The sequence below is a fragment of the Centropristis striata genome, chromosome 2 (genome assembly GCF_030273125.1).
Source record: "Centropristis striata isolate RG_2023a ecotype Rhode Island chromosome 2, C.striata_1.0, whole genome shotgun sequence".
Lineage (NCBI taxonomy): Eukaryota > Metazoa > Chordata > Actinopteri > Perciformes > Serranidae > Centropristis > Centropristis striata.
In genome coordinates, this window is record NC_081518.1 from 38599291 (window position 1) to 38661707 (window position 62417).

Sequence of the window (62417 nt, forward strand, 5' to 3'; positions counted from 1 at the left end):
AGATGAAGGGCAGGTTTGGGTTGGCAGACGGCTTTAGGCTGAGCTGTGCACAAGGTCACAAGGTCAGGACTAGACTCACATGCAATCTAAGGGAGGAAACAGGAACTGTGTCTGTTCAGAGGTCATAGATAGACTCACAGTGGTCAGCATTTTGTAAACATATTCACATCGTCACAGAGCCCTTATCAAAACACACCAAAGAACAGGAAACCTTTCCTTCTCAAAAACAAGAGGTGTCGCACGCAACACGCGGTGACCTGCGGGAGTTTCCAACAGGCTAGAGAGGAAAGATCTACACCGTGTGCTTTCAGACATGTCACGAAAATTGTAAGCAAAATATTGTTTAAGTCATATAGTTGCTCTTCAGCTATTGACACAAACATAATGGTACCTTCACCAAGTGTGAAAAAGCTGACCATTCCCTCCTAGGGTCTATTTGTAACTAAGTGCAATGTCAGTGGCCTCTCTCTTATGCCGTGTGCAGAGGAATGACAAATTTACATCCAAAGGGTGAGTGGTAGCGGATTCCAACTTCCTGGTAAACCAGTTTAGGGATGCCAATGTCGCAGAGGTAGACCCTGCTCTCCGTCTCAGGTAAAGGTAGTGGAAGGCCCAAAGAGAGCGTCCACTTCGCCTCAACAGTCTGATGCTGGCTGCTGACCGCAGGATCGATACTTAACACTGGAGCCCGGTTTTGGTTGGCCCAGTCAGCGGCCGACTGATACCAGGTCTGCTCCCTCAGCAGTGGGTTCTCGTGGCAATCCAGGCAGTTGATGACCAGGTCGACTGGGCTCGCAGGCAGGTCTGGGACAAAGGGAAACCACATGAAAGATGACAAATTTAAATACTTAGGAGAGACACAGGACAATAGGCTCATCGTAAACCAGAACACTAATGACATAAAAAAAAAAAGAACCAAAGCCACCAAAGACTATCAGTGATGTGCAGGTTTAAAGGACTATATGCAGCCCCACCTGTCCTCCTACTGTTGTTCCGGAGCATTTTCCAGCCCATCCTACTGTACTGTTATAGCTGCTTCTTTAACATGCCATCTTTTTTTTTTTTCCCCCCTTTATCTGGAGGAACTTAATAAACACGCCGCTCAAACTCCTCTCACAACTGAAAGCACAAATACCGTCATGTAGTGTGTATATCCTGGTAAAATGTCAGGAAGGAATGACAGAATTAAAAAAGATTAAAAACGATGCTGAAATCCTAAACACAACCTTTCCCCACTGCCCTCCAGGCACACCACTGTGGTGCAGAAGGGTTCGCTTTGGGAAAACCCTAATTCCTGCTGTCACAGCCACCTCATAAAAAACTGTATTTACTTGGTATATACTGCAGGTTTGACATCCCTGCTTTAAAGGCTGCTGCTCCAGTAGAGGGCAACATTTATCTGTGCTGCTCTGTTCCAACAAGACAGCATGACGTGATCACAGACACTTTGAACCATGTTTACATTTATCACTTTCACATCAGCCCATACACTAACATGGTGCTTTCCATCTGTGTCACTAAAATCTCAAAAGACAAAGATTAAGCCAACTAAATACTCTATTGGTATTTAACCTTTTATGCTTGCCACTTGCTTGCTGCCCGTTCTGCTGTAGAGTTGGACCTCATTGTTGACCGACTCCTGCATCTTGACAAAGTTGGGCAGGAACATGATGACCTCCACTTCATGGTTGGCCAAGTGTCGACCACAGCTGATGCCCTGGGCTCCCTGGATGTGTGGTCCACACAGGAGGACCACAGTGGGCCTCTGGTGGACATTTTTTGGGGTCAGTCTGGGGACATTGAAGAGATAACAGAGATTACCCCACAAACAAAGTACAAGCAATGTATTTACAAGATTAACAGCAAATATCATCATACACGTTGTCTTATAGCCACCATACTGTCTGGCTTATATCCAACCTGAAAACCAGTCTAATTAAGGACAACATAAGACATGATTGTGTGAAGACAGGGAGACTCTTTCCTGCAAGTGTACATTAAATTAATGTTCTGAAGCATTACGCAATGTCAACTCGAGTATGTTTATTTGGCAGGTTGAAAATGAGTATTTTTTTTATATTTAAGATTTTAAAAAATGTATAATAAATGTCCATAGGTAAATTACATTTTGAAAAAAAATCTTGTGACTCAAAGTTTTTGTACACTTTACAGCATTTATCACCAGACAACAGTGCATCAATGTTTCTGAGAGAGAAAGAAAATGTATAAACTTGCATGAATACAAAATAAATAAACGTAATGTAAGTATAGTGGCCTTCCTTGTGTTGGCTAAAATTGCATTAACCCTTTATCAGGCGAAGAACTAAATTTGGTAACTTCAGTGGATATCAAAATGGGGTCGAGAAAAAAGTTGCAAATTTACTAGATAAAAGTGGCAAATCTGTGCGAAAAAAGTCACAGATTTACGAGATTTAAAGTGGTGAATCTGCGAGAAACTTTTTTCCACCCAGATTTGCCACTTTAAATCTCTCAAATCTGCAACTTTTTTTCTTGTAGATCTGCCACTTTAATCTAGTAAATTTGCAACTTTTTTCTTGAAATATTTTTATTTTGGATATCCGCTGAAGTTACCAAATACGGTTCTTCACCTGATAAAGGGTTAATTAAACTACGATTGAAATTATTAAATCTTTATTAATCTTTATCAGATGGGACAAATTAAAACTAGCCTATAAAAGCCTTTTAGCAAAACATTAACATCAATAACGAAGCTAGTATTGGCTTGTGTTCAACAAGCCCTTGGCAATGTGGTATGTTTACTGATGTTTGCACATTTGTTTTAAAACCTTTTATTAATGGCTACTTATATTAATCTCTAAATCTCCATATCCTGTGACATCATTGATTACCTTTGCAAATCTGGGATTATTGGTCTTTCTTGGTTAATTAGTTTAGTGAGAACAAAGGTTGCTCCAAAAAAATCTGAAAATGTTGTCTGATCAAACAGTAGAGGAAGTATTTTCTTGTTATCTATATAATAATGACAGTTTTAAAATTTCCTATTTGTTTCTTATGACTGGAAGCTAATTAAAAGCTCGCTTTAGGGCTTGAGTATCGGTGTGATATGACTTAAATGACTTGTATGGCAGGCAATGGGGAAATAGTGGAACGCCATTGTAGTGTCTGTGATCCTGGTATTACAATACAAAATTACACTTGATCTGATATCACAGCAGTTCCAGTGTAAACTTGAGACACACAAGTATTACAGTGGTAAATTGATAAAAGGATCTGAGAAAAGAAACCTGTTTGTTATACGAGCCTCTGTGCTGTGGTTCTTTGATCTTAAATAAGACTACACCACTCATAAAAGGTACACAGCACCAAACAGGGCCGCTCCAGTCTATTAGAGAGGTTCTTGACCTGCAGTGTGACCGCTCTCTGTCGTGCTTTTCTTAGAAAATAAACCCTGAGGCGGGTCAAGGTTAAAACAATGTAAAATATGTAGCAATATGGTAGTAAAGATGATTGCCATAGAAACCAGAAAACATACCATGAAAACAAAAAGTTGGACAGACCTGCTCTAATGGCTGTCTCACTACTCAGACATGCATGTTTGGCACATTGCATTCTCTCTTCTAATTATACAGATGACAGTGGCTCTATCTGCACTGCACATCACACAAGATGATTAACTTTCTTATTAATGTTGTTATTTTGTTACCTGTTTGGTCCGCCCAGCAGAGTGAGAGCCATCTGACTGGAACAAACACCGATCGTCTCCAGCCTGCGCTCCAGAGAGAGGCCCCAGCGCTCTGCAGCTGCTAGCAGACGCTTATGAACCTCGTAGGGCACGCTGGGAACCACCAGGCCTGAATCTGCAGAGAGAAAACATGACGTGAGACACATATACTATAATTTCTCATATCTGATGCAGCAGAACATGGAGCATGACAGAGTGGTTGATAAAAACATCATCCAGTTCTTGGAAACATCTGCCCAAAATAAGTGTTTTAATCAAAACACAAGGCCCAAATAGAATTTCTCTGCTGATAATAACAGTCATTAACATTCCTCTATTGCTGTCACAGTCATTTCAAGTGCCGTGCCAAAACCAGGCAACTGAACCTTGACTGGCTTATGTAGTCCACTGATACATTCCCCATAACATGTATCCAAGCAACATTGCTGATTTTATTAAACAGTAGGAGTTATTAGTGGGAGATAAATACCAGCAGTTATAATGAATGTATATATATATATATACATATATATATATATATATATATATATACACACATACATATGTATGTATATATATGTATGTATACATATATATATATATATATATATATATACACACACACACATACATTTGTATGTGTATATATATATATATATATATATATATATACACATACATACATACATATATACATACATATATATGTGTACATACATATATATATACACATACGTATATATGTACACAGACACACACACACACAGACACACACACATGTTTATTATTCGTTCATATTTATATATTTATTTTTTGTGTCTCTAATTTTCATCACATTGAGTGCTTATGGAATAGATTGTGTTTGATTACTAATGTACACTAAGACACTAAGAGAGGACAGGGTTTTGTTGGAGTGTCCAATCAAATGCATCTATAACTTTGTAATGTTTACTGTATGTTTGCATTAGAAATTAATTTAAATAAAAACAATAAAAACACCTTGAGCAGAAAACTGAAAAAAAGAAAAGAACAGAAAGGTTAAACATTTTCACACACATATTTGTACTCCTACATTCCTGCATCCGTTGGAGTGGTCTGCCATGTATCATATTTCTAAATTACACCTGAACTGTAATACATCTTCATAAGTCACATGTCATCTTGCAATTTATCTTCATCAGTGCACCTTGAAAAACAGAAGCCTGAGCTCTAAGATAACGACAAATGTTGGTGTAGAGATAAACACACAGGAACCCATTCCCCAGGGAGAAGCCCATCCTCCTCATGACCTGATCTTGTTCCCATCACGGAAGATTCTCCATTTCCTCTTCTGTTTGTCACTGCTGTCTGAGGCAACAAAAGGAAAGATTGGCAGCCTTTACAAAACATGACAAACATGAGGCAGCCCGAGTGAGACGCCTATTCCCTGCAGGCCCGGAGTTCACACGCACCATCACAAGACTTCTGACCAATCTCCAACCCTTAGCTCTGGGACGGGGCTGCACTGGGCCGGACCCCCCACATCGGCTGCAGTTTAAGTCAAAACATACAGCAGGTTGGCGTGACAAAAAGGGGACAAACATCATATATATATGAACACCTGCACCAGTATCTCAACAGCTCGTGGTGAGAGATTGGTGAGGATTAAACATGAGGGAAGCATGGTGGTGACGGGGCTGAACAGTAGATTCAATTCGGTTTCTTTATATAAACTGTTGAATCAATGGCAATACCAATGGTTGTTAAACAAGAAAACATCTTTTTTAACATTTAAAAGTAATCAACAGATATTTATATGTAGTTGAAATATTTAATTCATCTTATTTGCAGGTGACTTTTTAAGCATAGAGCTGCTGCGTAAAGCATTTCAAGAAATGCTTCAACTTTTTTTAAATGGCCATGTCTTTGATAAAGCACTTGTCAATACTTCATGAAAACACTGAATTTGTTGACTTGGCAATAGATTTGACAGTGAACCTACATCTAATCACATGGGGCCAAACTCAAAGAGAAAGTCCACTTGGTAACAAGTAAGCAATGATATCACTACGGCAAACATTTGTTTCAAAGTTGTGCTTGCTTAACAAAACTGTACATACAGTACACCGCTTACAGTACTGAGAGAAGGACCTTTATCAACTTACTCTTGCACAAATTGCTAGGGATGCACCGAACCGTCGTTTTTTTCAGTCCCAACACCCATCGATATCAAAGCTTAGGATAATGGCTGATACTGAGTACTGATCGATACCAATGTTTAATTAATAAGCTTAGGGCTCACTGTGTGGAGGTGACTGGGATGTTCTGCTATGTGTAAGTCAACATCAGGCTTCACTTACCGCAAACATTGCCCTCCTAATTTTGCAGGAAAAAATAGTAACAAACAAATACATAGGTGTGTTAGAATTTGGCAAGGGTCATAATATGGTTATAATATATTGTCCAAAATTAATATAGTTAATCCCCAAATTCTACCACAATAGACATAAATTCTGTGAATTTTTATTCATTATTAAAATAATAAAATGTGCACCAGAAACTTGGTTAAAAAAATTCAAAACTAACAGGAATTACAATTCAAAGTGTGAGCCTTTTATATGCAATAAAGTCCAGTATATAATGTGTATAATATATAAACATAGAATTGTATTGAATAGATCGGCCCCATTGCCTCTGATAGTGAATCCAGCTATTTGTGCCTGGTATCTGATTTCAGTATCGGGATCAGTGCATCCCTAAAAATAGCTTGTAAGACTTGTTATTACTGTAACATCATGATAGTGGGAGAGCAGCAGACTCATTAGTGGTTTGATTGCCGCTCATCAGCTGGTCAAAAACAAAGATCTGCCCCTCGCTTAGCTGTTAAAGTAGCCTTGCACATCCATGGCCAGCAATAGATGAGTGGTTGTATGGCGCAGCTCCCAGAGAGTCCATACAAGGAACTGAATATATGCAGGAAGGTGAATCATGACAATTTCAAGAATGTGCCCTGTTAATATAAAATGGATTAAATAGTAGAAGTTAAAATGGCGATTACATAAAATAGTTTTCATAATTACACCGTGTCTTCATAGAGGCTAAAATCGTTTATTGGCCTATCGATGTCACTGTCCATTCTAAGAGTGCATTTTATTGATTTGTTGTCATTTTTTTACACCTCAAAATTGATAATGTTAAGCACTGGTTTTAAGAATTGTGTAGAACTTTACATTTTGTATGCAGAAGGTTTTGACCAGGGCAGATATCCAGAATGTGGATTTGATGTCTTGTAGACAAATTTTACATTTCTACCCACTGCCATTATCACATCAAGCTTGTTGTTTTTGTTTTGTTTTTAAAAAGCATGCTTTTTTATGTGTCTTGTCACATCAAGTCAACTTCTCATCAGAATTCTTCTCTTCTGTGTATTTTTTGAATTACTGCATCAGAGCACTGCGACTCAGCAGCCTTTTATCACTGTACAAACTGAAGTGTGTGGAAACCTTTAAAGAGCCGCTGCTAATCCCTAGCTGTCTACTGCCCGTGGCACATTAGAAGGGTAATGAAAGTCAAGCTGGGGGAACTGCAAGGCTCAGGATCCCTTTGATAAATAAAGCTGCTGGGAGGCAGTTAAGTCCTTAATGGCCTCCTACAGATTTCTGGACTGGTAGCTGAGAACTTAGTGGCCCTGTTGGTGTGCATGAATTTGCACTGACGCACACATGCATGGTAGCACACACCTCATCCCACCGCTCACTCACATATACAACCACCAACTTTTCACCCTGGCATGCAACACGGCCGATGTGTCACACACATTCATCCACGCAACATAGACACACACACACGCCCTGATACACAAGATAATTACACATAAACACAGGGACTCATGCCGTGCCTGACTAAAATTCTTGCTTATCTTTAGGTTGGCTTTGCTCCCCTCCCACTATTCTTTTATTGATACCGCACAAAGACCGCTAATATGTTTCAGTGGTCAAAAAAAAATCTGGAACATGCCAATCCTCACGTGAGCGATAAGCGCAGCAAAGTCAACTGCCTCTTGTCATGCAAACTGCTCCCTTGAGTGCCAAGCTCAGAGGAAGTCGGAGTTGTACTAGAATGCACTAATTGCTTTTCAATCATCCCACCAGGTGCGCTTCTTAATAACTCTGCTGCTGAAGTTGCCGCTACCAAAACTACCCCCACCCCACGTACACACGCCATCTCCTTCTCCTCCCTCCCTCTCTCTCTCTCTCTCTCAAACACACAAAGTGATTTATGCATACATACACGCACACCCACTCTCTATGTGGTGTGAAAACAAAACTCAGCAGTCAACTAGCTAAACCGGGTAGCCATGAGTATGCAGCAGCACTAAAATAAACTGAGAAGGAAGCAATCCTTCAAGCATGACAAGGGAACTGACGGGGCTGAAAGCAATACACGCTGGCTGGATGCGGGCCATGTGTGACTAAGACTTGTGCTGAGTTAGGGAGGGTTAGACGAGGCTGTTTCATTCCTCTCTGCACCTCAGCGGGAGTGAACTATGTTGACCTGCACTCTGAGGAGGCTACAAGATTCTGGTTCATTGGGACACGGGGAAAAAAGGCTTAATGCAGAAATCTTTGAGAATTTTGGTGATAACTTTGGTGTCAATCGATCATTATTGGGGCTTTTGGCACTATTTTTGGACTAATTATTAAATAATTAAACCATGTTACAAACCTGCATTGTTTCTAATGGCCAGCAGGGGGGCGATTGCACCGAGTATTTGCAGCTAGATATAATAGCAGTAAAAACTTTATCTCTGTCTCTAACTGTTTCTTTATGTATCACTTGAGGTAGTTCTGCATATTAAATGAAGTTGATGTACTTGCATGATTCTTGCATTGTATCTGCATGGTTGAATGCAACAGACAGCACCTGATAGAACGCAGTTTCAAGAAAAAGACCATAATACATGTAGAGGATCACTGGGTCAAGTGGGTTAAAATATTTTGTGCATACAACATTTCTTTTACATCTTGCTTTCTCCAAAGAGATACAGTGTAAATAAATAAAAGAAACTCTGAAAACCAGCTGTCAGTTGGCTTGGTTGAAATTTGTGTTGTGGCCAGGCCTGTTTGCACTAAAGAGGTTTCACTGCACGGTTGGAGTCAAATCACACCACAGGAAAGCAAGACAATAGAAGAACTAAACTACACGGAGTGCAACTTTTACAATTAACAATAGTCTATAGAAACAGGCCTGTCAAACAGCCATGCCAGTGTGCTATGGCAACCCCAACATATACAGGCGGGCACTTTGTTTTTCTTTCTCTTCTCGTATTGTTGATTTATCTGTTTACTGGCAAAGATTCCAGGTCAAGAGCGCTGCGGTTTGTTCCTGCTTCAGAGGTGCTGTTTATGTAAGGCTGTACGGCGGCATGCTAATTACAGAGTGCAGGGGATGGGGATTATGATGACAGCCCTGGGAAGCAGATCTGCCTGCACAGTAAGAAAAGGAGGCTTGGCTTGGCAGCTGTCTGCTGAATGGTAGACAGATGCTCCTGCTGAGCTGCTCGGTGTCAGATAAACAGTTGGGGATACACAGCCCTTTAAAGGTGTATGTGGACCAGCCAAGAGAGGGGCTTTTATTGTGCCTGATTGATCCAACATATTCTTGCTTCCCCACCTTATGCCACATCAGCTCGCAAACTTGCTTATCTTGTGATGAGACAAATGTGGAGTTCGATCCCTCTAGTTGTACTCAAACACCACACAACTCAGGTCTTTGTCCAAAACCATCCACCCTCTTCCTTCCCACTGCTTCAGTCCCAACAGGGACACCAGGACATGTGTTAGCATGCCATTAACTTATCTTATGTCTGCACCAGTTATGTAACACTCAGTTTCCTATAGTGAGTCGTGGTAAACATTATCCAGGAGTGTGTGATTACAGTCAGCCTGCCCCAAGGTGACCCATCTCTGGCCAGTGCATTCACTGAGACCACCCCCACCCCCCCTTGTTTTTCTCATTGTGTTCAATGGAATGAGACAGGACAGCACATTCCTCAGTGAGAGCTTCTCGGTGTTGTGCTCAGGACAAAGTGTTAAAAAGTCAACTTTTGCAAAGAGCTGTAACTTCCAAGCAGAGTTATTAGATAATCAGATGGTACCCCTGGTCAAAGATTAAACTGCTCCTTTTAGAACAAACACTGTTCAAAAAGCTGACATGCCTTTGATCACATGCTCAGTGATTAAAATGTCCTAAAATGCACATTAGAAAGGTTGTGAAAGTAGTGTAGGTGGGTGGATGGACCCAAAATAAAACGAATGTGTACACTCAAACAACCCGCGTGTTAGCACACATGGTGCAACTCTGACTAAATAAATCTGACAAATAATTGTAGTGCTGAACAAAAAGTAGCATAATTTAGAGCTACATTACAACTGTGCATGCAAACTTATTTCCCTGACCTTTAGTTTAAACTTAGACGAGTCAAAAAGCATGACAAAACTCAGAAAACAGTCAAAATTGAGAATAATTGGATAAGGTTAATTTTTTCTCTAAAAAAAAAAAAATTGTGTATAAGAGCCTTTTCAAACTGTTGCTATCAGATTGAAACCAAATTTTGTTGTATCGCACACCCCTAGAAAGTGGCTCACAACAATACATGAATTATTATTTTTCTTTCCTCATTTCATATATTCATTCATTATCCTTAACCGCCAATCCCAGTTGACAGTGGGCGAGAGGCGGGGTACACCCTGGACAGGTCGACAGACACTCTCATTCACACCTGTTTGAGGCAAGAGTGCTAACGACTACACCACTGTGTAGCCCACATATCATATATATTGCTTTTTTATTTTTCTAATTATTAACAGTGTGTACATTCTGATTTCCCTTCCTATCTGTGACACTAATCTCAAGTCCATTGGTTCTTAATAAAAATGGAAACGAATAAAAACGGGCCTAAAATATAGTATTTAGTGTTTTTCAGTGGGGTAATGTATTTTTTGCATGTATTTGTGCATTTGTGGGGGACTACTTTCATCTGCGTGTCTGGTGTCCCAATCAACAGCAGTAGCAGCAGGAAAGTATATGTGGGATTGAATCAAAATAAACTTTTGCATGCCACATAGTGATTTGGTGGTGGTTAAGTGATGTGTTTTTAATGTGTTTTTGTTTCTGAACAACAATGGAGGTTTTCAGCACATAAGCTATATCAGGCTTTGACTACACAGATGCATGCAGATGCAAGTGCATGGTATCTGTCAATAAGAAAACTATAAAATATGACGATTTATCCCTAAAATAAGTCTCTTTTGGTTCTGGTAAACTGCAACAGATAATTTTCTATTTCTGGATGTTTTTACAGACAAGCAGCCCTGATTCTTCATGGGTCAGCTACAGAATTGTTGGGCGACAATAGCGGTTTGAGACAACGATGGGTGTTCAAGCTGAAAGCTGTTTGTCATAAAAAGAGGATTTAACAACTCTTTGCAACAGTTTCAGTATTTGTGGAAATATGTGTTACTACCAAATTAAGGAGTATAGGGTAGGGTCGTTCACAATAATATCGTTTTTTTTTTTTATGGTTAAAAAAAATACATATCATGATATTGGCAACATTCCTACTTCTTGGTGTAGTGGCGTAAGGCTAAAAATTAAAGTTATTTTAATCACAAAAAGCTACTTCCTCTCTGTCGCTAAACACATGCAGCTTTCAAAATAAGAGTACAGTGTGTTAACAGAATCCACCACAGAACTTACAAGAAGACTGTCAAAATAAGATGCCTTAAATAAACCATACAACAACCTTTATTCTCCTTAACAAAATGTCATTAAAATATTTCCCCGAAAAACCCCTAAATGGTTATTTTTATTATTTGCTCATACTCAAGAGCCAAGAGTAAATTTTTTTGTATTTGGCAACTGTTGAGATTTGCACTTCACACTACATTTTAGATTTTTATTTATTCATGCAGACTAAAAAAAAAATCATATTTTCTATATCTTTTTAAGTATTTTGTAATATCATCAAGAATATCGTTATTGAAAAAATAGCCTGAAATATCGTGATATTCTTTTAGGGCCATATCGCCCACCCCTAATATAGGGTAACAACGGTCAGCTTGAAGTGCCTCACCCAAGAACAAAGGCCTTATCGCGATCTTTTATCTATAGAGCAATTACTCTGTGGAATAATCTGCCTCACTACCTCTGTTGCACTGAAAGTAAACAGGTATTTAAAAAGAAAGTGAAATTTTATTTTATACAAGCTGTACATTTTTAAATGTTGTTCTTACCTTTCCTTTTCTTACCCTTTTTAGGTTTATTGTGATTGACCTTACCTGTAAATGTTTGATAAATTGAGAATATGTTTTTTCTGTATATTCTGTGCTGTTCCTGTGGACCCCAGGAAGACTAGCTGGTTACTAAGGTACCAGCTAATGGGGATCCTTAATAAATAAATTAATAAATAAACACATAAGTACTTAATGACTCTATTTCAGGCATGTCCAAACTATTCCACAAAGGGCCGTGTGGCTGCAGGTTTTCGTTTCAACCAAGCAAAAGCACACAGTTTGACCAATCAACTGTCTGAAGACTGAGATCAGTTGATTAACTGAGTCAAGTCTGGTGTGCTGCTGCTTGGTTGGAACGAAAACCTGCAGCCACACGGCCCTCTGTGGAATAGTTTGGACATGCCTGCTCTATTTCCTGTACACGTGTTGGTGTCTGTGTGCAAACACTCACCAGTACAGTACTCTCTGCCGCCATGCTGGGGCACTGTTATTTGTCGGTATACGACGGGCTTCACCTCCAGAATATTCTCATCGTGGCGATAGGACAGGGGTTTCTGCTCGCCCTGTATGCTTGGATGCTGTGCCCTGTTGCTGTGGCTGTTGGTCCCGTCAATCTGGGAGAAGACGGCGGCTTTGTCGAACAGAGCCAGGTTTCCCTCAAAGTCAAAGTCTGCGTCCAGGTTCTCATCAGTCCCGCCTCCGAAGCACTCATCATCCTTTGTCCTCATCAGCCCTCCAGCACCTCCATTCCTCACACTATTTTTTTTTTGTGCGGTCTGTGTCGCCCCTCTGCTGTTAGATGAACCTGCAGGAGCTGGAGAACACAGAGACATTAAGATGGAAGCAAAAAGACTTGAGAGGCAGTGTTGTAAAAGAAATTGAAAACTGTACTGTACTGTTTAATTTATGTTTAAACTGATCAATTATTCTCTATGTACTACTCATTCTGTTTTCATTTTATACGACATCCCAACATTTTTGGAATCTGGTCAGTGTATATCAGTCAGTACATCAGTATATGTTTTCCTATGAATGCAGAACATATATTTCAAAAAACGATGCTGTCACATACCTACTTAATTTATTTTAATTGATTCTTTATCTAAATTGTCAGAAATTGATACTGAACATACAGTACTGATGTTTATTTTGCTATTTCTTTTTTGTCAGTGTTCATTTCTAGAATTGGTTGACAGTGTATGACATTATATGTACAATTTATAATAATGAATAATTTATTATTATTATTATTATTATTATTTAAATAAATCAATATATGTTTTCATTTTTTTAATTATTTATTCATAATAAATACAATTAATTATATTGGTGTGAAAGTTGTGCACAACCCGCATAGAAAAGGTCTATTTTCATTCCAGCCCTAAAATTCACTATATCAGCCGCTATATCGGTAATAGGTAATAATTATTCCAATTTAAAGCCAATATTGGTCGGGCTCTACTCCCCAGGACTAAAACTTATAAACTAAGGATCCATGACAGAGAGTAGGAAGCTTCGCTCTGGGCAATTACAGGTTTATAATGGCTTCAATCACAAGACGAACAGATTACCCAGAAATGATCCGATGTCTTAGCCCTGCTCACATCCTTATCACATCTGAAAAGAGCTATAAGCTGTCTTACTACACATGATATATGTGTAAATCCTCACAATCGTTCCTGCACTCAGCAGTCTCAAGTTCTTTTCTTGTCCTCTCTTGGTTAGTTACTATTACCCGCCGAGGAAAAAACAACACAAGACACACAAAACATACACTAGCTGACTGAGCGGTACTCAATAAAGTTTACATACATGTTCGCACAAACAAAAAAACTAAATGAACAGAGAACAAAAAAAAAAAGAAAAACTGGAAAAACCTGGCCTTCAACCCCAACCATGCTGAGCTCTCACGCTAACTGGGAGACAGAGAGGCACAGTCTCACGCTACTGTCACTGTGACAGCTAAGGTACTTTGGACTCTCTCACGCATGTTATGGGAGGTTCAGTCATAGTACACTGGTATCACTACAAAGCCACTAACCAACTATAAGCTAATTTAAGACCTGCTTCAATAGCACAATGCATCCTTACAACCAACACTACAAACATGACTAAAATATATAGTATATATAGTCGTATAATGTGCCTAATTTACCCAGACAAGGGTACTATTAAGTATTCATCAGTGATTTACTAATCATATCAATTATAATAAACCAGAAAAACATTACTGAGACTGGTCCAATGTGTTGGGGAGCAGGGTGGTGGGTTTATGTGCTCACCTGTGTGAACAGAGATAAAAGTTACCGTCCTTATTAGCACAAGCCAACAATGTCTATTTACAAGGAAGTGTTCTGTCATGCTACGAATCAAAAATCTGAATGAAGTTGGCAGAGCTCCAAGTCAAACAGGCTAATGAATAACAAGTTGGGAGACAGGCAGTGAACTTCACTGATTTTAGTTTAGACAAACTTACCACCACAAATTAGTACAATTACACAGGCCAGGAACATTTCAAAGTGAAATATGAGTTATGGTGAAACTGTATACTCATTACAACACAGAGCTAAACTGAGACACAGCATCACATTAGGGAATATGAAGTTCTATTAACATCTGATGTTCAATTTGAATTAGAGTACATGTCATTTTTAGAGAGGTTTTTTCACAGCAGTTCCAGGCCTTGAAAATGTTTGCAATTTTTTAATGCTATATATATATATATATATATATATATATATATATATGTATTATCCTATGTTTTCATTGTAGTTTTTAATCTGACTCTCAACAGTGGAGCATGGATCTTGTTTATAATGTAAAGTGCGTTACTAACAAAATGTATTATTATTATTATTATTATTATTATTATTATTATTATTATTATTATTATTTAAGCTGTTTGGGAATCATGAAAGCAAACAACTATGAATTCTGAATTCAAAACTAAACCTACAAATGTATCAGCATCAAAATGTACTTTTACTTTTGTACTATCAAAAGTAAAAGTACTCATTATTCAGAATGGCCCCACTCAGATTGTTGGATTATCATTATTGATTCCTTTATGTGAGCAGCATTTTACTGTAGTGAAGGTCGGGGTAATTTTAACTACTTAATAGTTAATATGGTATATGCTTCATTAAAAAAATGTTTAAATTGATCTTGTTTTTTCACGTTAAATCTTTACTTAACTCTGGCAGCTAATTGTTGTGGAGTAAAAAGTACAATATTTGCCTCTGACATGTAGTGGAGTAGAAGTATAATGTTACACATAAGGAAATACTCAAGAAAAGTACAAGTACCCCTAAATTATACTTAAGTACAGTACTTGAGTAATTCAACTTAGTTACATTTCACCACTGCTGTACTATGTGGTTCCTTGATGGATTCAAAGGTTTAGACCCAAGCAACAACAGCAATGCTAAGTGACAGATTAGGCTACTAACACTTCTATATATGACCAAATATGCCTGTTGCTGATTGCAATGACTTAACCAGCTGGGATTCAGGGAACATGAATTTGCAAGCTGATATGCCTGCGAGCCACTGAAAACACACTAAAATTAAAATCTGAAGAGTTGCTGTGTGGTTAAAGTGGAAGTCCATAATCACACTAGCAAGGTCTCAGTGTGAATGTGTGAAGTGGCACGAGGGTGAAGCTAAACAAAACACAGCAAAACCTTTTCCAAGGTATATAGAGTTTAAAGGAAATGTGAAACAGGGATTTGTGGGAAAAACACTAAGCTGCACACAATTTCACTCCATATACAGCGGTAGCATGCAATTTATGGGAACAGTTTTCATAAGGGCAGAGACTTGACGTCCTCTTCCAAAATGCCCTTTTAATGAGATCTGTTTGGCTCTGATGGAATTCAACTCCGCATCATTCACAAAAGCAGTTTCTAAATTCCCATCTTACTCTCCCAGAAAGATAAATGGCAGATATTCAGAAACCATTTCTGGAATCCGCAATCTTGTATAAGCAATGGCCCACCCTGCTTTCTCTCCTTTGTGGCCGGGGGCTTCTTGGGAGCATGGCATTGCGTGTGAAAGGACCAGCCCTGCCCAAGCCACTCAGCACTTTGGCCCCATGCAATTTGGGCATTAGCTCCCTGGCCTCTAGCCTGAGAGCTGGAGATTAAAATAAAAACTCAAAAGGTAAACATTGCTTCCACAATTGGTATCGCTTTGGCCTTCCGAGCACACTGGGACAACATGGCTTCCTGTTGGGGGGGAGGGGGGAGGGGGGTGTTTCCTGTGGCGAGCAGGAGCGAGGGAGGGAGAGGAGATGTGGAGAGAGAGAGAGGACAGGAGGGCACAGAGGCACGACAGCCAAGCTTTGCATAACCTTCTCTTTAGGAGCAGACAGCGAGAGGGAGGGGGAATGTTTATTGATCTTAGTCACACACATATTGTAAAGAGGAACTTTGGTACAAGCCTTTAGCACGCTATGGGAATCTTAGAGGGGAGTTATAGCAAGACAGCGCTTGGCCTCTAGTGAACTTGTGAGTAGGGAGCATGACTGGGTCAACTAACTTTGAGTCTAGCTAACACAAACTGAAACACTGCAATATGAACACATTTATTTTCATAACTGATTTTCTTTTACTCTGAGAAAAAAAAAGACTGGCTTCCTTTTGTGCTAGCTTCATGTTCCTTGCACAGGAAAAGCATCAGCACAGAGGTCAGTTTTACAACCAGGCTATGTATTACACACAGTGTGCATTAGCCAATTCTATTGACCTCTGACTTCTCCATTGTTTGGTGATCCTGAGTGTGAAAGTGAACTGGCTTTAACTGATTCTGGCAGAGGCCACAGAGCTGTCCATGCAGACTTCCTGCTGACTGAATGTTGACAAGAGGAAATGCTGTTTTTAGCCTTTATCTAATCAGGAAGGTTGAGTAACACATTCTGATGTTTACAGCTACATGTTCAACTTGGGACTTGGGAGAATGCAAATGTGCATTTTTGTATCAATGTGTGACTGAGACGTGTGACAGCAGAACTGCTCTTATTCTTTCATATTTTGGACATAAAGGGGTTTGTTTCAATTATTTAAACACAAAAAAATATTGCTTTTATTAAAGTAAAACTACAGTAAAGTCAGCAAAAAACAAAGGGTGTCAAGGGGGCCACAGGTTATGTTTCCAGTGCGGTTTGTCTGTTTTTTTGTCTGTCAGAAGGAGTACAGAAAAACGAACGGCCCTATTTTAATGAAACTTGGAAGGGTGTACAAGGAAAAAAGTTCTAACCCATTAAATTGTGGAGCAGAACTAAGTCACATGGTGGCTACACAAATGAATTTTCACTTTTCTTAACATTGATGAGATGTGGTGTTGGAATAATCGAAAAAATGTATTTCCTGATCATATTTCATGGCTCACCTGATCCGTTTCCTTTGCTGTTCATTGTCACTCAAATACTGTAAACAGCTATCAACATGTTGTTTATAAGTTCTGAGCAATAAAATAGAACACATCTTAACATTACAACTTTAAGATCATGAACACATCGAAGTGTAAATGGGATCATCTGAGACGGATGTCAGTGCACCATCGGCCTCGACTGAGATCTAAGCCGTCTAAATACTGTTCTAGTTCATGAATGGGCTCACCGCTTTCTTAATGGGAGACCAGAAACTTTGAAGGCCTGGTAATGTGCTCCCTTTGTATAAAAAGAGAGTTACAAGTATCAAGCGACTACACTCAGGGCAACAGACAGTACACCCTTATGTGTATTTTACAAATATTAGCTGTGCTTTTTGTGTGATTGACCTTGTACAATGATGACATATGATTCAAGTCACTCATCAGGAGAGGGAAATCAACTCACCAGTCTCCTGTCAACTCAATTGTCAACTCAAAGCAGAGTAAAAGGTGGAGAAGATGGGCACCACCAGCAAAACCATCTCTACATCAGAGGGCACTGATGCAAGCATGGACCGATGACTCTCTTCTGTGTGCTGATCAGGCAGCCACGTTCCGTTTTAGAGGTTGAAGAAGCTGATGGGATTGCATTTCACTGGAGGTCACGATTTCATCTGGATGGATTGATGTATGGATTGACTGATTGATTGATTGATGGATTGACTGATTGATTGACTGACCTAATTGATGCTGGTTGTTTTTTGAGGCTGTTCTAAAATCACTAAGTTCTGGCAAGTTCTAACAAAGAAATGTAACATCTTTTATAGTTTCTATTGTGACTACAATCGAAAGCAGGAGTCTTAGACTTTGCAAGATCTAAGTTGCTAAATAAACTACTCTTCCTACAAAGAAAATGCATACTATTTAATTGGATGCAAATTATTTAAAAAAAATAAATATATATACAGCAACACAATGGTATAAAGAAACCTTCAGAGGACTTCCCATGGAGAGACTCAGTGCCAAAATAAAAGGAAATGAGAGCAGCTTCATAAAGGTATGGCAGCCACCGATAAATCACTTCAAGTCTTAAATGACATAATTCAAAGAGGAAGTGGCACAATGGGCTGGAAAGCTCTAGAGACCAATTCACTTTATGAATGATCTGCATATAACAATAGTGTGTTAGGAACAGTGTTTCCATGTGCGTAAAATGCATCTTTCTATAATCAATCATGTGTTTATGACTCTAAAGACATCATTATAATGTCCCCTGCTTATTTTTTTCTCCTTTATTTTACTCCATTTGTTATTTCTTTGTTTTTCTTTAAATAATTATTATTTTTGTCATTTACATACAATAGGATTTGTCTGTTTATTGTGCTATGAAGTTTAGGTCTGTAACAGAATTATGTTATAATTAATGTGAAAACTAAAAACATTTCATTATTTAAAAAGAAAAACCTTTTAATTAGACAGTTAAAACTACCAAACAGCATGCACACCAAAGCCAATACTAGGCAGGAGCAGGGTTACAAAATATCATAAGCACTATGTGATACAGCACATTACCTCGTGTGAGTCAAAGTTACTAAGACAGCCACACATGACTCAACAACATCAATATCAAATGACTCTCAACATCTGCCAAGAGTAGCACTGGTCACAATTTAACTCTTAGTACTAATGATTTTAATACACAATATACCTGCTGATCAACTGAGTGACAAATTTCAAACAAATGAAGCTAATCTGTAACACTGATTATCTTTAAAAACTGTAAATATTCACTAAACAAGCTTAATTTGGCAGTGTTTTATTTGGACCTATTGTCTCCTAAGTACATGTATAAATATATTAATGAATTAGTTCCATGGCAATACTAATTACTTCACAGTTCTAATACGTAGTCCAATCAAACATCTTACTACACAGTCTAAGCTCTGATATATAAACAGTATAGGCTTCACAATGGTAGGATGTTTTGGCTAGAGCAACTGTGTTGCACGACATTGTAAAGTGTTTCTGCTACTTTGTCTCCCCTTTCCTTAGACTAATCTAAAGGTGGAAACATGAAACTCAATAACACTGAACAAAACCGCACTTTCCATAAACTACATTTAAGTAAATTCTAATCTCGAAGACATTCTTTTTCCCCAGAGCCGAGCAGTGTCCAACACACAGCCCTGGTCAGGAAGAAGGCCTGATAAGACACACTGACCCTTTTTAGACTTTATGGATATTCTATGTATCTTTCCTGAACCACTATAAAACAAAATGTGTCATCAACGGGGCATTGCAAAATGCACAACAGGGTAACAACAGTGTTTTGGTTTCTGGGAAGCAACTTCTTAGGTACAGTACCAATTTATCTTTAGTGGAAATGCTCATGGCAGAACAGAACCTGTTCAATGTTTGTGGGAAAGGGAATCTTCCTCCATTACCGTAAACATCTGCCAACTTTTTTTAAAGTTTATCCCAGATAATCTGCAGCTGAAAACATTCCCATATGAATCACTTTTTACTCTCATTTAGTAGGACTTTCAGTTTTAGACTGAACCGTCATGTCTTTATGACCCATTTTGACAGTAGGTGGTTATTGTTGACGTTTTATTTTTTAAATGTATTTTTCTTTTTTTGTGTGTTGTTGTTGTTTGTTTGTTTGTTCATTGCTGTCTCATTATGACTACATGGGTGTATGTGTACTTATGTGTTTGTAAGTTAATAACAATTGATGTATGTTAATACTGGTAATAATGAGTTTATAAACTACATTACTATGTGTTATACATACATACATATATATATATATATATATACATACATACACATACATATATATATATACATACATATATATATATACATACATACATACATACATATATATATATACATACATATATATATATACATACATACATACATACATACATATATATATACATATACATATATATATACATACATACATACATACATACATACATATATATACATATATATATACATATACATATATATACATATATGTATATATACATATACATATACATCTATCATATATATATATATATACATATATATATATATATATACATATATATATATACATACATATATACATATATATATATACATATATATATATAAATATATATATATATATATATATATATAAATATATATATATATATATATATATATATATATATATATATATATATATATATATATATAAATATTATTGTTGTTGTATAACTGAATATAGTAAATTAACACAGGGAGAAGGGGTGGGATTTAATAAGCTTTGGCTTCTTCCCACTCCTTTTAAACACAAATAAGTGTTGAGTCTTGTTGTTGTTTCATTTTGTGTTGTTGTCTTGTATTTATTGTTGTTTCTTTGTTTTTAAATGTTCATCTTTTAAAAGGTAAGGTGGCTGAGAGCCACATACCTTGTGGGGAAGTAAGAACGTATTGAGAGTGACTGCGGTACTGATTGGTTTTGGTCTTTTCATGGGATTCATAATCGTCAGTCTTTTGTTAATGTGGGCCTTTTACTTGCTAAGGAATCATCTGACATCGGAACAAATATTTGATCTGCTAAGAAGATGTACTTCCTTTTGATTGCTATAAAACATCACACATCTGTTGCACAATCAAAAGCAATGACGTTGAGTGACTTTGCAACTTTCTGGGAATTTTAATAAGACTTGGAAATATGTGACACAGCTGTGTGTCACATTTCCTCCAGTCAATGAACAATATCTGTATTTCGTTCTTCAACAGAGGATTACTGTATGCCCTCACTGTGGTAAGTTCCTGTCACGTAATACATGACTCCCAGTTTGAACTTCTCACAATAGTTCTTTGGTTTGAGAACTAAGTGCAGCTCCACGATGAATAAGCAAAATCTTAAAATTACCTGGGCTTTCCTAACCTATGAAAACAAACATCAAACTGTCTTATTATTGTAGAACATTTGTGAAATTACTTGTCAGTCATCTTGTATTTTTCTGCACAGTCATGCTCTCCTTGGACAGTGTTTAATTGTTGTTGTTTTATTAATAACTGTAGTGTTTAGCGTCACAGGCTTCATCATGAAACCTGATTGTGTTGTCTGCTCTGAGCAAACTTTAATTCCTTTTACGTGGGAACATTGAAAAACGTTAATAATAAAATATATATCAAACAATGCAAGCATGTCAGCTTAAATTAAAATGACTAGTGTGTCGAATTAATGATAAAATGTTGAGGGACATTCTACAGCATCAGTCATTTTTAGGTATATTGACACTATTGCTGGGGAAAGGGACCTCTGGAATACCTTGCTTAACCTGCTGCCCCTGTGACCCGGACCTGGATAAGCAGATGCAAATGAATGGATGTATGGATTGTATGGACAGTATTTTTTCACTATAATCTCTATTAAAGAAAATTAACTGTGAGGGGGACTGAACCCCAGGTCAGCCATCTACCTACCTCTGCGTAAGATGGTTATTGGAGCAGTGCTGGAATGAGAGCTGCTGCTTGTCACATGAGGCTGAGTGAGTCTGTTACTCTGATTGTGGCGACCTGAAGGAATGAAGCTGGATTCTGTTGTAGCTCCCTGAGCAGAGTTGGGCTTGCTGACTGTATTCTGTATGTCTAGGAACTTCAACTCCTTGATATCCATGGCACTAGAAGAAAACACAAATGACTAATCTTACTTGGAGTTTAAAATGCATTTTTCAGTTTTTAGATATTTATTTTCAGATGGCATGCTGAAACACAAAGCAATCAGACATGGCCTGCGCAGGTCATTGTGTGAGAGAAGGCACACACATTTCCACATTTCCTGTTGATGTAATATACAAGTTAGCATCCCTCTTCTTGCTTACCTGAATGTGACCTCTGGAAGAGGACATCTGACCCCATTGTGATAGGGCTGTTTCAGTGAGATGGTCTGACTGGCGTGATCAACAGATGACACCTCTCCCTGATAAACTCCCAACGTCAGCCCGCAGTTTATAGACACAACACTTCCTAACCAGTCAGTAGCCATTCTGTTCACTGTGATCCTATGGAAGAAACATAAACAAGAGAAATGTAATCAAACTTTAAGCTATAATGAGGACATTAAGGTTTTTAGCAACCTAAGAGGACTTTTAGGCAGACATTTCTTGGTGCAAGCTATTTTTCAGATCATTTCTAATAATTAAAAAGTGATGGGGACAAAATCAGCCTTGTTACCAGATGATGGGACATGTCCGCAATGACCCCAGTGTACATGACCCTGTCGTGGCAGTTTTGACAACCACACTAAGTTAATGGGTGAGCTGGCCAAACATGAAGCACTCAATTCTCTGTTCAGCAAGTTTTATTAGAACATTCGTATTCCATACACTGCACAATCCCAAATGGCTCTTTTACAGCACAACAAACCCCCATAAACTGCTCGACTTATATCTGTTGTATTTCCCAGCATTGATTCTTCAGCAAGTCTCAATCTGGCCCTATCTTCCTGCCCTATATATCACATCAGGAAAAAAACCCCGCTAAACCACACATTCCCCTCTCACATGGTGCTATCAGAGTTAAGTTCACAGTTTGACTTCCCACAACGCCTTGCGTCTTAAATATCAAGTAGGTCGCCAACTTCTTCATGTCCCACCATGCAGGAAACCCCAAATTTCCTTCACAACCCCTATGCTCAGGGTCCTTATCTCAAGAGATTTGTAAGTGCTATCTTGGCAGATCAAACTGCAGATGGATTTGAACGGTAAAAATCAATTCATCCACTATGAAGTGTTAGAATAATTTGAATATTATACTTGTTGAAAATGAAATGTTACTGTCTTCCTCTCTTTTCCTCTTTGACATTTTTCTCCCAACAGTCATCACAGGTCACTATGCATGCGTAATTCACTGAAACCTTGATAATGTCTATCTCTATGCATTTATATTAATCAGGTAATATGATTTTGATACATTGATTGTGTTTGTGTGTTAATATTGATGTAGAAAACTATGATTACTTTAATTACATATATTCCATTTGCTTAAACTAATTAAGATTCTATAATCACAAAAAATAGTATTGTCTGTCTTATATTTTTTAACCTTTAAAAGAACATGTAGAACTCTGAAGAATAGTTGTTATATTTCTGTAGAACATAATAAGGCAGTATGTTCGTCATAACAAGTTTGTTAGCAGGCCACAAGGCCTCGTCCTGTCCTGGGAAGCAGTGATTGTTTTGCCCAGGTGGCCTGATGTGTGATGGTGTGAAAGAAGACTGGCGAATCAGCGGAGGGGGAAGGCTGGACTTCCTGGAAGAAATCTACCTTCATTGATATAATTAAACGATGTTAGTGTAAAACTGGGGTTTTTTGCAGGAGTAGAGACGAGGTTTTCAGACTTCATGACCTGAAACCTGTCTGTGTGTATCAGGGACAGTTAAACTGATTCCTAAAGTGAATCCCAGAGCTCTGTAATTCACATTTCTTGACGTATTGTAATATAACTATGTTAAACTGAGAACTCGGACGACTCCAGCTCATCATTTCCCCATCAAAGACTGCGCAGAAATAATTGGTGAGGTATTTTCCTGTTGGTGTCAGATAATTCAATTTTGAAGGTTTACTCATGCAATTTTTCTAACAGAAGATATCAATGTCTAAAGTTAAGGAAACTGTCTTGTCTGCAAATCTGAGGATGTAGGTTTCAAGGAGCATAGTATAAAGTTATAGGCTGTAGGAGGGTAATTTCAACATAACTGACCTGGGAAAACAAACATTAAATTGGACATTTGACTTCAGGGGAAAAAAAGACAACCTGACCACATATATTGGTTTTCATCAGATTGGGGATTAGTTACTCTTCAAATGTCTCTTTATTGTTTCATATTAAGGATCTATTGAGCTGATGTACATAGGACCCTGGAAACAAGTTAACGTCACGTGATTTTAATACAATTTCCACGCTGCTCTCCTGTAATGAAAACAGTGAGTCAACGTTTCTTCCAGCGGTGAAAAGAAGACTAAGTGGCAATAAAAAGTTGCATCTAACACCTAAATGGGATAAATAATTGAAATTATTTGTGGGGATGCTCAGCGTATGTTTAACGGGGAATTATAAAGTCTTGATTTGCGTTCCGCTATGTCATTTTAATGAGCTTTGTGCAAATATGAGCTAACTACCGTTCATTTGAAAGGGTTTTGAGGATGCTACGTGAAGCAGTCTGTGGGCGGACGACGACACCCATACACCCAATGTGGTTGTATTGCTAAATGTTGTAGAAAATTACAACATTCAATGCTAAAGCTACAACCATTAAGCTGTGCTGGCTAACAGCTAGCTGAACAGCTAGCATAGCATATAGCATTAGCCTCTATACTGTACTGTGCTTTTCATCTAAACGGGCTGCTGTGAACTTGTGACGAGGCTGTTTTTTTGTTCAGTCAACCCGAATATATTAATTTAATAACGGATACATTTACCTTCACGACGAATCTCGAGCGAGGTGGCAAAGAAAGCCAAAGCTCCAGTTGTTGTTATTTGTGTCGTTTTCCGGATTCGTGTAACGTCACTTCCTTTATCTCCCACGTGGGTTTGTTGTGATTTTTTTCTCTCTCTTTTGCATGAAGTCCAATAGTCTGATATATTCTTACATGGATTAACTTATTTTGCAGTGACTGATTTATGTGATACTATCACTGTAGCATTGTGTTGGTGAATAGATTTTATTTTAAATCAAGCAAACAATAGAACAAGATGATCATTCCAACATATTTTATTTGTGTGGCTGATTAAGGATGCTCTGATCACATGCCCTTTCATGTTATTCAAGCACTGATACATTAGGAAAAAATACAAAATTTTATATTGTATTCACCAAAAAATTACTTTTGGTGTCCTGATATTTCATATAAATGCAAAGAAAAACAATTTCACCTCAAACATATACAAACGCTAGGCACATAAAAAATTGCTTTAAAAAAATACAAAGCACTTGATATACACACAACATCACATTTTGGGATACAAATATAGCTTCAGTGTCTTACATCCACATTATAACAGAATCAGAAATAATTAGCTTACAAACAAGTGTAAATAATATCATAACATAATATCTGTTCAGTTCAGAGTCCTGTGTCACAGAAGAAAACAATTTAGGTTGCAGTGGCCTAAAAAGTAATGCCTATCCTGTAAATTATACTGTGTATCCCACAGTTGAACAAAGTCTGTATGTTACAACTTCTTGGGAGCAGTTAAGTTTACTACACAACACAGGAGAACCAGGTATCCCCTTATACTTCAATGAGAAGCGCCAACCATGTGCAGGAATATCTCTTAGACAACCAAAAACATGATAGAAGTATGTTCGCGCACACACAGATATCTCTGACAATCTGAAAAAAGCTCAACTCACTTATTTGCTTCATTGCCTTTAGCTCTGTAGATCAAATCCGGCATCCAGTGCCGCTTACATTCTGAGAAAGATGCTTCTTTCACTGACACCCATACAGTGTCAGAGTCAACTTATACCAACTATTGTGTCAGACATTGTACATTATAAATAGTTTTACTGCTCATCTCTCGCTCGCATTGTGGCTCTCAGTTGACAGCGTTTGTGCTTCATTGTAAGACCGTATTCTGGGGTCATGTCCAGCGGCTCTCCAGGCACCGCGTGGAAGTTCAGCTTCTGGACAATGATTGCCAAGAAGAGGTAGACTTCATTTCGTGCAATGACCTCGCCGATGCAGCGTCGCTTTCCCATGCCAAAAACCATCACCTTCTCTCCCTCTAGCTTGTTGACCTCTGATCCATCAGCGCTCAGGAAGCGATCTGGGTTGAAAGAATTCGGATCTTTCCACAGCTCACTGAAAAGTTCAGAGAATGAAGAAATTAGATATGGTGCACAAATTACAATAAGATGCAGGTCTATGATGTAAAAGAGACAAAAAAAATGTAACAGAAGGAACTTACGGATCATGGTTGACCTGCCACTGATTGACGAAGACACAGGTGTCTTTGGGAATGAAGTAACCATTTAGCGATGTGTTTTTTGATGTGCTGAAATAGGAGGATAAAATGTTACTCAACTGCATTTACAAGTTCATATCACACACATTGATATCTATGTTTGTGTTCTATGTTGGTTCTGGCACATGTAGCACTCTCATGCATCAGAAGAGATGAGCCTCACCAGTGAGGGATAGTGAATGGCAGGAATGAAGAGTGACGGAAGATCTCCAAGATGAAGGCCTCCAGAAAGGGTAGGTTTGTTCTATCAGAGAGGAGAGGAGTGCGATCCAGACCCACTTTGTCCGCTGGGGGAAAAAATCATTGACTATTAGTTGAGGATGAGGCTTAAGGTTGCAGTCTATAGTCCTGTCCAACATTTTTGTCTCAAGAATCACAATGAACAATTTAACTTTAAGAGCACTAATCAGTACAGGAATGAAAACTGTCTTGTCATATAAATGAAATATCCAAGGACGTATCTTGGGTGAAAAAGCTATAATACTTACTCAGTTCTTGATAAAGCCTCTCCTGTATCTCTGGGTAAGCAACCAAGTACATCACTGACCACGAAAGAGCAGTGGAGATGGTGTCAAAACCTGGAAGGGAAACATAATCTCTGTAAGGAAACTTTTTTTATTTACTTTGTGTACATTTTGATGATTCAGTATGTAGAAATGTAACCTACCAGCTCCAAACAGGTCATTGACAATTCCAACAATCTTCTCATCAGACATCTGGACATTGCTGTTCTCGTCCAGCTTCCTGTCCTCACAGTGATCAATGAGGGAGTCGGTGATGTCACGAATGTTGTCCTGAGAGAAGATGATTGGAAGATCTCAATAAGTTGTTCATACATAGGAATACAATGTCTCATTTTAGAAGACTGGACTTATTACATGAATGGGGGCCTACCTTGTCGTAGGTGGTGTAGTGCTCGCTGACGATCTTTTGTACAAAGGCGTTGAAGCGGTCGTTGATGTTCAGAAACTTCTTCATTGATCCACTGGGCAGGAATCGAAGAGCAGGGATGAAATCTGCAGGGTTCCCGCTCCCCACCACCTGGCCAAATTCGTCGCTGAGGTTCACCAAGCTCACCAGCTCCTGGTCATTGTGGTTGTAGCGTCGGCCAAAGCACATCCCGCAGATCACATTGGCCACGGAGACAACAATGTGGCGGAAGGGGTCAAAGCTGCCATCGGCCTTCATGACTGTGTTGAGCTGTTTGATCAGATACTCTCCCTCTTTGCAGATGTGTTCCTCCAGCATGCAGGAGTACTCTGGGGTCGTGCCCTCCAGGGTGGAGAAGGATCGCAGGGCACTGTAGGCCAGCTTCCTACGGGCACGCCAGACGCCGGCCTGGTCGGTACTGAAGGCCAAACTCTTGCCGTCATTGATGAACTTGAAGCTGTATAGATCAGGTCTGCCCGCAAACTCTTCCCCTTGCTTGATGAGAGCCTGTCGAAGTGTTTCATGGCCGCTCAACACAATCACGGGACGCATACCGATCTGGATCTGGAAGACGTCGCCGTATCGCTTGCTCATGGCGGTGAGGCTCAGGTAAGGCTTGCTCCCAACCTCTAGCACATTCCCAATGATTGGCAGGGGCTTTGGTCCAGGCAGCTGACGAAGCCCCTCAGGAATCTCAGTGCGGAAAAACTTGAGGATCAGGTAGACCAGACAAACTGTTGTCATGGCAACCAAACTCTCAGACACCGACACCGATCCAAATAATGGTAGTATCATTAGCACCATGATGACAACTCCTTTTTTTCTGGCTTCTACACAACCTGGAAATTAAATAGGAGGGGCATTATAGTAGTGAAGGCGGGGAAGGAGAGGGATTGTGCAACATGTTGACTACATGCACCATAAACTTTGAACTAACTAAAACACCGTAACACGGACTGTGTTAGCTCTTAATTGTACTCTATAGGTTCGCATGCTGCACAATAAACACTTTTATCAAGTGGTATTCTATGCAAAATAATGGAGTTTGTAGAGTTAATTACCACTATGATATGACTCGTAGAAAGCTTATAAATACTGAACAACAATTAAAAAAGAAGTGTCACGTTAAATGCTGCAACTGCAAAGAGCAAACTTATTAACTGCTGCTTGCAAAATAATCTCCACTCTGCACTTTGCTCTTATCACTCTGACATTGCCTGCTCAGTTAGAAATCAATCTGTCGTCATGTGCATAGATGAAACTTACCTGAGTGGAACTGCAACAGAGGAAAAATGCTCTGATCCCAGAAGCTTTTTTCAACTTTTTCCAAGATGGTGAAAGTATTGTTTAGTAGTAGTAGAATTAGAGTTAATATCCGAGGTAACTCTCCTCATGTCCCCAAAACAGAGAATGGGCTCTTGCTTTATAGTGCGCTCCACAGCTTCATTGGCTGCTGTTCATGACGTAACCTCTGTCTCTCCCTCCCTCCCTCTCCCTCGCTCTCTCTGTTTGTCATGAATGAAGTTTAGTACAGAAAAAAAGGTGTGTGTGCGTGAGAGTTTTACGTGCTGTGTTTGCGTGACTGTGCCAGATAAAAAAAAAAAGAGTTGGAAACGCCATGTCAATAAAGAAATTGTATATTTAACAATTGAAAGAAAGTTTTAGACTCGCACGACTTTATAGCCTTAATGCGTTTTATGGGTTATTATCGTTTATGGACAGATAAGATGGAATAACCATCACAGGCAACTATAATAAAACGCTGTTTCACATGTCACCTATTCTGCAGGTTGCATTTAAAGGATATACAGATGCATTCTTGCGTTTGGCTTTATTTGTATATAAATTAAGTTTAATTAGTTGCAATATTTTATCATTAAACCTTATAATTTGAATTCAAAATGCACTGTTCATTGAAGTAGCCGCGCTTTGATCTCATCAGAGTCAATAATGGGTTCAATGATACATAATCCTTATTTGTCTAGCTCTGTTCCAATTAGCGATCAATATAAAATCAATAAAAGTGATAGCAGTTTGTTGCTGGTCACGCTATAATAATAATAATAATAATAATAATAATAATAATAATAATAATAATAATAATAATAGTAATAATAATCACTTGAATGAATATTTTGGAGAAGCCTTATCAAAGTGGCATTAACATTATTTATAAAACACATTGGTAACACAAAAAAAAGTCTAAAAAAAAAAAAAACAGCCCCATATTAAAGAGATTTTTATGTATCAGGAAACGTTGTTGTTTTTTTTTTCGGGAGAAATAATGGAAAAGCTGTAAAAGAACAACATCATATCTACTCATCCTTTTTTTAAGTCAACCCAATGTGCCTGCAGTATTAAAATCAGAGTTTTGGTGTGAGTGGGAGTTTGTGACAACTTGCAGAGCAGCCAGCCACCCAGGCAGCTCTAAGTCCTGATTCAACAGTCAAATGCCATGTCGTGCTTGTACCTGTTAGTCCTCCGCTGGAGTTAAAGATTGACCAGTTGCGTGAGAGCGCAGTGATCAAACCCTCACCTCCCTTTTGAAGAGGATGCGGGGGGAGCAGCACTGCTGGAGTGCAAGGGTAGATGAGTTCAATACCATTCATCTTCCGCCCGTTTTCAACCGTTTATACGCTCTCAGAGCGTTTTTCTAAGTCGGCACGTACTTCACATTCACACTCAACACTTTCAAAAGAGGAATTGTATCGTTATTATCGTGCACAATACCACTAGCTATTACTACTACTACTACTACTATTAATAATAATAATAATAATAATAATAATAATAATAATAATAATAATATTAAAACTACTACTACTACTAATAATAATTATTATAATAATAATACCACTACTACTACTAATAATAATAATACTTTTTTTAAACCCAAAGTTTCAGCTGTTAGATGTCATACATAAGATTTGAGTTCCAGTAGTGATACACAAATAAATAAATAAATAAATAAATAAATAGATAAAAAAGTATAAAATATAATATAATATAATATAATATAATATGTAATATTTAAGACGTTAATAAAAACATAAAATAAATAAAACATTAATTAATCATATATAATATAAAAAACTTTAAACATAAATTAATCATAAATAAATATATTAAAAACTTAAACCTGTTCAACTGTTGCATGTCACACTGCTGTGTGTCCGGACTTGTGCAACAGGTGTTACACTTTAATGTGTGACCTGTTAAAGTATGTGCCATGGAGAAAAGTGTAAAAAAAACTAAACTGGCCCTCAGTTTCTGCAGTCACAGCTATCAAAACATGTGAGTATCTAGATAATATGATGAAAGTAGGATTGTATTGACTCTTTCAGGCTTCTTTAATCTGCTTTCCTTGTTCAGGATGTCACAAACTCATTAATTTACAGGATTTTCAATGACTGAAGAATCGTTTCCATTTCAAATCCCATTTTACCACCAGTAACACAAATATTTGGCTGCATTTTTTGTTTTAGTTCAGTGATCAGTCACCCTAAAGCAGGTAATATATACAGTAAATTAAGCTGCACTGAAAATTTGTGTTGATTTATTAATGCATTGGTTACTTCATCATGTGGAGCTTTACCTCACAGGGTTTACATGATGACAATGGCTGGATAAAGGACTAAAGCACCCTATAAAAAAGTTATATATTAATGCCACTTTCTTTTTTTAAAAGCATTTAAAAAAACCCTCACTCCAGTGCTGAAAATGTTCAAAATGGAATTTAGTCTGAAAGATATGAATGTTACACGAAAAGAGAACTCTGATGTGTCTTTAAAATGTAAAGCCTAAGAGAAAAACTTACGAAACAGCATCCTTTTGAATGCTGGTGTGTGATGTTCCTAAAAGGTTCAGCTGTTTTCTTTTCTTTGAAGTAATGTATGATAATGGAAAGGCCAAATTTAATTTGGTTATTTTTCATGTTTGCCTTCATTGAAAAATGTATTTTCTAATCATACAATTCCAAATGTCATAAATATCATATTATCTTCTAAAAAAAAAAAAACATTACAAGTTCCCTTTTATATCATCCCATGTGCTTCAGGATATATATTTAGCTTTAGAGGATTAATTATTTTTTGAAAATCAAGTAACAACGGCAAGTTATTAAGAGGACATAACCCTTTATAATTTAAAAAAAAATGAGAAAGAGAAAAAATACTTGGCACATTATGGGTTACGATTACGCATACGCAAACCCCTGTGTATTACGCTACAAGTTGCTTTTTCTACATTGAAGGTAAAACAATCTTTTCCCACTCAAATTAAGGGAAATCAAGGGAAGAATTTGAATTGGGGTTAAGTTTTATTTAGCGTAATCCCCGCGACTCTGCGCTGTCCGGATCCTCCCGGACTGAGTGTGGACTCTCCGGGGACTCTCGCCGTGCGCCACGGGACTGCGCCTCTGTTGCTGCAGGTTGCGTGAGAAGCGGAGCTGGCGTCCAGAGGGGAGGGTCTCGGTCTTCTGGACAATCCTAAATCTGCTTGGTCAAGTCACGCGAAGGCAGCAGCCTCTGGAAAAGACACAAGGGTCTTAAACTTGCAGAACAAAGAGTGCAGGACGCGAGACTCCCTTTTTCCCCCTGCTTGGGCACGAAGGTGCACATATTTGCGCGCTATAGCTTCTGTAAATGCGAGGATCTTGGGGCTTTGGAGTCATGCAATCTGCCACTCAGGCTTCATTCATTGCAGTCATGCAACACGCACGGTGGGGCCGGACTGAGCAGCCACACAGGCGAGAACCCACTAAACGGCATAAACTGGAACTTATAAAACAAGGTGAACGAAGCACCCTTTCTCTCACGCAGCGGGTCCCAGAGTGGAGCTGGGATTTGTGAGGAGGGTGCAGAGTGTGTGTGGGCAAAGTTAAAAGTAAAACCTCAAGTCAGGGCAGTGCTTTTACTCTCACAACTTTTATTTAAAAGAAATTTAAAAAAAGAAATAAAAAAGAAATAAGAATAAATAAATAAGAAATAAAAATCATAAGAAAAAAAATATATATATATACATCAATTATAAATAATGACAACAATAATAACAATAATAAAATACCTTTGTACAAACATTTTTAGAACTCCATAATTACAGAGCAAAACCAAGATCTTAATCTACTACAAACTCAGACGGCTTAGAGAATTAGAGTGGAAAAACAGCTAAACCAATTCTAATTATTGGGATCTGGGAAAAAATGTCAAGTTACAGCTGCAACAATATGCCTGCTGACGAATAGTGTGTGCTCTTGACTGACACAATACATGCTGATTCTATAGGGAGTGCCTTTGGTTACATCCTGTTGGTCTTGTGGGCCAGTAGGTAAAGAAAAACACACGTTCCAGCAGTGTTACAGTGTTCAAAATATACACTAATGAAATAATTACTTGTCAGCACAGGCTCATATTACTGCAGCGCACTAGACCTCAATAAATGTGAAATCTAGAGCAATGATGCCAAAAACCAACTCCTGATATTGTTCACCTATCAAAGGGATTCTGATCCACACCTCAGCGGTTTTAAGTGAGTGTGATCCTCAGGGATGAAACTGAACCTGATTAAAGATGAACGTGACTGTGATTGCAGAACGCCTGAGGAGAGCCTGCTGCATTCTCAGTGGGTGCTCAGGCTGCAGGAGTCTGTGTCAGATCACTACAGGTGAGCAGCATTCACAGCTGGACACGGAGCATCGGAAAATGTCACACAACTGGGCTGAAAACTGTTCCATGCCTTTTTAAAAATCCACATGACAATTAGTCCTCTCAAAAACGGAAGGAAAGAGAAAAAGCAGGTCAAAGAACAGAAAAATCAAAGCTGAGGAGAGAAAAAGGGGAGCAATGGTGGTAGTATGTGAGTCAGTGGGGAGATTCTGTGGTGAACTACTCTACTTCTGAAAAAGATTAAAGAGATTACAGGCTACACCCCAGGAAGTGAACAGGAGTGCTACTGTGCAGATCCAGAGCCATGTGTAGAGTTGACCGCAGCCAAAAGCAGCGGTGGGTCGTGTCAGGATTCACAGGATGAGCTGGAATGCAGAGCTGGACGGCGGCCTGGAGGTGTGGAGCTTTGGTGTTAGTTTGCTCTGTGTCCATTCCACAGAACTGGGGAGGGAGAAAAAAAACAAGAAAAAAATGTTTTGCCCTCAGCCATATACCTCTTAAAGAATTCTTGGACATAAAAGCAGGTGTAATGACTGTGAAGGTTGTTAGTTTCTACTCACGCAAAGGCTGTCACGCACACACCTTCAGAGCAGGTGTGTACCTCTGCTTCTCTGTGAGTGTTTTTGCATACCGCTGGTGTCAGGAGGATGTTTTTTCTTTGTGTTGGTTTTTGTGATTTAGCCGGAGCTGACTGAATGAATCCTACAGGTTGTCGTGAAGAAAAAACTTCTCAAAACATAAAGATAAAAGTAATGAATAATGAGGGTCCAATACAAAAAAAAATACTGATTATAGTATTCCTAGCATTGTATCAGCATTTTTAGTGTTTCTTCTTTAATGCTTAAACACATATACACTTTTGTAAGAAGAAAATCAAACATAAAGAACGTTTTATATTCATTCCTAAACCTGCTCAACGTAAATTACTCAGCATGTTACTACTTCTTCCTCGACAAAAAGAGACATTGTTTGATTTGTATCGTTGTTGATAGAGCATTGTTCAAGGAAGTGGGAAAACAGAATAGGAATTTCCCTTCGATAATCCGTCAAGTGACACATTAAATGCTCCTCACAACAACAGGCCTTTTTCACAAAAAACGTAATCACTGTCTTTATTTTATAGTGGAGCACTAACACTCTGACTATTGAATGACTTGTATGAATTAGAATTAAACAGGTACTCGCCAGATTAGTGTCATTCTTCTATAAAAATGTGGGATTCACAAGCATTGTTACATGAAAACTGTAATAATGAATCAATACACATTGAAAATAAATACTCAAAAGCAAAATCAAAAATCATTTTTGTTACTTTACTTTTTTTACTTACTTACTTACTTTTTTTACACAACTCTGTCAAAGGTGCCTTAGGTTTTTTTTTTTCTTTTTTTTCTTCTATCAACTCTATATTTTACTGCATTTTATCCCTGTTGTAAAGCACTTTGTGATTGTATCTATGAAAAGTGCTCTATAAATAAACTTTACTTACTTAACTTTACTTAGTTTAAATTGTGGACACCCACAGACCACATTTTTCGTGTTTAACAAGTGTAGAAACAGACAACACATTCCCAAACACAACAAAACGAGACGACTTCTGAATGTAGGTTTAACTGAACAAGCTGACCTAAAATGTCAAAAGCTGCATTCACCAAATCAGGTGTTGTGGCTAACTGCCAGCCCTCATATTCATTTGAATGCAGGCAGTGCGTCTGGGCAGTGGCGATGGACCACAGAGGATGCTGGAAAAAAGCCTAAAAAGCAAAAAGTTGTAATAGAAACAAGAATTGACTTTGGAGAAATGCAACCAGACACACTGCGGTGGCCAATCACATAACCATTTCTGCTGTCTGGCTTTCAGTCTGTAATGTAAAATAACAATACCGAGAAGCTTCCTTTGGTTTGTGTTCATTTATTTTAGTCTCGACTGAGCGTACAACACACGCACAGTACAATCTATACTGCAGAGGGGTTTAAAGTTCTTTTGTTGTTAAATGGCTGCTGACAAACTGCTTTCAGGTACATTACCGCCACCTTGTCGATAGGAGGGGTCAAGGTTCACACCATAATATCACACAAATGGGCCATTAAAGTCACTTCTACACCACTATGCGCTGGGACACTATGTGCTACATTAATAGCTGGAATGCCTGAGTTGGTATGAATGCAGCCAGCGTCATGGAGTGTTACTGTCCAACTTTGCTCAAGAGAGACAGGAGAAAAAAATGACAGAGTTTAAGTTGAGAGTTAGAAAACAAAATTACTTGTTTGAGGTCAGGAAATAAACAAAACTCCTGGATGCTGTTACTTGGGTGACTTAGAACCTGAGTAAAAATGTTTCCATTAGGACCTGAGCCATCTTGGCTTCCGTCTACCCTTAATGCATCCACGGTCTGTATGCAACATAACTGGAAATAATTTCCCTCCCTGCCTCATAATCAGGGTTATTTTCTTTGGAAAGCCCCTGTCAAAGCCACAGGGGAAATACAGCTGTTTTCACAGCAGTACTCATCATGAAGACTAACCTTCATGTCAAAAATTGGTGGAAAGCCTCTTTAATACTTTACAATAATTGTAAACAATACAATAATTGTAAAGTAATATAAGTTGAACCTTAATATATAATTAGTGTAATAACAAAGTGTCTCTATATTAAGAAGAACAAAGGCTTGACAAGAGGGACATCAGTGAACAGGCTCCTTGCGTGTGCCTGATCGAGCAAACCTTAATGGGATTATTTTGGACCAAAGGTCATGACACCTCACATGAATGTAGCTTATGACCTAATACAAATTCACAGCATATCCCATTCATGCATTGCGGGCAAAATTTTAAATGGAGCTCAAATGTGCCAGATTTTCAAAAGATGCACATCAGTTAAGTTTTGGCACATCACAAAACTTCATTTGTATAATAAATGTCTCACTGCATGCAGGCTGTAAAAGTTCCAGTTTCATTAGATGGTGTTCAAACTTCTATTCTTACTGACTGACATCTGTTGAGTGATACACACACACACACACACACACACACACACACACATTTGGTCATTAGCGAAAGCTAGCGGCTAACTGATGCTAGCGGCTAACTTATGCTAGCGGCTAACTGATGCTAGCGGCGCTGCTTGTTACAGCTATAAAAGTAGCCATTAGCGTATCAATGCTAACTCAAAATTGTGGTTGCAACATTAGCTGAAATTTCATAGCGGCATTACAATCGTGCCAATTCAGCACATTGCAGAAGTTAGCAGAAGTAAGGATTAAAAGTTATTACAATGTAAAATTATTAGTACAACTTACAGTTGAGTTGACAAAAATCTGAATTTAGAGTTCAGCAAACTCGAAAACAAAACGTAAAATATTTAGTTGATTTGTCCAACTTAAAATTTTATCGAAGTTTGTTGCCTTCAAATTTTGAGTTCACCCAACTTTTCTTTTTTTGCAGTGCATACACACACACACACACACACACACACACACACACACACACACACAATGATTATATTGTATATTACCTTTTATGAATGAACCCATTATTGTCATTGCACAGAGTAACAAGTACAAGTACAACAAAACTTTAGTTGCCAATCCCAGCTGACATTGGGCGAGAGGCAGGGTACACCCAGGACAGGTCACCAGACTATTACAGGTCTGACACATAGAGACAAACAACCATTCACACATACATTCACACCTGCTGGAAATGTCGCAGTCACCAATTAACATAAACCTGCATGTCACTGGACTGTGGGAGGAAACCGGAGAAACTCACGCTAACGACTTCACCACAGTGCCGCCCTCGTTCTCTTTCTCCTGCTCCTAAAGCTTTTCAGTTATAATCTGCAGTTCTTGTGGAATATTCCAGTGTGAAGTTCCAGAGTCTTTTATGGGGATCATAAAAGCTGCGAATGAACCAAAACACTCCATTACGTGTAAAAATAAAGTCTTGGCAACAAAATGTACTTTTAACTTTTTCCAGTACAGAATGGCCTAATAATCCTTAAGAGTGTTATGTCACTATAGTATTGGATCATTACTAATGATTATTAATGTAATCTTTCTGGTCGTTGTGGATACTAACTATTATATAACTTATAACTAATTACTATTGTGCAGTTTAAAGGACCAGTTCATCCCAAAATCAAAAATACAAATTACTCATCTTGCCTGTAGTGCTATTTATTGATCTAGATTGCTAGAGAGTGTTGAAGGCATCAGCTGTAGAGATATCTGCCATCTCTCAAATATAATGGAAGTAGGAGGCACAACAAGAAATATATTTGAAAGACTCAACATCAATGTTTCTTCCCAGAAATCATGATCAGACAGACGACCTTCACTGCAAAAAAGCCAACTTGTATTTTTTGGCCTAAAACAGTGATTTAATTTGGTAAAACTTGGAAATAAAAATGACTGACATTCGCACAACAAAGGAAGCCATTTGTATGCTAAAAAACAAGTTTGTGGGTTGTTGTTTATATCTTTAAGTTGGGGTTCAAAACAAAGGACAATAGTTCTGCTAACTCTTATTTGTTTGTTATGAAATTCGGTCATTAGCGAAAGCTAGCGGCTAACTGATGCTAGCAGCTAACTGATGCTAGCGGCTAACTGATGCTAGCGGCGCTGTTTGTTACAGCTACAAGAGTAGCCATTAGCGTATCAATGCTAACTCAAAATTATGGTCACAACATTAGCTGACATTTCATAGTGGCTTTACAATCGTGCCAGAGACTGAGCAAAAACAAAACTTAAAATATTTAGTTTAATTGTCCAACTTAAATTTTTATTGAAATTTTGAGTTCACCCAACTTTTCTTTTTTTGCAGTGTTGTTGTGAGTAGTTTTGGTAATGAACCATATCACCCTCTGCAAATTTTGCACCATGTGCACCACAAACGAAGTGTCACTTCGTTCCCGCATAATAGAGAGAAGACAGATGTCTTTACGGCTGATATCTCCAACACTCGCAACTCACACCATTCAGTATTCAAAACTTTTAAAATGCACACCAAAACAATCTATATTGATAAACCGAACTAAAGGTAAGAGGAAAATATGTGTTTTTGATTTTGGGGGTGAACTGTCCCTTTAAGAAACAAAAAGCAAAACAGTCGCTCTTTTTCTGCCAACATTTGGGACTGGATGTTCACTCCTGACATGATAAGACAGCAGTTTATCTTAGGTTCAGTGGCTGGTGCAACAGGTCAGTATACTCGAGGACAGAGTCATATGAATGTTAAGAGAGAATCCACAGATAACAGGGTCAGGGTGGGTGACTGGTAAGCACCAAAATCAGCTGATCAGCCGCTGCTGATATGTCTTTCACACGCAACCCTGAACCCAACACAAACATCATGAAGCGCTCTGTCAGAAAAAAAACCTTTTCGTGTAGTAGTATTGCGTGTGTGTGCGTGCGTGTGTTTGCATGGCAGGGAGGGAAAGAGCTCGCGTGTTGGTGTGTGTGAGAGAGAGTGTTTGTGTGTGTGTGTGTGTGTGTGTGTATGGGGTGGGTGGGGGGCACTGGATCACCTTCCCTTCCTGACCAGGCGTGAATACCAGATTAGTAACTGAGCTAATGGTTTCCCCTCCCTCCCATCCCCACAGCCCTCCGTCCTTATGCAAGCCAGTATTTGCGCTCCGCGGCAATAACAATAGTTGCGTGCGGAAATATCTCGGTCATCCATCTTTCTGTCACCTCTCCCTCTCTCGGGGAGCACGAAGGTGTCATAACTGAGCGTAAATAGGCAAGGCAGAGGAAGGCGAGGTCATAATGGGAAACCCCTTAAGATGCGTGTCTGCAAAGAGTCATGACCCACGCAGCAACCCGACCAGACACGCTGTGCGTGCGTGTGTTAAAATATTTGGCTCATTTTCAGGTTATTGCTGCACAATGGATACAGCTCAAATAAAACATCCCAGCTCATGGAAACTGTTTCATATTAGGATTTTTCGATCAGAAGTGAGAAATATTTAACATTTAACATTTTTATGAATAGTTAGAAAAAACAAAATGCAATTATAATACACTTTGAGTCAAAAACGGAGGTTAAAAATGTCTAAGATCTATACCCCTACATGTATGTGTATATACACAGTCACCCATAAAGTTGGAATTAAATATTTTTTTTTTTTACCTTTTTCCATGAAATTATTGAGAAAATGTGATTTACATATCACAATAAAAATGAAACCACAATTAATTGAGGATTGTGACTGAAAACAAAACAACAGAGTGTAATTTAAACATCTTCCCAACAAGATATCACCTTCATCACATGGATTTATATACACAAACACACATATATATATATGTGTGTGTGTGTGTGTAAATGTCAATATGATTTTCATTTCCAAATGCAAAATGCACAACAAAATGGACCATTCTGGCATCATCATGACTGACATGCCTGTGTTCCTCAAATAAATGGTTAAAGTATAGGCTACAACATCTATAGTCACAGTAAACCAGCACTAGCTGGTATAACAAACAGTAGATAGTGGTTATCATTAATGTTTAGGCTTTAGTTTAGGGGTCTTAAAAGAGTGTATTGATATGATATGTTTATCTGATATAAAGCAATATTCACACTTTCATTTATAGGCTTTTATAACTTATGAGATTAAAGAAGAGACACACACAGAAATCTTCTTAAATAATTGATGTTGAACTTATGGAAGATGTTTACTGGACAAAATGAGATCATTTTTTAAAAGTTAGGACCCCCTATCCAATTGGCCTCTGATAATGAGCCAGTGTGTAGTAAGTTTTGAGGTGGTGGGACAAATCCTGACTGCAGGTCGGATCACACACCATCCACCTAGAGCTGCAAGAGAGTAAATGAGTGAATTGAGGTCATGATCCTAATTAACTGTCTGGCCAGGGACACATGCTGAAGCCATGCTAAGAAAAAGAAGAGAAAAAAAAAAGATTTTCTTGTCTCCCAGGAAATATTCAAAGGTTCGATAGCTCTATAAAATATTCTCTTTTAGTTTATCATTTTTGCTTTTACGACACATTTAAGCTTCAATTGTTGTTTCGAGGCGGCAGCAGCAGGCAGCTGTTTTCATCAAAGAAGCTGAAACAACAAACACAGTTCAAAACCAAAGTTGAATGGTGAAGCAGGTCAGCAAGCAAACTGAAGACCCAGGTATTTTTCTCAAGACCACACCAAAGTTAACAGAAGAATGACAATTGGACTTCTGCCCTCTAGTGGTCACATATTGATTGCAGCTTTAAACATTTTGAAAAACATAATTTAAAAAAAAGTAGTTCTACTTGGAAATTTACAGTCATTCAATGTGCAGTTTGAATGTTTGTTCCCTTCTCTTGACAGTGGGCTAGTTAGTTGCATTTGTAGCTAAGATATTGTCTTGTTATTTAATCTTGATCAATGTTACCACTATATATAATTAATTATTGTAATATTCTGAAATATGGTGGACATATATTCATATATGTTTTTGTTTAGGCTGTAGGTTTTACATCAGTGATTGACTACTGATCTCATCAGTTTATGATCACTCTTCCTGTGTCATTATAAATACCAATGTATAGTTTTGCTGTAGCATTTGTTCTGGTGGCCGATCCTTTTTTCCTATGGGGAAATAAGATATGGATAAGCTTGGCACGCAAAACAAGTCATGCATGATACAAATTAACCTCTTCTGCCCCCTACACACACACACACACACAGGCACAGACACACAAGTTGCCCCCACCACAACCTTCATTCTCCCTGCAGTGCAAACCAACGGTGCCGTCAACCAGCCTATCATCTACGGGTTAATCCACAGAGAGGTATTTCATAAAAGAGGTCTCACTCTCAACTATTTTCTAGGGACCATAAGGAATGAGTCATGGAATTTGGAATCAATTGGGAATGTGGTAAATCAGTTGAAGTAGAATTATAACCTCTTTTATGTAAAGTTTAACCTTATCTCTATAAACAGAATCTGTCTGCAACAGAACAAGAGTTTGGTATTGGACTGATTCTGGTTTCTGTTAATATTTCAACTATTTACCAATCAAATTTGGTTGCATGCAGGTAAACAGTGCGTTTGGAGAGGATTTGACAATGATTTAGCTTTTTTAAATGCATATGCATTCATATATATATATATATATATATATATATATATGTAGAGATGAGCCAAAAATATCATCCATATATCATATCATCCATATATAGAAATATGAGAAATATAGATAAAATTGCCGATACGATAGATAAAGTGGATAATTTTCCCCGAAGGTTGAATCATCATGGGGGTTCCAAGATTGAGTTTGACCAAATTTGCTCTTTTCCTGTCGATGTAAAAAATCTTTAAGAGATTGGTGATAATTACAACAAACACAAATCCTAGTTTTTTCAACTGTTTCATCTAAATAAAAACATTTTACCTCAAAGCTAGTTCAGTGAACTTGTTGGTAACTTCCTTGTAGGAGATCATTTTTATTTAATGGAGAAGCATTAGAAAGCTTCACACAGAGCACAGAAAGATTAAAAAAAAAAAAAAAAAGAGTGGCTCAGCATGGCGTGCATAAATATAGTGATGGGTTTTTTGCCCACAGAGTGACTCCTCCCTCAATAGACGATCTACGGGTTAATCATTGTGCATTGCGTGCAGACTGTGTTTGCTTGGGCAGAGCCAAGGGTCGGGAGGTTGTGTACAGAAAGAGCTGAGGGAGGTATCGGTCACCCTTTTCTATCAAAACAATCATCGGCCGTTTTTTTTAGACAGCACGCTAAGTTGTGTAAAAAAAAAAAAAAAAGTTTGCAGTTATGCGTTTGTGGGCCAACGGTGCATTTCTGCTAAGCTGTGGCAGCCTGTTTCTCTTGTCAGTTCGCTGTGATAATGCATTACATTAGGAAATGAAAAGAAAAAGAAAAAGCATTTCAGCATTTGCTGCTCTGATCTCATGCTCTTTTTAAGCTCAGGCAACCACTTGCTGAAGGTTCAGGATAAATAGTTGGCCCAGGAAAGCAAACTTAAACTGACTGTTGGAAGGAGACAGGAGACAACAGTCTCTGTCAATGTCAATCACATTATCAATCACTCAATTTCCTGCTTTTGAACTGAACCAAACAGGATACTTAAAAATGTTTGGACGAGGCGAGGAGTGCAGTCGACCATCTGCCTTCTGCACTCCTTGGGCCTGTTCCTTAAAGTTCCTTAATTTGCCAAATAAGCCAGCCATATTTCAGTTAGTGTGATCAATTTCAGTTGACTCAGTAGCAAAAACAAATTAATGACCAACAGAAAGAAACAAGAAAAAGGAATTCTTTGACAGACAGACACAGGTAAACTATTTTGTTATGTTCATACAGCTTGATGAGGCTGGTTATGCTGGCCTTCATCCAAAACCAAAACCTGTCAGGGATAAAAAAAAAAAAAAAAAGATAAAAACAGAATCTCTTTGGTGTGAACTCGAGTGTGAGTGCTCTTCCATGCAAAACCAGGTTTTTTAATGGTTTAGAAACTCAAGCACGCGAGCTGTACTACTATAAACATCAGGATTCAGCGGCATGTTTATGCAGGTTTGTGATCATAGTCTACTATCAATATGTGTCCTCAGGCCTAAGTAGTGAAGAAGTGAAGCCAAATCTAACACAGTGGTAATACGGGGAAACCAAACTGAGTTGATAAAAATGAGACAATCAGAATCATGGATTCTGTTAAAATGATGTACAGTAGTGGAGATGGATACTACATACTATATTCAGGGTCTACCACTGATATAGGCAGGAGTTGATGCTGTAATGCTGTGTCTGATACCGCTGTTGAACTAAGTGATTAACACCCTCTTGCTCACCTTTGAGCTCCCAAGGGATGATAATCTTGCCAAGTCCAACAGGTCAGACACTGACTCTGACATGCAGCCAGAACCGAGTGAGGCTGCTCATACAACGTGGAGCTTTGTGCAGGTGATGTGTGATCTTTATTCCTTATCTATTTGTGGTATTCAGGTGTCTCACCATGTGCAAGAGAGGCCCAGTAGTGGTCTATCGACTTCCATTCAGCAGGCTCTATCACTGTGTAAGTCACATGCTCTGTACCTATACCTCTCCAGTATTTAATAAACCTCTTTCTGTGTGTCTATTTTACATACATTTTGACAGTTAAACTAGCAAACGTTTTTAAATGCAAAGCAAAAAATAGTTTTTTTTCCCTCCCAATTATGACACTGATACCTGTACCGATGCCAGCCATCTATACTGCCCTACAAAGTCTAACTGCAGTAACTACATTTTTGGTCAAAATTAGGTTATAACCAAAATGAACTCCTTGATGTCTATTTTATCTTGTGAAAAAGTCTTAGATTTCAATTTTGCTTTATTTCAGATAAATAATTATATAAAAACCACAAAATCCAACTCAAAACCAAGCAGTAAGTGCACTTACCATGGTCTGCTAAAAAATAATAGAAATTATAAGTTTTTTTGAAAGGGAAATTATTATCTAGATAGTGATTAAGTAAAAAAGTGAGATAAAATTAACATTTCTTCATAATATTAAGTCTAAAATACAGTGGGGCAAAAAAGTATTTAGTCAGCCTTTGATTGTGCAAGTTCTCCTACTTAGAAAGATGAGAGAGGTCTGTAATTTTCATCATAGGTACACTTCAACTATGAGAGACAGAATGAGAAAAATAAATCCAGGAAATCAATTTCTAGGATTTTTAAATAATTTATTTGTAAATTATGGTGGAAAATAAGTATTTGGTCACCCAAAAACAAGCAAAATGTCTGGCTCTCACAGACCTGTAACTTCTCCTTTAAGAAGCTCTTCTGTCCTCCACTCGTTACCTGTATTAATGGCACATGTTTGAACTTGTTATCTGTATAAAAGACACCTGTCCACAGCCTCAAACAGTCAGACTCCAAACTCAACCATGGCCAAGACCAAAGAGCTGTTGAGGACACCAGGAAGTAAATTGGAGATTCACTCTTCCCAGCCTGCACCAGGCTGGGAAGAGTGAATCTACAATAGGCAAGCAGATTGGTGTGAATAAATCCTCTTTGGGAGCAATTGTTAGAAAATGGAAGACATCCTAGACCGTTGATAATCTCCCTCGATCTGGGGCCACATGCAAGATCTCATCCTGTGGGGTCAAAATGATCATGAGAGAGCTGGGACCAAAGTAACAAAGGCTACACTGCAAAAAAGCCAACTTGTATTTTTTGGCCTGAAACAGTGATTTAATTTGGTAAAACTTGGAAATAAAAATTACTGACATTTAGGTCAATAATGTAAGTTAGCACAACAAAGGAAGCCAGTTGTCTGCTCAAAAACAAGTTTGTGATTTGTTGTTACTTATATCTTTAAGTTGGGGTTCAAAACAAGGGACAATAGTTCTGATAACTCTTATTTCTTTGTTGTGAAATTCGGTCATTAGCGAAAGCTAGCGGCTAACTGATGCTAGCGGCTAACTGATGCCAGCGGCGCTGCTTGTTACAGCTACAAGAGTAGCCATTAGCGTATCAATGCTAACTCAAAATTGTAGTCACAACATTAGCTGACATTTCATAGCGACGTTACAGTCGTGCCAGAGAAATTCAGAGTTGAGCAAACTCAAAAACAAAACTTAAAATATTTAGTTTAATTGTCCAACTTAAAATTTTATTGAAGTTTGTTGCCTTGAAATTTTGAGTTCACCCAACTTTTCTTTTTCTGCAGTGTACCATCAGTAACACACTATGCCGAGAGGGAATCAAATCCTGCAGTGCCAGGCGTGTCCCCCTGCATAAGCCAGTACATGTCCAGGCCGGTCTAAAGTTTGCCAGAGAGCATATGGATGATCCAGAAGAGGACTGGGAGAATATCATGTGGTCAGATGAAACCAAATTAGAACTTTTTGGTAAAAACTCAACTCGTCGTGTTTGGAGGAAGAAGAATGCAGAGTTGCATCCCAAGAACACACTCAGTTTTACCTTTTGTGTAGTTACTGCAGTTAGACTTTGTAGGGCACTATAGCTGACCATGTGACTCCCTGAGAGGAAATGCCCACTGGGGAGAACTACATATGTTCAACGGCTCTTTTTCTGTGTGTTCACACTACCAGTAGGGACACTGAAGTGGCATATGTTGGCCAGCTTTTTACTTTGACAAGTCGAATCGTGTCTTTGTCCCCTGTCACATATATGATAAGTGAAGCCTGGATTTCATGGTTGGTTATCTGTTGTTTACATGGCTAACGCTGCCAGAGCTGCATTGGCTGTGTTCATTGGCCTGACTGAGCATATATGCAATGAGGGAAATAATCATGATTTTGACCACAAGGGGGGTTCTGAGAACTATAAAAAGGTAATCCCCCTAATGGTATTTTGCATGTTTGAGGGCTTTTCCATTTCAGTTTATTATTTATTCTGGTTGCACAGCCAAGAGTGTGTTCTTTTTGCTAATTTAAATGATACACATTTAGATAAGTGCAATTATGTGCAATTGCTGTATGCAAGATCCACTGTGGTTACTTTGATTAAATCTTGCTCAACATCCATCAAGCTTGAATCATAACTGCCATTGTGTTTATGCTGCTGTATTTTGGCATGTGGCTCTGCATAATTATACTAAACAATATGATTTAATCTGAGGAGAAGCTGCTCTGTACGCTCTTCTCTGTTACCAAACGGTCACCATGCCATGGTGGTGGGAACACTGCTTTCTAGGCGGATGAGAAGACCCCATGGAAATGTCAGTGATTATTACCAGCCGCTAACATTTCCACTGATAATGTATGATAATGGATTCTTCCGAAGCCCACCTTGTTTCCATGTGGCCCACGGGTGTCCCAATAAAAACTACCAAAAGCATGCTGCCACATCCTCTGCACATTTCTTCCCTGTCCCTTGATTCAACAAAGTAAATTTCCATTGGTACTTTGGTCTGTAATGCTTATTATAGCGCAGAGTAAGTATTGCTTTCATACCTTTTTGGCAAGAATTTTACCTAACTTTCCTGCACCTTCAGTCTGTTTTAATGGTTTATTTTTTCATCAAAGTGACCAGAACTTTCCCTCAAATCGCTGAAAAAACAGTCCTGATTTTTCAGACAGTCATTGTATTCTAAGGTAGCAATCACACCGAAGAACTTGACATGGAAATTTGTAGACTTACAACTGACTGATACCCCTTCTGTCTTCTGCATTCAAGAAACCTGGGTAAAGAGGGTTTCAAAATCTGAGCAGAATGATCGGCAGACATGAATAATTCCCTTGCGTGAGGAAGCTCTGGTTATGCAGGTACACGTGTAGCACTGAGGCTATTGTGTGCCAAGCTTTATCTCCTTAATCAGTTCTCTTTGCCACCAGTTAATCATTTGTGCATGCCAGGGCTCAGACATATTGGATTCATTACACGCAGTGGGAGAACAGGGGCAGGATGACGACACCCTGGCTGATAGTGCTGACTAAGCCACCGGACAGCGGTGTAAATTACACAGCCACCGGCCCTCCTTTTGTACCAGCGCGAATAGATTTAATCATGTGCATTGTGAAGCACTCCAACATCTGATCCCTCTGTGTCTCAACATGCTTTTTTTATGCAACACAGTGAGTGACAACGAGGAAGATAAAAAGAAAGGGCTGACACATTTGGCTTGTGCATTTATAGATGTGTGTGTGTGTTTGCAAGTGTGCATATGCATGTGAAAATGTGTTATCGTGAGTGACAGGGCCTATTCTAATGTATGTTTTCTGCAGTTTTACATCTTATTTGAGTTATTTGCACTGATGATGTATGTGGTTATTTGCCACAGTGATGAAACCCAAAGTTAAAGTGAGCAAACAACACACTTCTATGTGCTGATTTATGCATGTTTATATCTATTATGCAATTAAGGCAGATAAAAAAAGTGAAGAAGTGGGTTAGCAGCGCTGGCGGCTGTGTGCCGTGCTGGCATGTGTGATAAGTAAAGGCAGTAATCCAACAGCTTGTTAGCTCACAGGCCCTCACACAGCAGGAGATTATAGATGGTGATCATGATACGGGAATGTTAAAGAGACACGGCAGCAACCGCTGAAGGAACCGCCACACCTGGCATATGTATGTGTCGCAATGCTTGTGTGCATGTTAGCTGCTGTAGGTATGTGTAGAAGGTGTCGACGCGAGTGTGTGTGTGTGTGAGAATACCATAGAGGAGTCTAGTTGTTTGTTGCCAATGGGTGTAACCTGGCTTAAATAAATTTTGATCCCTACAGGGCAGCACTGCTTGTCATCCACCCATCCCTGGGATGTGAGCACCTTGTAAACACAACAACAAAAATTTGGCTCTCCTCTGATTGTCTCCATTTCAACTCCCTCTCTTTCACACGTTTACGGAAACACAACACCATCCGCTCCTCTTCTCTGTCCAGAGTCTGCAGGCCTTCTGATTTCATACTTCATTCAAACTGAAAGTGACATGCAAATCACATTTGATACCATAACTTTGTGTTATGGAAGATAATACTATCTCATAAGGATATGCTGTTGCCACATGTGGTGACAGGACACAGTGTTCACACAGTCTGCCCTCCAGTACCACATCAAATGAAGTTACAAAAAGTTTTGCCAACATCCCATAACCCTGCCTGTTGGGTGACAAATGACGAATGATGAATGAAATTGATCACAAGCCAGTTCTCAGCTTCCAAATGTAATTTATGAGCAATCATAACTGTAGCAGATCCACACAAAAAACCTGCCTAATTCGTTACTGCTTGGCCTCAGGTGATTGTACTGCAGCTTTTTATTGTCAGACTAAGTGTCTTTGATGTTTATGTGTTCTGCACAGTGACACTCTAGAGATCATTCTGGATACTGTTATGTCACATCCTGACTATGTCATCTATACTTGTTCATAAAGTATTTGGGTTTGTTCAAAGATCATTAGTAGACTGATGTTTTAGTATCAGCTGTTGTGTATCTCTTCATGTGTCAAATAAACACTAGCCCTTTTGTTGCAAAGAAAGCAGCTGACGTCAACAGAAAAGGATACTGTAGCTGCTCAAGATAGTACAATAAGTAGATAAGACATAAGCACCAGTCTCTGTGAATATTCATACTGCCTCCAATTTACTTCAGTTGGAGTCAAGACTGCATTTCCTATTCCGTGCAAGCTGTTGGCCGCCTCTGAAGGTCAACTTTGTTCAAGTATGACCTGCAAAAGTGTCCAGTCAGCCATTAGAAGTGACTCTTTTAAGGGCATGTCACCCCCCAGTGTTCTCAATAATGCACAACATGCGATTAATTTATTATTCACATTTCAGCCATGGCATTACATCATGTTTCTTGCTAGGTTTAAAGCAGATTGTTTTTATGCAAGAGAAATGTTGCAAAACCAGTCAGAGAAAAAGCAGCCTGATCTCACAGAAATACATGAAATGACGACAACTATGAAACACCATATTGCTTTGTGGTGGCATGTGATGTGATAAAATGATGTGCTGACACACTAAGGAAATGATGTCAATGGAAAATGAAGTAGGATCTTTTGTCATGCTGGACACACAAATTCCCAGGTTTAACAGAAATATGTTTTAATCAAAGGGTAAGGTATTCTAGAAGTCGCTCTCTCAAGCAACTTTTTACAGCTCTTCTTCTGGGACTGCGAGGCGTTCCCAGGCCAGGTGAGATATAATCTCTCCAGCGTGTTCCTTGGGGGCCTCTTACTAGTTGGACATGTCTGGAAAACCTGCCCAGAAGGCATCCTAAAAAGATGTCCGACCCACCTCAATTGGCCCCTTTTGACAATGAAGGAGCAGTGGTTCTACTCCGAAAATCTAGTCCAAGAAGCTGGGGGTCAGCACACCCAGGGCACTTTGTCTGGTCCCCTCTACTGGGACCTTTTTTTTGCCTTTGGAGACCCTACCAGGAGCTATCGGCCCTGACAACACAGCTCTCAGGATCAACAGGGCACCACATAAGTGGCAATTCTTGAAGGAGTAATTTCATATTAGGAAATAAAAGCACGAGAGTTCTAATTACTTTATGATAGGCCTATATCTCAAAAAGACAAACAAGTTTTTCTTAAAATGTCAAGCTTTTCCTTCATAGGATAACTGTGGATTTGCTGTGTACAGTCTGTATCTGTAAATTACAGTAACATAAGGAATGTACAAAGGGCTTGGGAGATATTAAAACTAACATCTCGAAATTAACTCAAAATAAAATGTATGTAATCGCAACTGAAAAAAAAAAAATTGAAGCAGTATGTAAAAAGAGGGCAGTAAATGAAAGGAATAAAGATGTTCCTGCCTGGGTGTGGCACCAACAATGTCCTTGCTAAGTACACACCTCAGTTTCTTGTATGTGCACAAAGGCAAGTTAGTAAATGTGCAGATATGTCACTTTGCATTCCAGTTCCCACAGTGTGACTCATAAGTATGCTTTCGAGCAATCAGCATAAATGAACCAGACTTGCAAATAGAGCTTTCATGTTACTGTAGGGAGATTTGCATTTTGTGAGGACGGGTGGAGGTGGCTGCAACACTTAAAAAAAAAAAGAAGTTGTTTACAGAATGATGATCCTCACAGAGGCTAATGATAGCTAACTAGTTAGCGAACCCAGATTGTCGAGACAGATATGCACTACAACAACAGATATTACACAATATTAAATTACACACTAAGCAGAAGGATCCGCATGTAGACTGATGCTGGCTTTGCAGATGTGATTGTTTTTCAACAAATCAGAGCCATTAAGCGCCGAGCTCCACAGTGAGCACATAAACAATCTTGGAGACACTCCCATGCACAGATGAATGAAAACTTTTTGTGAATGACAGCAGCAGCTTGACAAACAGTTCTTTCCTGTCTGTCATTCAAGACTTTTCACATTGAGGACAAGATGTTTTCTTTGGCAGTTGCGACCTGCAAGTTGTACAGCAGAGGAAAACTCAGACAATATAGAACCTATGGAAGCTTTTTAAATTTAGTAGATCATAGCTCAGTTTGCCTAAGTCCTTTGCTCAAATATAATGATAATGGCTTTTTATCTGTAATCATCCTCTGTCTTCCCTATAAAAGTCTTCTGGCCCTCAGGAAGTGATGTATTGTACATTTCATTGTACAAGAGAAAGTAATACTTTATGTGATACAACCACATAGAGGAATGTGACAGAACCTGGACATTAAAAATAAATCTGCATTTTATCAAATGGCCAGCAGGGGTTGCAAAGAGAAGTCTGATCGTATAGTAGTCTATGAGAAAATGACCCTACTTCTCACTTGATTTATTACCTTAGTAAATATTTTCATTATGAATTTAAAGTCTGCTTCAATACAGCATGATGTTCATTTTGTACATTTTTGTCACATTTAGCGTAAAAGTAGACGATAAAGCAAAGTATGCTTTAGGGCATACCTTGTGAGTGTAACTGGCGATTTACTTTTATCAGTAGGTACATTTTCATTTAAGCTGTCTTGTTGCTAACTAAAATGAGCAACCTTGCTAACAAAGCTAGCTAGTTAGTGCTAGCGTTAGCTTAGCTTAACTTAGCATTTGCAATGGTAGCATTTCCTGGCATGCATAGTGTTCTCCGTCAGATTCACCCATGCTCCTCTCATGTTTTCATCTCAGAACCTTGATCCTTTCACAGTGTGTTTTCAGTTCATTGGAGTTCATTGTAATGTCATTTAAAATGTCTTGTTCAATGTTCAGCTGTACTAAAATATACTCTAAGGAGTCAGCTGTTCAGTTTATGCTCATTTGCTGAATTTGGTTTTAAGCATGTTTTTAGCCCAAGTTAGCATAATTACAGTTAATGTCAATTATGGATGCAGTATCCTAACCAGGCTATAGATAGCACTATTGTTTGCTGTTAACTTAGCATCCTCCTCCCTCTCCTCGAACCTCTTTAAATAGACAGGATCACTCCTGGCTCCAGAAAACCAAGAGGGCGGCAACAGAAATGCCAAACTCAAGGCTCAAAAACAGTCCACAAACCAATGGGTGATGTCACTGTGGCTGTCTATGGGTACAACCTGCTATGGCAGGAGGTAAACAAAGTCATAATTGGAGAGTGAGGCAATCGTCGAAGACAATAGTTTAGTGATAGGAACGTCGAAATGTGGCCAAACATTTTGTTAAATCATACAGATAGTTGGTCGGCAACCAAGACGGAGACACTAAAAAAAACAAATACTCTAATGCAGCCTACATTCAATGTTCAGCACCAGAGTTCTACCAGTTTCACTGAATTAGACCTGAATCTTTTTCTGCAATGTATTGCACAACGGTGTTTACTATTACAGCAGTGTTTTTGTTTTTGCTTTTTCTTTATGTGAAGTCTCTTGGCAGACACTGAATGTTTGCATGTTTGCCACTCAGTGGGGAGTAACCGTGGCAGCTACAACACAATCTCTCATGGGCTTACCACCCATACACACCACAATTTGTGTTCCAATCTCAATTCTTAGATCTATCTCCACAGGACTGTGTCAGCACTGCAGAACCCATTATCCTTCTGGCATGGAGGAAAAAAGGTTCAACTTGTTTGTATTTCCTTTAACCAATCACAGTCGTCTTGGGCAGTGCCATGGTGCAAAATAGCCAGGGTAAGGGGAGGAGAATTTCATTTGAAATATGCGGCCAATGGCAGGCTTATTCCAGCAGTCTACATCCGGTGTTCAATGGAGCTAGAGGCAACAGGACAAAATTCAGGTCCCGCACTGCATTTTACATCAACACTCTTGGTTGAGCAAGCCATTATCAGAATAAGTGTTCACCTCATAGACTGTATATAAATAATGGACGTAGTCACCGTGACGTCACCCATTGGTTTGTGGACTGCCTGTTGGAAGCCTCGAGTTCAGCGTTATACTCGTCGCCATCTTGTTTCCGATACGCGGAGCAGACCATAATTGGACTGTGGCGGAGCGCGAGGGATCTGACGACACTGACTACACGCCTCTCTACACCTCAACCTGACTGAGAGAAGCCGCTGCTAATTCATGTTAGCATTAATTGGAGCATTAACTGGGATGTTAGTTTTGGCTAGCAAAAAAACAAAAACAAAATGTATCTTTCTTACCTCAGAAAACTGAGCAGCGACTCCTTGGAGTGTCTGTTAGTCCAGCCAAACACTGAACAAGACATTTTTACTGAACAAAACGTTCAAATAAACTGTCATTAAGTGAAAATACAGTGAAAGGGTCAAAGTTATGAGACCAAATCGGTAAACGTCCTCTTTTCTATCTATATAATGATATATATCACTTTATTGACACGTTTCCATGGATACGCATTGCTCTGCTTCTCTCCTGGTGACGGCTCGCCTTGTCAGTGACCTGTCAATCAAAGGTAGCCACGCCCCAAATCATACGATTCTTTATCTTCTATTTTCTTCTAAATGGGGCCATTATTAGAACTATTGACATCAAATTGTCTTGAAGAAGATTTTTTACTAGCGATTGAGACCATAATGTTGTCCCTGAAAATTTTTTCTGAGGTAATAAATCAAGTGAGAAGTTTTCAAATTTAGCACTGAAATGAATGGGCAGATTTCTTTTGCAGCCAAACTTAGCACCCCCTACTGGAATTTTCGGTGAATTGCAGGCTTTATGCACTTCCTGGTGGCCTCCATGCTCAGGCACGGAGATTGCCGCCTGGTTCACCTTCATGTCACCAAACAGGACACTGCTGCATCTTCACATCCCCACCATAAATATCACAAATGAAAGACATGACTTCCTTGTCAACATGCCCAGCTTCTTACCAATAGTGTAAAATATATTAGCTCTTGAACTTCCAGCACACAGAAAGAAAAAAAAAATTCTCAGGTGGCCACATTCACACGTATGAAAGTTTCCCAGTGGCACATAAAGCCCAAAACAATTTTATTTCAGTGTATACAATTTCCCAGATCTTCCTATAAAATGATATAACTATAACCCTTCAATAAGCTGTATGAGTCAACAGCAAGGGAACACGTGTGACTCACAGTTATACAACAGTGTGCACACATTATTGAATGTAACCTAAATTACAGTAACTGAGGGTTGTGTACAAAACATAAATACCATGGAGGCCACTGCCAGGGTTAATTACATGCTATTGGTTTATTAAAGAACTTCCATGGCCCCAACTATTATCAAAAGGATTGGCAGGTTCTTTGTATGTGAAAAAAAAGATGGAAAGAAAGAAAAAGTCCACAGCTGAAACATCAGTCTTTAAACAACCTCTTTTCTATTGCAAAACCATTAACATCTAATAGACTGGCAGCACTGATTTCCTTTCATTTACTCAATTTTGTTATACAAGTTTATAGATCTAAGCGCTGTGGAAATGCCCCTGTGCCCTCAGGGTGAATCCATCAAAGAGACACGATGAAACGCCACCACGGTCTGTTGATGTTCCCTGATTTCTATGATGGACTGTAAATCAAATTCCTTTTTAACTGTCTGTCAAACATTTTTATAAGTGTAAGGTTTCCTGCCCTACTCCTCTACACACCTGTGATGTGCACGCACAGTAGCACTAATGCACGCATACCATCACGCAAACACAATATGCATATACAAAAAGGAAATTATTTTTACCCTCGCACCTTCGACAGCTGATTTGATGGTGTTTTCATCTGCACAAAAATAATGAGACCTTTGTCTTATGTGATTGAGTCAACTTACTCCAGTTGTAACTTCATAAAGTATAATTTTCTCTGTTTTAAATGAAAAAACAAACAAATGACCTCTTAAGCCTTTTGGACCACCATCCCTGTTATTGGTGTGCACCTATTTAACAACGTATGCTAAACAAATGACAAAACATACATTTCTTTGTATTTCTATATCACAATATATGTGTGTGTGTGTGTGTGTGTGTGTGTGTGTGGTATCTCCTAATTCCCTCAAAACTTTGGGCTAGTTTGATATCAAGAGTCCACTGTACACACACAAAACAACAACAAAACACACAAAACAAACCTACAAAAAAAGGCACAGATTCTCAACCTACATTCCTACGTTCATTCCTATCAAAGCTACACATGTTTAGACTACTGCTGAACCAAATCTAAACATCCATTTTGTATTTTTATTAGCACGATGTCACGAGGAGCGCTAAAACAACTCTGACATATTTGGTTTTCTTCCCAGTCAACAGATTGTGAAATCAAATCCAAAACTTTCCTAGTCGTTGTCAGTCGTTGTGTTGACAAAAATGTAACACTGCCTGACACATAACTCGATGCCATTTTGGGATCTTGATAGATTGGTGTGTGGGTGGATTACTGAGTGGGCCGATGGTGCACAAGGTGGCCTTCACCTGTGTCACTCTGACAGACACATACCCACTGGTGGAATGTAACTAAGTACCTTTACTCAAGTACAGTGCTTAAGTTCAATTTCGAGGTACTTGTACTTTACTTGAGTATTTCCACATATGTAACTGTTACTGTTCAGGTCAAGACTTAACCTAAAAATACAACATATTAAGTAAAAAGGGCCCTACATTGAGAAATAAAAATGCTTCTTACATAAATGCATCAATAATAATAATAATAATAATAATAATAATAATAACATACTTAGAATATATATAACAATCTGAGTGGGTCCATTCTGCACAATGGGTACATTTACTTTTGATATTTTAAGTACATTTTGATGTTGATACTTTTGTACTTTTACTTAAGTAAGTTTTAAAATGCAGGACTTTTACTTGTAGTGGAGTACTTTCGCAGTGTAATATTAGTACTTTTACTTAAGTAAAGGATCTGAATACTCACTGCACATACCAACCAGGAAGAGATTCAAAAAGTGACCAAATGAAACATAAAAGTAGCACAAAGCACCTGCAAAAACACACAAAATGATCACAAAGAGACTCCATTGGGGTGTGTGTATGGTGTTTGTTGATGTTCATATTCTGACTTTCGGCATTTATTATTATTTCTGGCAGATTTCGATGTTGCAGCATTACAGTTTTTTGCTTAAGCAGTTGTCAAATTCACATTCTCTCTTTCTTTTCTTTTTTCTTTTTACATCTTTCTTGTACTCTGTTTAAATGATTGTGTCAGTGAGGTAGGTCTGATGAAAATGTAAAATGAATTTACTAAAGGAGTGCCTGGATCAAGCAGGTGTCAAGTCTCTGCAAGTTGGTTATCAGAGGGAAACTATTGCCTGGAAGGTAATAAAACACATTCTTTAATCAATTGTAACACTACTGTGTTCTATGAGAACAGTTCAGCAGAATTCAGTGTATGTAAAGGGAATAAATACAGTCATAGACAGAGAAATATAAGCTCCTGGTGTCCAGCCCTGAAGTGTAAATCAGTGAACGCCTGCTGTTGGATAAATAACGGTTCACAAAAGGGCACTAGACTAGTCTCGGTGCTGCTCTCCAGCCAGTTCCAGGCAGCTGCTGTCTAAGCAAGACCTTTGTTATGGTGGGAGTCATTTCGTAATGCTACTGGTCTGCACATTGGTTGCCAAGCTCTAATTGAATTATCAGCCTGTTTTCCAAAGCAGGCCACTTGGAAATTCCACTATCATAGATACCACTATCCTGCCAGAAAACTCAGTCTGCCGGGGCCAAAAACAACAGTTTGTGATGCCATGCTGTACGTGTGTGTCTGGATGTGTGTGTGCCCATTTCTCTGCACCAGTGTCTGTAGGATAAGCGGCTGTATATCAATCTTAACAATCAAAGTGATTTGTTCTGACTGAGATCAAACAAACATGGGGTGAAGCTGAATGCTCCAGGTTTCTTAAACACATCTCTTACCCACATAAGTGCCATTGGTTGATTTAGTGGTTCGTTGGCATGCCATCACAGTTACCTCGCTGTGGTTTGGCCCCAGAATATCAACAGGTAAATGGGAATCAAACGTAGGAGATTAACTGCCATTTCAAAACCCAACACTGTTAACAGGATATGTTACAACCTGTATTTGTTTTGAAGAATGTGACTGTAGGAACACACGTCATTGTAGCAATATTATTATTTTCTTAAATCATAAAAACAACCCTGGGTAAAATGCTGCTATTATGTTGATTGACAGGCTGACATTGTGCAAAGAGCTGCTGCTGTGAGAACACATTCAATTTCGAAACTGTAATCAGTGTTCTTCATGTGCTCGTAAACACCGGTTGATGTGAAATTGACTAATGGATGTTATGATAGCTTGGCGTGGAAGCACTGGAAGTCTTCGTGACTCCGTGTGCTGTTTGGTGCTGGGCAAGTAGCGTAAAAATGGATTTTAAGCCTAAAGACAATGCTGAGAGCGAGCAGCAACCTCCGAGTCTGAAAAGGGAAGCCAATGCAAAAGTGCTTTAAACTTGCATTCTTTCTACTGGCCAGCAGGGGGAGTTGAGAAAAACTGCAGTTAGGAAATAATGTGTGTTTCAAATTGCATGTAGTCATTTTTTGACATTGTTAATATAAAATTATCGATTAGTGCCTTTTTGATGAAACTTACATACATTACATACACATCCATTTTTTTGGGAACTCATGGGTAACCTTTAGCAACATTTCCTACTTTTTGGATGTTGCTAATATCTGTCTGCTATCCGTTCTACCAATATAGCTTCACAAACATGAAGCCTTCTCTAACAGGACCTTACCAATAAGTATGTACCCATGTACATACCTTTCTATTAATTTGCTGTTATATTATTATTTTATATTATTGTTAACCAGATTTCAACTTAGTCCAGGCACGGTTACATTTACAAACACTGCCGTGGTTGGGGGGTTTATTTTTATGTGTTGCTGATCACTGTGCACACATGCATCCCTCATGTTAAGATGCTCCAAGAAGTCAGACAGAGGCATAGTACATATGTTCAAGCCTGTCATTGAGAATTTGTATGCCCCTAAGCCTGTAAAAAGGGGAAAAAAAACAAGTTGTAAAAGTGCCGCTGCCACAGGCCAGGTCAGGAGGTCGGTAGGACTAGAAAGATGAAGCTGTTGTCCTCACGCGAGGCAACTCTGCAATCAGAGGCTACACTCTTTTTTTCCCCCTACAAGACAAGAGAGCAGTGAACTTGCTCATCCGGTTTTCACACTCTTGGCTCTGCTGCGTGCATGCGAACAGCTTGTAAATGACAGAGGAAGCCAAGGTGTATGGAGACCAAGTGCCTCAGGCCAGGGGAGTTTACACAACGTGTTGCCATTAATCCGCCCTCTCAGATTTTTCTATTCAATTCAGCCATAACAATGCCAATCAAGTGCAACTCTCCTGTGAAGCTAAGTAAAAGCGTTTGGCATCCCTTGATATGCATTCTTGACAGATGAGATATTGTATCTGTGTAAAGTCTGCCAAGAGGCACTACTGTGGACAATCAGATCATGTGTGTGCACATGGTAAATAAATCTGTTTTTTTATAACTGTGACAATATGTGGAAATCTAGTGTTCATGCAGGCATGGCTATATGCATTTTTACATGAAACCGTTTTGTTTGTTGCATGCATGCCTCAGAGAGCCAGCACAGAAACAAATTCTCAAATACTCTAGAACCAATTACAGTGTGTAGACAGCTTCCTCTGGAAAAATGTCAGATTAACCGCTGTGGTAATGTCAGGGATCAGTGTCTCTGAAAGAGCTCCATGCAGTGGCTTTAAAACAGACACCTGCAGGACAACAGATCATACATACTGATCATGGGATTGGTGGCATGCTTTTGACACAGCTAATAAGTCCATTACTCATCAGACAAGCTCTGATTCTCAGGCCTCTTAGCAGCTCCATTATGAACAGAGTGACAGAAGTCGGCCTACAATCGGAAGAGGGTGTGCCCAGAGACAAGGACTGGAAGAGGAACAGGCTTCAGAGAGTAAACTAGGGTGCTTAGCACTCAGCCTCAGGCATGTAACTCAGATTTAAGAATGAGTTAGCGTGTCAAGATAGCGTGTCTCGCAGCAGACCACGCCCGCACCTGTCAGGTGTTCTGTAGCATGCCTGTGTTTCGTGCGGGAGATCATGTGTATGTGTGTGGCTGCGTGTTAGATAATAAGACATGTCTATATGTGTGTGTGTTCCCTCTGCTTGATGCACGCAGCTGCATACTCTAGCGATGATGGACACCTGTGCTCTTCCTAACCCCTTCAATGGCTACAGATCCCTGGAAACACCTAAATATTGATCAAGGGTTGCAGCAGTTCAGCTACTCGGCCAAGTAACTTCCTCGCCCATTTGCTGACACATTCAATTTGGTTATATAAACTGTAATATTATTGTGCCATCTCCAACTATCCCAATTACCTGTGCCTGTGGGTTTGATTCACAGACTCTGACTGAAGCTGTTCCAACCTGCTTTGGGATTGAGCAATGCTACACTTTAGTACGTCGCAATTTTAACACTACATACTCCCTTTGTAGGCAGAATTCAGTCCTGTAGGTAACATAGATAAGTACCTGCATGTCAAAACCACAAGTGACCCAAAACATGCAGGTATTGAACACTTCACATATCTCCTGCTGAAAATCTACTTCCTGTCAAGCTGAAACATGAATGGCAATAGGTAATATTATTTTGTTACATAAATAAGCAGCAAGTTGTGATAGCTGACACAAACAATTTCTCATTTACATATCTTGCAGATTGAAATAGACTTAATTTAGCTGCTAAATTCCCCACTGTTTGTTTGACTACAAAGAATAAAATACCACACAGACACACAAAACAACTACAGATATGCAAAACAGCCACAAAGATTCACAAAGTAACTACACAGGGACTCAAAATTACTTCAAAGTGGCACAAAAATGACCACAAAGAGACATAAAACAACTAGAAAGAGGTGCAAAACAGCCATAAACAAAACAGAATAAAACCACAATAATATCAAAACAACTAGAAACAAAAAATGACCAGAAAAAGACACAAAACTACAGAGAGATGCATAAGGACTACAAAGAGACAAAAACAGAAACCATTTGTTGCTGGCCAGGTAGCGTACAGTAGCTTTATGAGCGCTTTTGTGCTAAAAAAAAGCTACCAAGAGTAAATTAAAGTGTTGAAAATGAATCCAAACAGTACAGTCAGGGGGCAAAAATCCAGTCGAGACTGAAGATGTTATAAAACTCTACAGAGCTAAGAGGAAATGATGTTGGAGCTAATTCTCTGTGGTTGGTTTCTCAATTTGAGCGACCCCCTTCTCATGTTCCAAATAGTCACTTGATCCATTGTAAATGTACAAAATAACTTTTAGGTTTGCATCCTTTGCTTACACTAAAGGAAATAGGAATATAGGGTGAATTGTGTTATATGTGAGCAAAGCTTTCTCTGGGTGGAGGACTCACTGGCTGCTATTCCATTTGAAAGTTTTTTTTGTCCCGCCCATCGCTAAGATTTTCTTCATAGCCGTCACCTGAATTTTATCTTAAAAGGTTTGCACATACCGCTTCTTTCTGTTACTGGGTGTTTTCTTCACGGTATTTCAAAGAACAGATGAGTGATAAAACTGCAGCTATGTTAAACTGCCACTGGAGCCTGAAAAATATTTTTATACTATTGTGAAGGAAGCTTACTCATGCTGCTTTGAGGGTGAGTAAGCTCATCTTCATATTATGAAACTGGGTTAATAAGCACAATACAGCTCAGTGGTTCCTTGAATATAGTTTTTTAAATGACTTCAAGGTGAAACAAATAAAATAAAAAAATAAACAAGAATTGCAGGGAGGTTTCAGGAGGCCCACATACAAATACCATAGAAGTTCCTGATGTCATTGGGAGTGTTTAGATTAGGAGGACCAAACTGAATATTGAAGAATAATGTTGGTTTGTTTGGATTACCTGTTTTCTTCCAGATGCTGATGGTCCCGGCTATCTTTAGACCTCTGAATGTTATATCTGACACTTTCCCTCCACAAGCTCCTACAAAGATACCAAAATCCAGATTTTTCTTTGGTTGCAATGTAGACATTGATGTTCCCTATGAACAACTAAATCGTTGCATGCATTTATTTATGGAGACAATGAGAAGAAGATAAAGTAGCTCTGCACTGGAGGTTTCAGTTTTAACTTATGGGTTTCGGTTGACTTTTTGAAGTAGTGATCTACCTAATCTAGCTGGCCTCATCTCCCCCTTCAGTAGAGGAATGTGAAAACACCTCTCTCGTGACAAACTTAGCTCAGTCAGACACTTTAGGGGACAGAAACACACACATACACAAAAAACACATTTTTGAGTGGATGGTAAAGGTGTTTTTCCCCCCGATTTGAAAAGTTAGAAATTGAATATCTTGCTTTAAAGGCATAACTTTATTCCCTTCTTATCTATCACAGCCCTTTAAGAAGTTCAAGTTTGTGCATTTTGATTTCCTACTGCGCTATAATGAGCAAAATTCAATCAGAAATTGACAGTAGTATACATTGTTGTGGGCCACATTTAGTTGGAGACTGTCTGTAATCCTTTCTTACCTGTTGATTGATCCTTGAGCTAAACACTGAATGATAAACCAACTCTGAGTCTGACCTCTGACCTCCCCTGAAGGCTGCCAACACCTAGATCAGACCTAGATCAACAGTAGAGAACACAATTACTGCATTAATTGACCTAAAATACACACATTTGCCCATCCAAAAACACAACTACACAACCCCACCAACAGGCTCATACAAAGGCCGCTCTCATAAACTGCTACACACACACACACACACACACACACACACACACACACAGGCACACACAGGCACACACAGGCACAAAATGTTTGAAGTGACAGCCCTATCGTGTGTGAGGTGTATTTATGAATGGCCATATTGTGCCAGCAGGGAAATTCCTCTCATTCTAGGAAACATCTGGCCAAATTTTATCTGTTGTATCTTTATTCTCATCTAAAAATGCCAAATGGTTACACAACTCTCCTCACAGTGCAGCATCAGTGGAGTCCCAACAGCCTGGATGAAAACATTTGGGAAATTTGAGTTTTTAAAAGACACACAGTCTAAATTTAATATTAATGTATATATTGTATTCTTTTGAGTAAAAACTGTGATGTTGAAGACTTATACTTAAATATATATTTCACTCAATTTAATCATGATAGAAGTTGTAAAAATAAGATCACTAAATGTTGCATGAAATAGGACCTTTTTTGTCCTGTTGCTGATCTCATTATGATGGAGATGACAGATCTACCGTCGCAGGCGGTATGTGAACTTTTTGCTCCGTCTTGCACTCTGATGACCTCCTCTCTGCTGTCCCCTACAGGCTGAGAGGAAAGCCTCCAGTTGCATGACAAGTGGTGAAGGAAATGAGATAATCTCTTTCACTCTCTTGCCTTTCTCTCACTGACATGCTTCTTAAATTGTTTCATGTTGTTTTTCCTGATCCTTGTTGCCCCGGCAACGACTCTACTGTGAGCAGTGACCGCACGGCAAGGGCCCGGAGCTGTTAGACGAGAAGCCTGTCAAGTCACACACGCTGACATGCACACACACATCGGATATAAGGATAAACACAAAGATACATTAGAAATACACAAATGATCGATATTGTATTTATCTATACGTACAATTATCAGTATGAAGGCGCACACACAGCCGTGATACACACACACACACACACACACAGAAGTACTGAGATATATTTCTCAGGATCAAAGCATTAAACACAGCAAAAGGCCAGACGGGGTGAACTCGAGCACAGCAGATCAAACACACAGTGTGTTATTTTTCAACCTTCTCTTCGGTGGTGGTGGGTACGAGCCCGGACAGGCCCCCTCTGACAGCCTGTGGTCTATAATCATCCCCCCAGCTGTTTATATCCAGGCATTTGACCTTTAACCTCTGATACTTACACCTTTCATAATGACACTCAGCCACGCTATAGTTCAACAGTCCTGAGGTTAATGAGTGGGGCCATGTGCCTGGCTCATAACTTCTAGGATGATTTATTTATTATATATAACTTGTGTGTTCGGGAAACTATTAATATTTTGGGGTTGTAGTTATATAATGCTCTGAAAACTGTGACCGTGCTTGTCTCACCTCATATTCAAATTGGTATTATCCAGTGGTGAGGCCCAATTTTCAGGGGGATTATCTGTGATTTAGCACCCTCTGCTGGTGAAAAGGCAGCAGGGGTGTTGTTCACAAATATTTACTGGCAGGAATACAGAGTGGTTAGAAAACCTGTATTTGGTCACTGCTGCAAATTGGATTGTAAGAAGGACGAGAGGAGTATTACCCATGCTATACAACTGTCCCTGCTCATTGTCTGGTCTGATTATTGATTGATATTAAGTCCCATGGCATTAATGGTTTATAATTTTCTGGCTGCATTAAAAAAATATGCAAAAAGGATGTGCAGGTCTTGTATCTTTCTTTGGGAAATGCTTAATTTCCCCTTAATTAAGACATTAGAGACACAGTTGTATATAAGCTGTTCTGTACAACAATCAGTGAGCATGGTCTCAACTCTGCTCCCTATATAAACATACAGGATGCTGCTGATGTTGGATGAAGGTTCCAGATTAATACATGTGTGTATCACTTTGAACTATTGCAAACAATCACTTAA

At 38.8% G+C, this 62417-nt stretch overlaps 2 protein-coding genes and 1 long non-coding RNA gene across 3 annotated transcripts; 1 reads left to right on the forward strand and 2 right to left on the reverse strand.

The window, feature by feature from the left end:
* Window positions 1–204: 204 nt before the first annotated feature.
* On the reverse strand, window positions 205–24918 carry LOC131987919 (enhancer of mRNA-decapping protein 3-like). Its single transcript, XM_059352845.1, has 7 exons — window positions 24826–24918; window positions 22227–22406; window positions 21829–22025; window positions 12428–12790; window positions 3686–3839; window positions 1573–1790; window positions 205–804 (listed from the first exon to the last, which is right to left on the reverse strand). The coding sequence occupies exons 2-7, from the start codon at window positions 22388–22390 to the stop codon at window positions 470–472; spliced, it is 1431 nt and encodes a 476-aa protein (XP_059208828.1). The 5' UTR covers window positions 22391–22406; window positions 24826–24918; the 3' UTR covers window positions 205–469.
* A 184-nt stretch (window positions 24919–25102) lies between these two features.
* On the reverse strand, window positions 25103–28714 carry LOC131989202 (cytochrome P450 1A1). Its single transcript, XM_059354404.1, has 7 exons — window positions 28571–28714; window positions 27269–28143; window positions 27042–27168; window positions 26863–26952; window positions 26538–26661; window positions 26318–26404; window positions 25103–26211 (listed from the first exon to the last, which is right to left on the reverse strand). Exons 2-7 carry the CDS (start codon window positions 28106–28108, stop codon window positions 25914–25916), a joined length of 1566 nt encoding a protein of 521 aa, XP_059210387.1. The 5' UTR covers window positions 28109–28143; window positions 28571–28714; the 3' UTR covers window positions 25103–25913.
* Window positions 28715–42401: 13687 nt separating this feature from the next.
* On the forward strand, window positions 42402–45683 carry LOC131990191 (uncharacterized). The gene is made up of 3 exons (XR_009396031.1): window positions 42402–42504; window positions 42934–43003; window positions 44645–45683. It is a non-coding gene; the product is annotated as an uncharacterized LOC131990191 (long non-coding RNA).
* The last annotated feature ends 16734 nt before the right edge of the window (window positions 45684–62417 follow it).

Coding starts and splice junctions, on each gene's coding strand:
- LOC131987919 (XM_059352845.1), bottom strand. CDS start 22,390: ATGGCTACTGACTGGTTAGGAAGTGTTGTGTCTATAAACTGCGGGCTG. Junction 3,840..12,427: donor CGGCAGAGAGTACTGTACTG/GTGAGTGTTTGC, acceptor TTCTCTCTGCAG/ATTCAGGCCTGGTGGTTCCC. Junction 805..1,572: donor GCAAGTGGCAAGCATAAAAG/GTTAAATACCAA, acceptor CCTTTGTCCCAG/ACCTGCCTGCGAGCCCAGTC.
- LOC131989202 (XM_059354404.1), bottom strand. CDS start 28,108: ATGGTGCTAATGATACTACCATTATTTGGATCGGTGTCGGTGTCTGAG. Junction 26,662..26,862: donor GAGGCTTTATCAAGAACTGA/GTAAGTATTATA, acceptor TTTTTCCCCCAG/CGGACAAAGTGGGTCTGGAT. Junction 26,405..26,537: donor CCATTCACTATCCCTCACTG/GTGAGGCTCATC, acceptor CTCCTATTTCAG/CACATCAAAAAACACATCGC.